Source organism: Glycine soja, chromosome 18, assembly GCF_004193775.1.
Source record: "Glycine soja cultivar W05 chromosome 18, ASM419377v2, whole genome shotgun sequence".
NCBI lineage: Eukaryota > Viridiplantae > Streptophyta > Magnoliopsida > Fabales > Fabaceae > Glycine > Glycine soja.
In genome coordinates this window covers 18,449,537-18,521,625 of record NC_041019.1, presented here as the reverse complement: position 1 = coordinate 18,521,625, position 72,089 = coordinate 18,449,537, and the positions used below count along the sequence as shown (strand labels likewise).

General features: G+C 32.5%; 3 protein-coding genes and 1 pseudogene across 3 annotated transcripts; 1 reads left to right on the top strand and 3 right to left on the bottom strand.

The window, feature by feature from the left end:
- Window positions 1-19,883: 19,883 nt before the first annotated feature.
- Window positions 19,884-23,631, bottom strand: LOC114397047 (annotated as a pseudogene).
- Window positions 23,632-24,169: 538 nt separating this feature from the next.
- LOC114397046 lies at window positions 24,170-25,744 on the bottom strand. Its single transcript, XM_028359178.1, has one exon. It carries the CDS (start codon window positions 25,742-25,744, stop codon window positions 24,170-24,172), a length of 1,575 nt encoding a protein of 524 aa, XP_028214979.1.
- Window positions 25,745-34,030: 8,286 nt separating this feature from the next.
- On the top strand, window positions 34,031-39,172 carry LOC114397045 (myb-related protein 340-like). The gene is made up of 5 exons (XM_028359177.1): window positions 34,031-34,205; window positions 34,499-34,628; window positions 34,716-34,803; window positions 37,441-37,447; window positions 38,859-39,172. The coding sequence occupies exons 1-5, from the start codon at window positions 34,064-34,066 to the stop codon at window positions 39,170-39,172; spliced, it is 681 nt and encodes a 226-aa protein (XP_028214978.1). The 5' UTR covers window positions 34,031-34,063.
- A 9,192-nt stretch (window positions 39,173-48,364) lies between these two features.
- LOC114397044 (IAA-amino acid hydrolase ILR1-like 4) lies at window positions 48,365-57,863 on the bottom strand. The gene is made up of 6 exons (XM_028359176.1): window positions 57,801-57,863; window positions 51,120-51,578; window positions 50,045-50,170; window positions 49,640-49,954; window positions 49,364-49,492; window positions 48,365-48,841 (listed from the first exon to the last, which is right to left on the bottom strand). The coding sequence occupies exons 1-6, from the start codon at window positions 57,861-57,863 to the stop codon at window positions 48,461-48,463; spliced, it is 1,473 nt and encodes a 490-aa protein (XP_028214977.1). The 3' UTR covers window positions 48,365-48,460.
- Window positions 57,864-72,089: the final 14,226 nt, after the last annotated feature.

Here is a 72,089-nt window from a genome sequence, read left to right as displayed (position 1 = left end):
AGTAAATAGTTTTGTCCCAAGCTCATGCTTGCCTTTACATATGTTAGAGAACTTTTTGCGATCACCGTGGTGGTGAAGAAGTGGTGGCAATACCTTTTAGGACATCATTTCATTGTCCTAACAGAACATCGCAGCCTTAAGGAACTCACGGCACAAGTTGTTCAGACCCCCGAACAACAATTGTATCTATTGAGACTTATGGGGATCCAGTATTGATCTGGCAAACTTTTACATTTCTTGACGAACTCAAGAGAGAATTACTAAAACATCCTGACTTTATTGCTTTTAGTGACACCATTCAAGCTGATCTTGCAACTCACTCTGAGTACACCATCACGCGGGATTTAGTTTTGCAAAAAGGGAAAATTTGGTTGCCAAAAGGGCTTAATTTTATCCAAACCTTGTTGACAGAATTCCATACAACACACACCGGGGGGGGGGGCATATGGGCATCAGGAAAACTCTTGCTAGATTAGAAGATAATTTTATTTGGTCCGACATCAGGAATGACGTTTGCAGATTCATCAGTAGCTACATCGACTACCAGCATACTAAATATGAAGCTCAAAAGCCTGTAGGACTGTTATGTTGCTTGCCTGTTTCGGCGCGACCGTGGGAAGACTTGTCACTGGATTTCATCATTGGACTACCAACTTATCAGGGCCATATTACAATTCTAGTGGTGGTTGACAAATTCTCGAAAGGTATTCACTTGGGTATGCTTCCTACTCACTAAACAGCCCAATCAGTCACACTTCTCTTCATAGAGATCGCCGGAAAATACCATGGCATGCCTAGGAGCTTGGTCTTAGACCGAGACCCATTATTCGTTAGTAAGTTCTGGCAAGAACTATTTACCTTGAGCAGAACCAAACATAGAATGAGTTAATATCATCCACAATCGGATGGACAGACTGAGGTAGAAAATCATATCATTGAGCAGTATTTTATGAGCATTTATTCACGCCAAACCTTCAACATGGGGGTATTTGTTGATGTGGGCAGAGAGGTCGTACAACACATCGTGGCACTCTGGTATGAGTATCTCTTTTTTTGAAGCCATTTTTGGGAAGAAACCTCCTAATATTCCTCTGTATATAGTAGGAACTTCCCACATTGAGGCAGTCAACGATATGCTAACTCACCGAGAAGCAATTTTTGAATGCTTGAAGAATAAATTTTTAAAGCACAAGAGAAAATGAATCATGTTGCAGATGGCCACAGGCGGGAAAGAGAATTTAAAATTGGAGATTGGGTAATGGTGAAGTCATGACTTCACCAACAACTATCGGCTACTAGGCCGCTTACTCAAAATTGACCAAATGTTTTTATGGGCCATTTCCAGTTATGGAAAGAATTGACCAAATGTGGCTAGAGACTTCCTGATAACTGCAAAATTTGAGTTAATTTGATAGTCAATTTTGGCTAAGAATGATTGTAATTTCTTTATTTTACTGTTGTTTCTAATGAAATAATAAAGAAATTAATATATTTGTAGTTCTTGATTAGCAGAAGTTAAAAGAAGAAGATTTCAAGTGCTTTGGAGAAAAATTGTTGCAAAAATTGGAAGAAAAAGCCTTGGAGAAAAAGTTGAAGATTGGGACAGCTTGCTTAACGCACAAGATAGGCCCAGCTCGTCCCCTCACTTAGCGGCCAATTCACGCTTAGCACAAAGAAGGCCCACGAAGAAGCCCAAAGGCGCGCTTAACACGAAAGCCCGCGCTAAGCACAAGGTCTTGTGAAAATTAAGCTACCTTAGGCCTATAAAAGGAGTAGGAAGCAGAATGGAAAGACAACCTACACACCGGGACAACACCACCCCAGAGACTTAGAACTTTCTAATGAATACATCCTAAGCCTGAGCATCTCTAAATAGGGGAAGCCATCTATCTATGTCCATTATCCCCTTCTCTTCCTCTATCCATCCCTCTTCTTCTATCCACATCAGCCCCTAAATTGTAAAGCCTCTCATGACAATGAGAGGCTAAACCCCCTTAGTTAGGGCCTGACAGGCTTAAAAAGCCAAAATATGTATTGTATGCTTCATATCTATCAATGCAAACATGTGTTTTCTTTCCTATTATCCTTTCTTATTTTAGTTTCATGTATCATTCATCCTTGCATTATCTTTAGGGGTTAGGCGCTCGAAAGAGGGTAATCCTTAGTAGAAATACAAGGAAGGTCTTATATGCATCAGTTTCAGGGATTAGTCGCTCGAAAGAGAGTAATTTCTAATAGAACTCAAAGGAAGGGGTATCTTAATAAAATCATTGCTAGACATAGAGTAATTGCATTATGCCCATGCATCAAAGCAAATATCTAGAATTAGAACTTCATCTATAGAGTCTTTGCAAGGGCATTTGGGAGATAGATAGGTAAGATAGGCTTGTCATCGGGAGACATCAGGGGCAAGTATTCTAAAAGATGTGGGTAGGAAAAATTCAACAAATTGATAGAGAAAAATCTAAAATAATACATCTTAGGCAAATAAGGCATGCTAGGTCCCAACATTATTACATTCTGCATTCATCTTTTTTTTATCATTATCTTTATCTTTTACTTTTCTTATCTATTTTATCTTCTATATTTCTTATCTTTTATTTTAATCTCTTATCTCTTTAATTTTTATCTTATCTCCTAATCTTTTATTTTAAATTTCTTTTCCTTTCTCTCTTCTTCTTTTTTTTTTTTATCTTTATCATCTTTTAATTTAAATCTTTATCTTATATTTTATCTTTCTTCATCTTTTATTTTAAATTCCTTATCTATTGCTTGTAGATTGGTTTTGCATCAATCTAAGTACAAACAAAGTCCCTGTGGATTCGACACTCGGACTTCTGAGTACTTACTTGTGACAAATTGGGGCACTTGCCAATGAGTTAACACTTCTCGTATCCACCCGGTCTTCCATTCTTCAATTCTTAAACCATTTCATCAACCATTCATAGTCGCAACTGAGCCTATTTCCCTACCTCCCATAGCGTTGGACAATCAACATGTGATTTCACCCATAGCCATCATCTCCGAGTGATGGGATTGTTCCACTCCAGAACCAAGAAGGATGGTCCTATTGCAATGGGCAGGTCTACTGCCTGAGGACACCTCATAGGAAGTCTGGTCGGAATTGAAGGGCATGTACCACCTTGAGGACAAGGCACTACTTGATGGGCTAGGGAATGATACAATAGGGACCAGGGGTTTGCAAGAAGTCAAAGCTGAGATGGAGAGGTCTAGACCCAAAAGGAAGAGTTACCCTCCTAAGCACTTGAAGGACTTTGTGTGAAGGGAAAATGGGAAAATATAGAGTTAGTTATTAAGAATATACCTTATCATGTTAGGCAAAATAAATTTGTTATTATTCTTGTGTAAGTTTGTTAGCAATTGTCGGTAGCTTGTCAGGTAGTAGCTTCAGCCTATATGTTGGCTATATGTAGTGACTCTCATCTTGTATGAAAGACATGAACAATATAACAGAACTCTTTCCTTCTCTAATCTTTTGGAAGCCCTTAGTCCTCAAATTCTAAGACCCCTCTCTTTATCCCAACAGATATGGTCTTGGTAAATCTTGTGCACAAAGAAACTAGTATTGTTGCTTCTTTTCACATTGTGGTGAAGCCATATCATAAAAAATAGTGAAAGAAAATTACATTAATAGATTGTGGTGGATTTTTCTGCTTTGTGTGGCTTATGCCATTTCATTTCCCCAATTCACACTAGTCACATTCTAAATATTGAATTGTAGGAATATATCATACCTAGTCACCTTGACTCATTCAATTTATATTGGATGCCTTCCCATATGCATCATATGCTTACCATTGTCACCACATATATTGTTGATTCATGGAAAGATGTAAGGCAATTTTCAACAAGTTAGATTAATTAAGCTTTATTTTTATTTCTTGAGCTAATATTTTATTGTATGTTTTTTTTTTTAAATTATAGGTCTTCAACAATCTAGGTCCGATGCCTAATGGGAATATTGCCAATACTCGTCACCATTGGGTAAATTATTTTCTTGAGGTTGCCAATATGTAAACTTATTTGTGTAGGACGTTTGTTAGAATGAAATAAGTACTTATGTTTTTATATGTTGACCAATGTATGTGGTTGTGATAAATATTTTTTGTATATATTAAGGTTTAATGAGTAGAATAATTTGTTTAGAAAGTTTAAGTATACTTTGTTTGCAATGAGTAGTAGTAGTGTAGTGTATTTTGCTTTTAAATGTCAATGAAACATAAGTTGTGGATCAACTTATTTATGTTATAGTATATATGTCTAGTTGTGATTCTATTTACAGGGACAAAAAGAAATATAAAAAATATATAAAAAATAAATAAAAACCTTTTAAATCAATGGTTATAGGCATAGTTATTCTAAAAAGTTCACTTTTTAGAATGATTCTTTCAAGGAGCGATCTAAAAAGTTCAACTTTATAGAATGGTTCTTGACTATAATCGATCTAAAAGGCTAACATTTTAGATCAGTTATCCAAACTGGCATATCTAAAATGGTATCTTTTTAGAACGGTTACAAAAATAACAATTCTATAAAGTGTTCTTTTTCGAACTGATATAATCGATCTAAAAGGGTCATCACTTTTTATAACATAACCTTTTAGAACAATCGTACAACTGATCTAAGTAGTCAATTTTATCCGTTCTAAAAGATCATTTCTATAGCAGTGATAGATGTTAAGTGAAGGTATAGTTGGTGGTGTGTTAGTGTCCTGTCCAAGGCTTAGATTGTGTAGTATCTTCAGTCTTCTATTTTGATGCTTAACATCAACACTTCTCTCGTGGATAGATTCAGCTTTCAACGGGTTTGTAACTGCTAATGCAATTAGCATTCACTTTCTGATGTGCCTTCAATGTGTGGCAACATGTGAAAAGTGAAATGTAGTCAACTTTAGTCTTCTAATGTACCCTTTGTATAGGTGGCATCATATGAAAGACATTATATTTTCTTTGAGATGCATTCTAAATCATTTTGAACTCTATTCCAAAGTTCAGTTCTTCAAAATCAAATTCTTCATGGTTTTGATGTAGACTCTAATATAGTTTCATTTTGATTATGGATGTTCTTCATATAGCCTTTAATAAGTTTTCAATGTAAAGCCTTGTTGTTACATACTTTGCCAAGAAAAAAAAAAAAGTACTCAGAGGGAAACATTCTTCATCTCACAAATGAGCTTCAAGAATATTTTGAGTCCTCAAGTATTTGACAACTGTTATGAGACTACCTTTTTTAGCATCATTACGAGCACTTCAAAATGAATGAACATGTCTACTTCTTAAAACATTTAGCACTGAAACACTTAAGCAGGATGTAAGTCATCACATAAACCCATTCTCCTTTCAATTTGTATTGCTAATGGTTTGCCATGATTAAAACAAAGGATGTGGATTCAACAATACATACCTTACATTCCATTTTGTATACCTGCCAATTTCTTTCTTCTAGCCGAAAAAGAAGTTGAACTGGGCATGACATGCTTGCCACTTATTAATATATCAAATAAAAACCATAATTAGATATCATCAATTCTACTATCATTTTATTTCCTCTTAAATATGTTTTTGGTTCCTATAAGTTAGTCCGTTTTCATTTTTGGTCTACGCAAGTTCATTTTTTATAATTTTAGTCCTTGTAAGTTGATGTTTTTTCCAATTTTGGTCCCTGTAAGTTTTTTTGTTCATTTTTAGTCTTTGTAAGTTTCCTTTATTTCAATTTTAGTCCCTTTCAGATTCTAATTTTTCATTTATAATCCTCATAAGTTTGTGCTTCTAGGGACCAAAATTGAAAAATCACAAACTTACCGAGACTAAAATGAGCAAAATATCTTACATGGATCAAATTAAAAAAGATAAACTTACAGAGACTAAAATTTGAAAAAGTGAACTTACAAAGACCAAAAATAAAAAAACTAACTTAGAGGAATCAAAAACATATTTAATCTTTTTCTTTTCCAACTAACATACTTGAACTAAAAAATAATTGTACGTATGTGTATTGGTTGGTGTGATAACTTACTCCATGAGTATTTATATAATAGACCTAAATACAAAAGTATTAATATAGTGTTGAATCTTATTAATGCAATATTTATATAAGTTTTTTGGTATACAATGGTCCCACTAAGATTTGAATCTATGATTTTACCCCAACCATCCATCACTAGGCGGATCCAAATGGTATAATTATATATATATATTAACAAAGAATCTTTTATTTTATAAAATAGTACTTATTATATTGATTTAATACACCAATTATAGAATATAATTTAATAATATGATTAATACCATATTTATTAAATATTATATATTTGTTAAACTTATTACATATAATGCATATAATATATTACTAAAATAAAACCAACATTACATTGGTTCGAGTAAAATTAGGCTCAAAATTTTGAAGTAAAGTCTCAAGCTTGAGTCTTATAAATAAAAATTCATGGTTGGAAGAGAAAATCTCACTAAACGTGTATAAAATGTTAATAAAAAGTATTATTAAATAAGAAGTAACTATTATATAATATAAAATACATTAAAAGTTTATTAACTATAAATACTCTGTCCATCTTTATATATAGGACCCTTTCAACTAATTTCAACCCTTAAATAATTAGTTAATTTAGTCAATGGTATTAAATTTATCAATAATTTGTGTTGTTTTTCCAAAATTAACCTTATTATTTTAAAATTAATTATGTCCTCTTTTCACTTAATTGTTTCTCATCTAGTTACTACTCTAGGTTCTTCTCGAATCCTAATAATAAAGAAAATAAGCTTATCTCATTGTACTCATCCCCTTCTAAAATGGCTGACGTTTAAGATTTTTTCACACAAAATAAGAACAACAATAAATAAGTTAGTGATCAAAATAATTTTACTAAAATATATTTCATCTCATTGCTTTAATTTATGAGGTGATTAATGGTGGTAGTTGAAAAATTGATAGGACAGTCATTAAATTCATGTAATTTATTAGGGGCTAATTTGAAATAAAAATTTTGATATCTCATTGAAAATTATAAGCATTAATCTATATAATTTTTTTGGATAGTCTATATTTTTTTTAAATGCTAGTTATTTTGGAATGGATGGTGCACTTCATTGCATTTATTATATTTTGAATTTTTTTTCATTAATTGAGGATATTTAATAAAAAAAAATAACTAATGACAGAACACACTAAAATGGGGTAGTCCATAAAAAAAATAAGATAGAATTTATATACTATTACTTATTATATTTATTTAATATTTTGTTTTATCAAACATTATCATATTATTAAGTATTATATTTATTGAATAACATAGGTTATTATTTTTAATTAATGTTTATAAATAAGTGAGTGAAAGGTAATAAATTCTACATTAATGTTTTTAACTTTCACACACACACAAAAAGAATTGTTTATTTTATAAAATATTAATAATTAAAATAATTAATACACCTAATATAGAATTAAATTTAATAGTATAATCAAATATTATATTTATAAAAAATTAATCATTTAATAGACATACTAATAATTAATAACATGATTAAATAATATAATTTAATTCAATAATAACATTAAATGTTATGTAAAATTTAATAATATCATTAAATACTATTTAAAAATATAATTTAATTCAATAATAGTATTAAATGTTATGAAAAATTATCATTAAATAATATATCATTAAATGTTATTTAATACACATAATACTATGTTATTTCTTGAAGTTAATAAGTATGTTACCCTTGATATATATAATTAAGACTCATTCAATAAGATAAATTAAAATAAAATATTAATTTTATTTTGACTAAAATAACAAAGATGATATTATAAAAAAAAATTAATATCTATGACCTGTTGATGATGTAAATTATTTTATATTGTCAACCAATTAGAACCTTGTTGATATGACTTTATATAAAATTATTATAATGTCAATCAATTTAACATATATGATAGTTTGTGATTAGATGATAATATATATATATATATATATATATATATATATATATATATATATATTACATTGTAATTGCACTTATAAAACAAAAACCATTACATATATTGAGTAAATAGTTTGTGTAAGTAAAACATTTTCATGTTGTCACTAAATCATAAATTTTTCATACATCATGATTTATTTTGTGAGTAGATGACAAGATACAAATGTTTTAGATTTTCGTTGCGCCCATAGAACAAAAAAAAATCTACATATACATTGAATAAATAGACTATGTAGGTAAAAAGTTTTTATGTCATTAAATCATAAATTAACATATATCATCAAAATCACACCTATCATGATTTTTTATTTATTTATTGGTAGTTTATTTTTTTTTTATTCTCACACAACGTTGAGATTAAACTCACATTTAATTTGTATATATTGAATAAGAAAATATGAAAATATTAATTACTTTCTTTCTTTTGAGGGAAATTCAAATGGTAGATACTAGAAACAAAATAAATTTATTTTTTTTCTTTGAATAATCGTTCAATTTTTTTAAAATTTCTCTCAAATAAAATATTTAATGAAAAATTAATAAATACATTTTTTATTTTAATATATTAATTTTAATAATGTTTATATTTTAAAATTTCTATTAAAGTATCAAGAAAAAGCATTACTAATAAACATATGTTTGAAGAAGACACATTTCAAATCTTAAAAATATTAGAAAAATAATAAAAACTTTCTTTCTAATACATTTTTACCATCAATTAAAATATATTTGATATCACAAAATAATGTGAATGTCATTCCTTATTTATAAAACTATACTCAATTTTCAATTTTTAAATAAATTTTAACTAATAAAAATATGTTTAGTACAAGTGTAAGAAAATGTATTCCTAATTTCCTTGTCATATAACATTATTACATACACTCACTACATAAAAATTCATCTCAAATATTATTATGAAAAAACATTGTCGATAAGAGTAATGATCCGTACAAGATACTTAGGAAGGAAGGATTAATAACTTACATGAAACAGAACCAGAAATTATGCAAGTATTGGTGGAAAGCCATCTCAATTCTAATTAATGAGTGTTACTCTTATTTAATTTTTTTAGTTCAATTCACTCTCTTCATCACTTCTTCCATTGGCTTCTATCACCACCTTCTCCTTTAAATTGATGATCTCTTCGAGGATCCATGGTGAACAAAACTACTAATTTGGAAAATGGAAGGTTGAGAAGGGCTTGTTTTTCTAACACATAGATGGATAGCTTGTAGTTAATCTCAATTGTGTTTCCATAAAAAAAAAATTAAGAAACATTGGGAGAATCTTGAGTCTTTATTTTCAACGATCAAATTGGTAATATCGGGGAGGGAGCCTTTATGCTTTCTTCTAGAATCAACAACCTATTTATAAGTACAATGGATTCCTTGAAGGTATGGTAGAGAAGGGATGTATTAATAATGTGAACATATCGTTGGCCAAAAGCATTAGGATTCCATACATGGAAAAATTACCACCTTATATATCTTGGATACATGTGGTTAGGTGCATTTGATTTTCAATTATCAAAGACTAAGTTTTAGTTTATATGTGTTGTATATGCAACGCAATTTTTGCCAAAGAAAAGTTACATGTTTTTTGTATTTTCTTTTCATATAGAAACTTCCATATAAAATATTATGTATAAATCCAGACAGAGATTGTGTTTATGCATTTTCTGAGTTTTCAAATCTTTCCTGTTGAACATAAATGAAAGAATGACTAAAAATCAACGAGTTATTGGAAAAAGCCAAATATATTGTAATAAAAATTATAAGAATGCTAAAAATGACTTCATTGAGGTTGAAGACTAAATTTTGCATGGTAAATTAAAATGGAGATGTTTTACTTGCATATAGAACTTCTACATGCTAGTACATCTCCATATTAATATAGTGTGTAGAATTTGATCTTCAAGCTCAGTAAAGTCATGTTTAATATCTTTAGGATTTTATCGTAGCATATTTGGCTTTTTCCAATAATTGATTGATCTTTAGCCATTCTTATATTTTTGTTCAAAATGAAAGATTTGAAAACTAAAAAAAAAATACATAAACACAATATCCGTATGGATTTATCAATAATATTTAACATGAGAGTATTTGAAAAGAAAATACAAGAAACATGTAAATTTCATTTTGGTGATAATTGCATTGCACGTCTAAGACATTTGGACAAAAATTTAGTATTTTAAAACCGAATGTCAAATGCACCAGACCACATATACCCAAGATGTATATGGTGGCAATTTTTTCGTGTATATAATTCTAATAATTTTTGCAAGTGATAAGTCCACTTTGTTGATGCAATTTTTCTCTACCATACCTTTAGGGAAGTCATTGTACTTACAAATTGGGTTGTCAATTCTTGAAGAAAGCCTAAAGGCTCCCTCTCTGATATTACTAGCTTGATCATCAGAAACAAAGACTTAAGGTCCTTCCAATGTCTCTAAATTTTTTCTTGTGAATACAACTGAGATTTACTAAACGCTAACCAATAATATATTAAAAGAAGTTCATTCTCAAGCCAGTATTTTTCAATTGAAGAAAACAAATTCAAATATGCATTGATGAAGCTGACCACTAGAACACCAATGGAGTAAAAGAAAAAGCTACAGACAAAAATATAGTGGAAACAAGCGATCATCATTGCGATTATGGTAAAGTAGTGATGTTTATACTCTTATTTCTTAGCATGTGAGATCATCTCATTCATGAGTTTATGGAGGACATCATGCATTTCAAGTAATATTTTCATATTTAGAAAATAATTAATTAAACTTGCACAGACTTAGTCACCAAGTTGGTATCTTTTTGCTAAAGAGTAAAGTATAGTTAAATTTATTATTGTACATAATTTTTTCATTCATTATATGGAATTTAATTTTTTAATTGTTATTCAAGCACTCATTCATTATTAAGGAGTATGTAAAGACATGGACTTCTGCAACAAATCTACTTGACCTTCTTTGTAAGTAATTGATTGTGCTATTACTTCACTCTACTAGTTCTTTTAGTTTATTTTATTCAATTAACTGAAGAATTTATTTATTTAGATTCTCTCTTATGAAAATCTTCACCATCAACATCCCTTAATTCCTTATTTTGTTATTTAAATTCTTGATCTCTCTCTTGTATTTAATCATGGACTAAAATTTCACTAAATAGTAATGTCACCTAAGAGAATACAAATTGAGTTTCTTCTATTTTATGTGATAAGTGTTTGCATTTATTTTATCTACCTTTAAACTCTTTGCTGACAATGCTATGAAAATCTAATCATATATCTTGGATGATGTGTTAGGCTATAAGGAAAATATCATCATCATCTTTATTTATTGTAGCTATTACTACAACAAAAAATGTCTATGACACCGGTTTTGGAGGACTTTTAACATTAGTTTAGAACTGATGTTGAATAAACCGTTGTTGAAAGTGGACAACTTTCGACGATGGTTTAAAAACCCATGTTGAAAGCACCTTTTTACATCAATTGTGGCTGCAATTGATGTAGAAATTAAGCACATTTTTTTTATATTTATTTTGTTTCACAATGAACCCAACCTACAAATTCAAAATAGACTCAGACACTTTCTACAAAAATTAGTATTCCAGGCAAACAAGTATATTTCTTTATATTAGGAGTCTAAGTTTTTTATGATAAACTTCTTAACTAGTTCAAAACATAGAGATAAGACAAACAAATAAGAATGCTAAGACTTAAACCAAATTCCAGGTAAGTGTTATGACTAAGTGTATAAAAAAACATGTTTTCTACATATAGTGTTATATACATAAATTTGAACAAGGAAACTGGGAAACAGGCCTACTAAGTGTATAAAGATGCTTAATTTTAAAGTTAAATATGAAAAAAGGAATATATATATATATGAGATCTAGTTAATATTGGCGGCTATGCCTTTGGCACCAAAGTCAAACAATGAAAATTGTCACCATTTATCCACACATCATGAAAATTTATCCTCAACCTCTTCAAAACTAGTTTTTCTAATACCCAAGAAGGTTCTTGTTGCATGATGATGAACTTTCACTTAAATTGAAGACATTGCATCACAATGAATGAAAAAAAAATTACCAAAAAAAGGAATTAAGGCATAGACAACGCGTTTAAAATACAATAGTTTAGTCAAGTATACAGAAGATAACATAAAGAAAGTGATAATGAGTTTACATAACTTTTCCTAATTAAATAAGAAAAACAAATGGGAAAGGATTGTTCCATCTCACATTGAACTTATATAGGAAGGTTCAATCATTCTTATGTTGACAACAAGGATAATAATAACACCAAATAATACTAAAAAAGCAAGTATGAAGCACTTACGGAGTTAAAAGCTCTATAAAGAAAGGAAAACATACCATTGGTGACAAGAGTGAACACCAAAGTTCCAAGCATGACAATACCCAAAATTCTGAAAATTGTTGTGTTATCTTTTTCTTGAAAAGAAAAAGATATTCTATTGATACCGCTTATATTTGTACAAGAAGTGTTTAACCAAGCCAAACACCTTACATTAGAAATAGTACAAAGTGATCAAATAAAAGAAAGAAACAAAAGTCTAGTCCTTATGTCATTATGCAAAGAATTATATGGTCATATGCACTATGTGCAAGGTGCCCACCTATAAATTAAAGATGCCATGATCTAGGTGTATGCATTAGTCTCAATGCTTCAATGTTATGTTATCTAACAATGAATATTTGTTTGATATTTTTAAAATAGCATATTATTCATTAAAATAATGTAGTTCAATGAAAATATCAAATTGCAAAATCTTTTAGTGAAAATTACCATGCGAAACTACGTGGTTGAATCTTGTTTCATTCTTTAATTTTTTTTCTATTATTTAATTTATTAATTAAATAATGAAAAATCAATATTGAATCCATACAATGTTGTGGGTAAATAAAGAAAATATATAATTATATTTTTTTTATATTAAATTTGTATATTAGAAAATTATGATTAAAAATCATTGTTTTATTTTACTATAGCATGTAATTAAATTACTAAAATCCTTCTACAACAAGCTAGAGAGACAAAGGACCAATACATAAACTTATTTGTAGAGGCCATACAAAGTTTTGTTGAGTGAGGATGCATTTGTTAAGGTTTATGATATATATGAAATTACATTAATCATCAGATAATTTTTCATCAATCATCTTCATATTTTAACTTCTTCCTTTTTATCTTGTTAATTAGAGTCATTTCAATCAACACGATAAGAAGATTTGATTGGAAAATAGAACGAAATGGAAATAGAACTTTAGTTAATGTAAATCATGAGAGAAATCAAGCATCAAAATTCTAAAATTATTGACTAATAAATTTTTAAATATTATTGTGACAGTTAAAAAATCACACTATGTTAATTACGCGTGCTAAAACACATCCATGTTAGTAAGTATTTTTTTTGTGTTGAGTTTTGACTGTCATTATGTTAAAATTATCAACAAAATGAATTTTAAACTAATAAAAGGACCAAATTTAAAATATAAATGACTAAATATAATTTTTGAAAAGATAAAATTGAAACTATACATTAAGATAAAGGATCAAAAGTGTAACTTCTCCTAGATTATATAAAAAGTAAATTGATAATCATTTAAAGAACTCGTTAATTAATTAAAAGGATAAATTTTTTATTTTAAGATTTAAAATTATATTTTATTAGAATATGGGTCAAATCTAATTTATGAATAGTCTAATTTTATATAGAAATAAAATTAGTAATAATAAAATATTTCACGATAATATTAGTTAATTATATAAAATATGACTCATGAATTTATTTTATTAAATTAATATTTCTCTAATAGGTATATGCTATAATTTATTATAAATATAATTTTATTCAAAGTATATGATTTATTAAAAAAATTGTTAGGTTTGTATTAATTATTTAATATGATATCATTTCAAAAAATTTAAATTAGTTAAAAAATTTAATTGTGTTTTGGAAGTATCTCATTCTAAACGTAATTGTCTACCATATGTAAATTATGAATATTTCAATATTTTCTTTTATTGATCATTCAAAAATAATAAAATGAAAAATAGAGAAAAACAATGAACATATAGAAATAATATATAATGAGGCTTGAAAAGAAATGTCTCTGTAGTAGACAATAAATAGTAAATTTTTTAAATAAAATTGAAGGGAAATATTTGGCTGAGAGATGGAGGATGAGAGTAGTTGTGTGGTTTCGGAAGATGATCCAAATTTGAGTACCAAAAAAGTCAAATTCAGATAGGGTGGAGAGGTTGATGAAGAGGAGATGGTTATTGATAAAGGAAAATATGAGGTGGCATATAAAGACAAGATATTGTATGTCTTTTAGTAGTGAAGGGAACAAGACATGGGGATTGGATGCAAGGGACAATCATGATTATAAGTGGAATATAAAGAAGGTTGATGGTGGGCATAAAGATTTGAATGAGTATAACAAATGTCCGAAGATCAGGGTGACTGATGAAGAACTCGTGAAGTGCGTAATTTCCATGCAGAGACAGGGGAGGGTCATGCTAAGGTGCAACAAAATTTGAAGGAGGTTTCAACGCATGCAACAAGGAATGACTTTAATAGAAATATGCCTTATCCAAAAGTAAGTGGGCCAAGTGGGGGTGCATGGTTATCAAAGATAACATGTATGAGAATAAAGAAAGTGAGGAGGAACGTAAAAATACAGGTGACATGATGTGGTATGAGTTGATAGATAAAGGCTTTATTGAAAAGACGAAACAAAAATTTCTGAAAAAGAAGGAACCAAATATGATTTTGGGTGAATTTAGCAACGTGAAGGGGGATCAAGAGGTGGCTATGTCAAATATAGGAGGATCAATGCCTCAAATATAGTAGAAGATGGAGGTTAATGCCCCTAATGCAAGTGATCTTGAAGGAAAGCAATCTGGTCTTTCATTAGCCAATTCTTCTCCCAAACTTAATGAATATTTAACGTGAAATTGTAGGGGAACTAATTCCCATGGTTTTGGAGGACTTATTAATGATATAAGTAAAGAATATGATTCTTCTCTTATGTTCCTTATAGATACTCATGCAAATAGTGAAGCAGCAGCGCAGCCTATATTTTTTCAAAATGAATTGGACTTTCATTGTAAGTTTATAGTTGATGCTCGAGGTCTTTCTAGGGGTATATGGTGCCTGTGGAGGTCATAATTCTGTCATGCACGTTGAGATTATCAACAGTGATGAGCAACTTGTTTATTTGAGGGTGGGGTAGACAAAGCAAGCTAAATATACGGTTTCTCACAGTGGTTTATGGTAGTCCCAGCTATCAGAAACAAAAATCTTTGTGTAATACTGTAGAAATGACAAATGAGGCTTGGGCGATAGTGGGTGATTTTAACACTATTCTCAACTCTCATGATCCTAGTGGAGTTTCTACTAATCCTTCTTGGAGGGGTGCACAAGATTTCCAAAGAATGATACAAGAGTGTGATCTAGTTGATGCTGGTTTCTAGGGTCCTGCTTTTACCTGAAAGATGGGTGAATTGTTAATTATAAAGACTCAAACATGCCCTTATTAATATTGATTAGCGTATCTATTTTCCAAGTGTGCTAGTTCTTTTGTCATTTTTCAAGTCTGACCATAGGACAGTGTTGATTAGAATGTCAAGCACACCATATGTGAATGAAAATAGGAGGCCTTTCAAATTTGTAGCTACTTGGATGACATATAAGGAGTTTGGTCCTTTCTTGAAAAACAAATTGGTAAAGAAATGTCGATTGGAATGTTAGGGTGCGCGAGCTCTAAAATGAATTGCGAAAGTGGAATAAAAATGTTTTAGGGGACATCTTCCAGCTCAAGCAAAAACTCATTTAAAGCATTGATTTTATTTCCCGAGACATCACTTGCCAGTTATTAGATCATCTAGAAGCACGGTAGAAAGAGATTTGGCTAGAGTATCAAGAGGTGCTCAAACAAGAGGATCTACTTTGGTTCCAAAGGTCTCGGACGAAGTGTCTCTCTTTTGGTGATCGAAACACTTGCTAGTTTCATGGAGTGCTGCGATCAAAAGAAGGAAGAACACTTCCAAAAAACTATTCAGGATGATAATGGAAATTGAGTTATAGAGAAGGATGAAGTAGAGAGGTTAGTATTGGGTTACTTTTGTAATCTTTTTATTGATGATTCCCATTTTTATCCTTTTTGTCTTCAAGGAGCATTACCAAAGTTAGCTGATAGCCAATTGGAGACTTTTAAAATTGGATGTGACTACGGAGGAAATTCACAAGGCTTTATTTGCTATGAGAAATTTTAAAGCTCCCAGTGCAGAAGCCTACAGTCAATTTTTTACAAGATCCGATCCAGTGGACCATTGTGGGAGATTCTCTTTGCGATCTCATAAAAGATATTTTTGATGAGCCACTAAAAGTGAAGATGATCAGTGAAACTCTTGTAGCTCTTATTTCAAAGGTGTAACCGGTTACGTCTATGAAACATTTTTGTCATATTAGTCTTTATAATGTATCCTATAAGATAATTACAAAGATTATTACGACGAGACTTAGGAGAGTGATGAAAGAGTTGGCTAATTCGTGCCAGAGCAATTTTATCCCTAACGCAACACTGGGGATAATATTATTATTGCTCAGCAGGTTGTGTACACTATATGAAGAAGAAAGACAAAAGTGGTTGGATGGCAATTAAAATTGATTTGGAAAAAGCTTATGGTAATTTATCATCGACACCTTGAACGATATGATATCAATTTTTCAAGATTGAAGTGATTGAAGTGGGTGCAATGTCGTATTTCTTCTTCTCATAAGCAAGTTTTGTGGAATGCAGAAGTGCTTGGTTCTTTTCAACCAACAAGAGGGGTGAGACTAAGTGATCGTATCTTGCCTTATATTTTTATTTTGTGCATTCGAAGATTATTTCAGTTGATTAATCTTGCTGTGGAAACCTATTCAATTTTCTAGAGGTCGCCCCAAATTATCTCATTTGACTCAATTGTGTCGGGATCATGTTCAAAATGAAAAAATCAAGGCGGTTTCATTAAGGGTTTCTCACGTCGCATTGGTCATTGTTCTATCGTTCATGTAGCGCTTTGGCCTATATATCATTTTTGGGCTTTGCATGGTTGAAGAGCTATTGATAGCATTATTCAAAGTTGATTCTCTCTCAGCAATTTTGCTTATCACGTAGGGTTGTTCGAATTCATCAGTGTTTTTACATGGTGGACAAAATTAAAAGGATGAGAAGCAACTTTCATCGTTGTAGTTTTGTGCATGTTATGAGATGGGTGAATAGGTTGGCAGAAAGTTTTGCTAACTTAATTTGGTGTGTCTCTTCCAACTAATTGTAAAGTTTTTGACACAACTCAAGTTTGGAATGGTTCCCTTACATAGTGTTTGAATGAGGAATTTTAAAATTTTATGAAATTTGAGTTGCTTAGATTTTTTTTTTTTTCATTTTTTAAATTTTTTATTTGAATAAATCAATTTAAATTTTTTTACTTTTAAATTTTGTTGTTTAGATAAGACAATTCAATTTCTTTCATATGCAAAATTTCATTTTATATTTTAAATAGATGAAAATTTAATATTAAATTTTATAGAAAATAAATATGATCTAATTTTAAAATATTTAATTAAAAAATAATTTTAAGTATTTAGTAATTTTCAAATATAAATATTAATAATTTTGATTAGGGTTTTTAAAATCAACCAAAGTCAGGGATATTTTTAGGTCAACACCAATCAGTGTTATTTTTTGGCTGACATCGATTAAGATTTATTTTGTCAAAGTATGTTGTGAATATTTTTAAGCCGATATTGATCAGAACTATTTTTTACTAGCGCTATCCAGGTTTTTTAATAGATGTCGATTGATGATATTTTTCGACTAACATCAACCGAAAAAATAGTCCTTGTTATCTAGCGTTGACTAAAAAATATTCTTGCACTACTAGAAAAATGGCTTTTTGCGACGGTTGTTAAGTGTTTTTAACGACGGTTGTAAACCGTCGTTGAAACGAAAGCGTTTTTTACGACGGTTATTATAATAACCGTCTTTGAAAGGTAGAAAAATTCAAAGACGATTATTACTGAAAAACCGTCTTTGAATGGTATGTCTGCTTGGACATTCAAAGACGGTTATTACTTAATAACCGTCTTTGAATGATGCGTCTGCTTGGACATTCAAAGACGGTTATTACTGAAAAACCGTCCTTGAATGGTATGTCTGCTTGGACATTCAAAAACTGTTATTACTTAATAATCGTCTTTGAATGATGCGTCTGCTTGGACATTCAAAGACGGTCATTACTTAATAACCGTCTTTGAATGATGCGTCTGCTTGGACATTCAAAGACGGTCATTACTTAATAATCGTCTTTGAATGATGCGTCTGCTTGGACATTCAAAGACGGTTATTATGTAATAACCGTCTTTGAATGTTGTGTATACTTTGATATTCAAAGACGGTTATTATCTAATAATCGTCTTTGAATGCTGCATCTGCTTGGACATTCAAAGACGGTCATTAGATAATAATCGTCTTTGAATGCTGCTTGTTCAAAGACGGTTATTAGATAATAATCGTCTTTGAATGCTGCGTCTGCATCGACATTCAAAGACGGTCATTACATAATAACCGTCTTTGAATGTTGTGTGAGACAACATTCAAAGACGGTCGCTAGATAATAACCGTCTTTAAATTCTTTGTCTGCTTCAACATTCAAAGACGGTTGTTATGTAATAACCGACTTTGAATGCAGTGTCTTCAATGATATAATTGAGATTTTTAGATAGTATCTGAATTCCTCACGGAATCACTCCATGACTTAGCAAACAATAAAATAAATGACACCTAACTAACACTATTAAAGCCATGGCACGAAATTGAAGTCAATTTTGGGGGAAATTGATTTAATATGTTCTTGAATGATATAATTTAATTTTGATGTCAACTAAAGAATAAAAAATCATAAGTCATCCAAACTAAATAAATAATTTAGGTCATCAATGATTAATAAACTTAGGAAAGAATCCCAAACAAATACATGAAACAATGCTTACAATTATTCATAACGACCAAACAACAATGTTTCCAAATGAAAAACAAGGTGATAAATAGCACTCAAAACAGAGCCGTTGTTGGGAGCAATTAGTTTATCTTGCACTGCAGAACAATAATTAATTAAACACCAACTCAATCATTGGAAAGCAAGAATCATGAGTGTTAAACATGCAAACCAAAAACCAACACGATCAAATGGTGAACAAATCTCCATAAGCACTTATGCGAGAAATAAATAAGAAGAAAAACCGAGTTTATGCACAAGTTAAAAATCAGCTTCTGGAGAAACTAAAATGAGAAAAGTTTTACAAATTCACTTATGCATATTCTTCTTATGATAACACATGATCATATGATTCATACCCCAAAAGAGCAAGAAAGGAAACAAAAAAAAAGTATATATTAAGTCGTAAAATTATAATTTAGGAAAACGTACAATAATGGCATTTAGAATTATGCAAGTTACTAATGAAATTCAAATCTTATAAAATGTAACCAAACATAACTGAAGAAAATACAAGATTGAAAATGTCTTCCGCCCTCAGAGACTGCTTTTAATTTTTTATCGAAAAGAAGTTTTTTTTAGGACAAAGTATCTTTTTTATACTGTCTTTAAATTATACTAGATTCGGATAAGAGAAACTTAATTGAATATTTCTAAGGAGATATGATTTGTCAAGTTATTGGTATTCAATATAATCATGTGCATTCATATTCCTAATAAATGTAGCAAAGACCAAGAAACATGCCAAAACTCTGCATCCTCACCACAACAACCAATAGGACAGCATCAAAAGTAAAATACCTCCCACAGCTGACTCTCAGTCATGTTGAAGTGAAGATTCCCCACATACAATTTTTGGTCCACAGCTCCATAGGGGCCAGTTACACCGGCTGCTCCACCATAAGCATTAGATTGAACAAGGTTCTTTTCAGCTTCAGAAGGTTTCACCATTACAAGTTGTCCAAGAAGAAGTTGGCAACATAAGTCAATAAAGTTCCAATGGAGAAAAAATAGTTCAATAGGCAAGTCATCACAGTTCCAATGGCAAAAGTATATCAAATTTAAAAGCAACTGACCTTGCCAGCTTTTGAAAAATAGTTCTGTTGCTTTTAGCGGCATCTGAGATCATCACCGAACAAATATCCAATCATCAGAACAAGACACCAAATATCCAAATATGTACAACTTATGAATTCATATAATTTAAAACAAACAAAAATAGGAACTTCCAATAAACTTGGTAGGCAAAAACAGTTCTCTAATCCCTTTCTGGGTCTGCCTTAGGTTCTGCAACCTCTTTTTTATCCCTAAATCTCCTGCAACTCAAATTAAAATAAAGTTATTAAAAAAATAATAAAAGAAGTTCATATTAATTAATTTTGATGATCAGAAGGTATAATTTATAGCATAATTCCAAATATACACCATTAACATTACAGTCCAAAATTCCACCTAATTTGAGAGGGAGTGATGTCTCATTCTATCTATATAATCCAAAGTATATTTTGTTAGCATATCATCCACCAAATCATCACTTAATAATCCTTACAATATTATGCATATACTTCAGGACCTATGGTCAGCATTTCCTTACTTTATTATTCTTTGAATTAATAAAGCCAAAATTGCACCAAGAACCTATCATAAACCAACCTAGCAGGATCCATTAAATAAATCAATGATATAAAATACTAATACCTGGAAATATATAATAACATAATACCTACATCATGAATCCGGTTAAATCTAAGAGTCAGAGTAGCCAAATGAATGCCTAAGGCCCCAAGGTAAGGTGTCTGAAGAGGTGTCACCGCCTATTGGGACCATAGGAGTATCTTTCTGGTTCAAAAGAGAAATAGAAATACCTTTACATCTTATTAATAAATCATAACATTAGAAAAAGCCTAGCCAACTAACTTTACACTCAGATACTAAAGGGTGTATAATAGTTATCATATTAAAAGAATAACTATTTTTTGGGACTCTTAGCAGCAAGGAACTTAGCATACAGTGAGTTGCACACATCATAATCTTTTATTTTTAGAATTAATGTAACATCACAAAGGGATTTCAATGCCTTGAGGCGATAGGCGCTTAAAACATAAAAGTATACACCTTAGTAAAGAAAACAGAGTTATGTTAATGCCTTGTGGCAACATAGCAATGATATGATTGATATACATTCTCAGGCCACCTCAAGGTCACTAATGGTATGCAAGTTGCAAAACAAAATCATATAAGAAATATATAACATGAAGAAGCTAAAATGCATAAAATCTACCCTCAAATAATACAAATCCAGTCACATTTTATTAAATCAAATAAAGCTATATTCCCAACTCAGTCCCCCATTTCACCAGAAAAAAAGGACAAAACTCCAATTGTGATTAGTTAAAGTTCTTCAGGTGCTTTTGGGATTGTTCTCCAATCAAAATTGGTGTTTCACACTTTCACTGCATTAATCCGCATCGTAAAGGTTTCCATTAAAGGTTGACAAAGATTACCACCATAAAACTTCAATTCTGATTACAGAATCGAAAGTGCCTACGACACTGTATATAAGTTCAGTCCTTGCATAGAATTATAGCCACACCATTAGCCTTACCGCCATAGACAACTCTTTAAAAAGAATTCTGGATATGGAAACGGATTTCAAGTAAACTAGTAGCTGACTAGTGAGTACTGAAAAGTAACAACTACATAGCACATAATAAGAAAAACACCAACGCAGCACAAATGAATAAATGCATATCTCATCGCCAATGCACACTTATTTCTGTTTTCTTTTTTGTTTTTATTTCACCATACTCATGACCATCCATTCAAACCATTTGCAAGGACAATTGATGAATTGAACCAACGCTAAACTAAAAAATTAACCCTAGTTCACAAACAAATTGCACAAAACACAAAGAAAAGATCAATTACCGGGCATCGCGCATATCAAAATCTCGCTCCTTGTCTCTGTCCCTCTCGGAGCGACTCCTGCTCCTTGTGAATCTCTCCCTCTCCGCTCGTTCCCTCTCTCGCTCCCTATCCTTCTCTCTTCTCTCGCGCTCCCTGTCCCTATCACGGTCTCTCCTATCCTTATCCTTATCCCTCCTCTTTCTATCCTTATCCCTGTCTTTCCTCTCTCCATCTCTCTCTCTCGCTCCTGTGACGACCAGAGGAACGTTTGCGGTGACGGTCTCCCTCTCGCTCTTTCTGTCATCGGCGTCGAGATCGTCGTCGACATCACGGGGCTTTCGACAACTCCTCTCGCTCTTTAGAGTTGCTAATTCTAAAAATCCATTTTTTATTTTTTCTAGCCATGAGGGGATAAGGATGAAATGAAATTTTCTTTTTGACTTTTACCTACACTATGACAAACAATTGTAGGTATAAGTATTTTTTTGACTTTTACCTAGACTAATTTATGTATGTAGGCAAAAGTCTCCGTAGGTATATGTCATTTTTTTATAGTGCTCTCCACGTAGAGAATCCAAACTCAACAAAATGAAAATAATTTTATATACTATTAAATATAATGTTAATTATTTACAGTTCAAAATAATGAAGCAGTTTAAGAAATCGAACAAGTAAACTTTGGCAACTAGCACATTTCCTATGGGATTCAAATGACATATTTTATCTATGATATTGATATTTAGACATTTAAACGTACAATATTACAAATTTAATTAATCTAATTGAGGTAAATGGGATTGTGGTAACATAATTACATTTTTAACTTAATCATTAATAAAGTTAAAAGTTAAAGCAACTCATGCCTCTCAGGTCAATATTCTTTTTTCACTTGCCAGCAAGGACTATTTGCAGAAGATTTTGAGATTAAGCTTAAAGTTAGACTAGGTAAATGCGTGATTTGGGGGCCAAACTCTACATTACCGATCCCAACTTGACATTCTCAGACATGTATGTATGGAATGGGAGAGTCAAATTTGTGACGTTGAAGCATCTAATTTAACAGGAAATTGGGCCTTGTAAAAGCCTCTCCTAAATATAAGTGCTTAAGTTGACCATCAAGTCAACTCATTGAGACATTGACATTGATATCCTTTATGATTTTGTTATATTTTACTACTATTTTTTTTATAAAAAATAATCAAAGTTAGACTTAAAGCCAATCTTTAATAAACAATATTATTTTAATATCTTTAAAATAATTAACAATTATATATATTTAATAAGAAATACATTATTTCAAAAAATTTAAAATAAATTTAATTTTGATGGCAACTAGGGACCTGCAGACAACCATCCTAATCCAGGATGGGACCGAACGACTAACCGCTAATCTTTAACGGAATGCAGGACACGTGCCAATTTCGTCCTAGTTTTGTTTTACTTTATGCCCTTTCATTTGGGCAGAAAAAGGAAAATAATAATAATTAAAATCAAAAGAAAACATTAATGCAATAATAAAGTATAGCCATACAAACCAAAGCTGCTTACGCCTCTCCGCTCCTAAAGTCGTAACTCCAAACCCACTATTCCTTTTCAATTTTTTGTTCCCTTCTTCCACGCTAACCATGTGGACGCCTTCTACTCAAACCATCATTTTCGTCCCCACTTTCTTTATTTATTTATCTTTGAATGCAACTTCAAACTATCCTTCCATTTATCTCAATTTAAAATAAAATTTTCAAAATAAATATCCACCGAAAAAAATAATCTGCTGCATTTCGGCCGTATTCCAGATATATATCTTTTTAGTTATATCACACAAACTCAATTATGAAGAGATTTTGATTTTATTTATTCTTTTCATAAAATCAAAATATTGGACAATATTTTTTTTTAAAAAAAAATAGTCCTGACCTTTATTAAGACATTTTGATTTTATTTATCCTCTCTCTCATCCTACCCAATCCAAGTACAAAAAAAATAACAAACACTGGTTACTTTTTGCTACAAAGCTTTGAAGAACTCTTTACTTTTCAAAACTATGTTTTCTTGTCCGACTAATCTTCTATTATTTTTTATTTTAATCTTGTAATTTTAAAACAAAATAAACTACTGGCACATTTATAACGACAATAATTACATAAATAGTAGAAGTTTGTTTGGCCTCACCTTAGACTGAGCCGATACTCGGTTACAAAGAATATTGAGCGCTTCTTCCACATGTTGTTGGGAGATGATGTCTTCTTCTGGGACTTGCCAAACACGCTTACAATGTCCTTTACGCGATCATGAACTTGGTTTCCGGTTAATGCTTCCGGGGGGCCTTCATTCTCTTGACTTCCATTAAAAGCTTTTTTCAATCGTCGATAAGGGTGAAAAGCTTTTAGAAATCTTCGGTGTCTGGTATATACTGTCTTCTTTCCATGCTTGAGTTGGATGAAGCTTGTGTTTTTCTCACAGATAGGACATGCATGATGCCCTTTCACACTGTATCCACTTAAATTTCCATATGCTGGAAAATCATTAATAGTACAAAACACCATTGTGCGTAACCTGAAGGTCTGCTGCACATTTGCATCCCACACATCTACCCCTTCTTCCCACAATTGTTTCAAGTCTTCGATTAATGGCGTAAGATACACATCAATATCATTCCCTGGCTGCCTTGGACCCGCGATCATCATACACAGGATAATGTATTTACGTAAAATGCACAACCATGGGGGAAGGTTGTAAATCATCAGTAAAACAGGCCAGGAACTGTGGTTGCTGCTTAAGCTACCATAAGGATTCATTCCATCAGAAGCAAGAGCAAGCCTTAGGTTCCTTGGCTCATCCCCAAACTCTGGATACAAATGATCAATTGTCTTCCACTGCGGCGAATCGGCAGGATGTCGCAGTAATCCATCAGATTTTCGGTCATCCGAATGCCATGAAAGGTTTTTTGCATCATGTGCATTAGCAAACAATCGCTTAAACCTTGGTATTATTGGAAGATACCAGCACACCTTGGCAGGACGACAATTTTTGGTTCCTGCATCATCAGTTAATTCATCATGTTGCACTTTGTATCGTGATACCCCACACGTGGGGCATTGCCGTAGTTCTACATACTCATTTCTATACAATATGCAATCATTAGGGCATGCATGGATCTTCTTGTACTCCATTCCCACTGGACACAAAATCTTTTTGGCCTCGTAGTGATTTTTCGGCAAAGTGTTTTGTTCAGGAAGCATGTTCTTCAATAAGACCAGCAATTCAGTGAAGCTTTTATCACTCCACCCAAATCTTGCCTTCAAGTTTACCAATGCTAACACTGCTGACAACCGCGTGAAAGATGTGCACCCCTGATACAATGGCGTGTTGGAATCACGTTCTATTGTATCATACAGAGATGCATGCGCTTGCTCAAAAGTCTCTTGTCCAAGATCACGGATCATTTCCTCTATACGCTCTCCGCTGTCTTCCTGAACCGCCTGAGACTGAGAAACAGTTGGAATGTCGGCCGATTCCCCATGCCATATCCATTTTGTGTAATTCGGAATGATGCCGTAGCATATCAGATGTGATCGGATTTCATCAACTGACTGTCGTCTACCATTAAGACATTTAACACATGGGCAAAAATAATTGTCCCTCAAACTTTCAGCATTAAGTTGCGTAAACTGTAGAAATTGTTCCACCCCGTTCTCATACTCATCACTGATGCGTTTTGCTTTCATCCAACTTCGATCCATGTTTCGTCTTTGCTATTCATGACAATGAATAAGTTATCTGTGATGCATGCTAAACTCACTTTTTTGCATTGAAGGTGTGGCCCTACCCCATTCAGGAAGACATTTTTTATAGTTGAATCAAACGTACAAGTAAAATCTCTTTCGAGTGATTTGATGAAATTTCGGCAGCATTTCGCATTGGTCTTCAAGTACACAAGATGAAAGCGGTGAATGTGTGAACAATCACCACGATCAAATATGCACCCGAAGAACAATGTCAAATGCAGTATACCGAAATTTCTTCAAATCATTCAAAAGATAATTTACCTCTACGTATGATTCAACTATAAAAATATGTCATCCCAAACTGTCCAAACGGACAATTCAAGAATCAATACATCGATTAATTCAAACTATCCGTATTAATCGATGTATCGAATCTCGAACGGGGAACTAAGGTTCACTCATAATGCAACTAACTAGTAACATGAAACAATACCGATATTTGAACAACGACATGTTAGAATCATACCACTTTTTAAAAATAGAGACATACCTCGAAAGATGCTCAGTGTCAACGACAACGAGTGCGGGGATGCAGTTACAGGGAAAACACTAACACAAATGTTGTAATGATGACATATAATCTGTACCATAAATGGGGGAAACTATCAGCTGGATCAATCATACTCAAATAAAAATGCATCATGTTTGAGGTTTATAAAATAGTACAACCAGTAAAGAGGTTTATTTTAAGTGAAATAAGGATAATTTAAAAATTTGGTCAAATGGAAACAAATTAAGTTTTGGCTAAAATCTTAACTTGACCAGAACACGGAAAAGCATACTCATGTATTCTTTAACATGTTGAGGGCAACAAGCTTCTTTCACATGATAATAATACCATTCCAGAGTTGGTATATGCCCACTAATTTAATTACATTGAATTAGAGCTAGAATTACACAATAATATTACTTCAATCACTACAACATCCATTAACCAAGGCGCGATTTTGTAGGTGTATAACAATGCCAATTATGTACAGAAGTCAAGTAATTAAATTCCCTGTACGTAAGGGCATTCATGAGTGACATGAGGCTCGTTTGTTGTTTATTCAGCATCATCAGCTGGGCTGTGTGCCGAAACTCAAAATGAGAAGCCCCAACTTGGAATGAAGTTCTCTGCTTCTGGGAGTATTCTGTTCACAGTTATGGTGTGTAGGAATCTAGAGTGTGATATGTTTGAACTGCTTAAATTACTTTCTTGCATATTGCTCCCATGGTTCCAAATTGTTGTCATGGTTGCAATTTTGTTGACATTGCTGGAAACGCAGTCGATGCAGCTGCAATTGCGGTCACAACAACTTAAAATACATTGAGGTTACGGCCAGTTTGTTTTATATAATCTATACTTTCTAAATGAAATGTTTTTTCTAAACTTTCACCACAGACCTCTGGTAGGAGACGTTAATACTGTAACTTAGACACCTAAGAGTTTTTTATAGTTGGAATTTTGCAGGAGCAGTGTGCTGCCAATGTCTGAATTCCCCCTTACTAAAAGAAAATTGGAAAAATTTATACAAATATGTGTGGACATGTGGACTTCCCTTGCTTTCGGCTTGTTTGGAACTACCAATCTTTTTCATTAATTTGTGATGAAGAAGGACAAGTGTGTTAATTAAAGCTACATCATTTAAATTTGAAGGGCTGTTTCTGTTTGTTGATTTCGTGTCTCCAAAGGAAAGAGAGAAGAAAAAAATAAATAAGAGAAGAACAAGAAACAGAACAGAATCATATTCTTATTCACGTGCTCTAGTTGAAGAAGGCATTCATACACCACTGACCCATAACATAATAAACCTTTTTCTTCTTCTTTTTTTTTTCTCTCTCTTTCTCTATCTCTCTCTCTCAAGCCAAAGACGGTGCAAGGCCAAGATCTTCTTCAGCTCCTTCATAGGTGCATGAGGTAAAGTCATTGATTTGAAAGTTTCATTTTTGAATTGTGTTTGCAATTTTGGGTTGTGTTAGATTGTGGAATGTTTTTTTATCTTTCAATCAAGGAGTCTAATTTCGTTATCTGGGAACTTTCACCTAATGGTTTTTGTGGTGGTAGTCTGAATTCCCCCTTTAAAGTGTGCTACCAATGTCATTATCTGTATGAAGTTCTCTATCATTAATTATGCACCTAAAGTTTCCGGGGTTGCACGACAAATTGAGGAGGAAGGTAGGAAGCTTGGTGCTAATCTCTTTCCTCTGCCATTCAGGTTGCAGAAACTTCCTCTCTTGGTATACATTTTTTGGATGGCATTAGAAGGTTTAAAGAAAGACAAAAGAGGAAAAAACTGGGTGAAAAAAATAAAGAAAAAATTGGCTGGGAAATTAGTCATCTGGTTAATTTTTAGTAATGTAATGAATAATGATAAACATTTTTCAATCATAATTGTCAGGTTCTAAAATAAAAAACCATTTTTAGTACTGTTCGAATTTGGGGGTTTTAGGCATACAATGAGGAAGAGAAAAGAGTTTGAAACACTTAATTGATATTAACTAAGATCCATTATAGTGTATTGGTGCATTGATGTATTCATAAAACCTAGAGCACCAACCCTTATGCATACTAATGAGAATCCTACTAACTTATTAGGGGTGAAATCATGATAAGATAAGGAAATATGCTAATTCATCCTAAGAGATAATGAGGAAATTGGGAAACTGATTCCATGAGATATTCTAAAATAATTATTATTTCTGTTCATAGTACTCATCAGTTTTATTCAGTTAAATTTGTGTTTAAAATGTTTGAAAGAGGTGTAATAACACAACTTCTATATAATTAATTTGCAGTTAAGTTGATATTTTGAAATATATTGGTGGACACCGTGTAGGCTTTTAATTCTTAACTCAGCATAAATTATTTGGGGTGTTTCTCTCAAAGTGATTAGGTTCTGGTAACAATACTTGGAATTTTTAAGTGTTTAGTTATTTTGAATGGTGAATGGATGACATGCGAACATAGAAAGATGTAAAAATTTGTTTTCCTAAGAAGTGGATGATTAGATGAATGTGTGTCTTATGTGGTTGTATTTGGTAAGTGGTGGGGTGGAGTTCTAAGTATCAGATCCGTTGCCCAAATCTACTTTTGTCTCCCTATGGATTTAATTGAAGAAACTCCTTGCATATGGTCAGGTGGTTGATAAGTGAGCTGTGGCTGATTATAGGTATTGGGTTTTCCTATGTGTATGTGTATACTGTTTAATGGGTTATGAAACAAAATGTTTTACACTGTCTGCAGTCCGATTTTCTTAAGTGACAATTGACAAGACTATCCTATGTAGTATTGCAAATTGAAATCGCAAAAAGACAGCAAGTAGTTTGAGGGACTATGGCTCTTTAGTCGCTGATATGATGACTTGACTGACAACATCTGATACTTGATAACTATACAAGTATACATATTAGAACAGTAGCAGTGCTTTCTTGTGATTAGGTTTGTGGAGTATAAATGTAAATGTTGGAAGAAATTGCATAGATTCCTCTTTCACTTATTTATTCAAATAATCATATCCCCAATAAAACAGCTGGAAATTGTGTATATGTTACTTCTGATTCTTGTTTTTTACTCTTTTTTTTTCATTTTTTGTTGGTTTGATGATTGTTTGGCATTGCAGAGTAATGGGATTTCCCCAATAAAAAACCTGGCAAAAGCTCCTGGACCAGCATATGGAAAGACCATTCCCCACCAGAATGTCACTTCCAATGGAAAAGATTTGCATCAATTCCAAACCTACACCTACAGCCCAATTTCGGTTTTTGAAAGTAGCAGTTCGTCCTCAGTTGAGAATTCCAACTTCGATCGACCTGTCATCCCAGTGAAGCAGGCTCGTAGTAAACGTCAGCATCCTTCAAACTTCAGTCCTCTATGAGACAATGACTTCCACATTCTGTATTATATTTTTTTAATTTTTTGTTTCTAGAAAGGTGTCTTTGAAATTCTATTAAAAGTGATGGATCAATTCTTTGATAGAAATTAATCATTGGTAAAATTAGGAGATACTTTATATTCATAACACCGGTTAAAATAAAAGTTGTCCTTGAACCTAAGAAGAATCTGAAATGGGGATCTGAGAAACCACATAAATACAATCCTATAATTAAGGTAGAGGAAAAATTCTGGCCAAGCTATGCTTCCCCCTTTAACAGCTTCAAAATTCTATAAGCAGCACACTACTGTAATTTTAGTTCACTCATGTTAGGTGACATCCCTAAATTGGGAATCTATAGCCTGGCCATGCTTAAATGCTTATAATTTTCTAGATGTTCCAGCTTAAATGTTTTGAATGTTCTCAGCATGAGAATTTACTTCTCACGATGCTCAAACAAGTGTGCTGGGTACAACTATAAAGATCTGAGTCAATGAGGTTGTTAGGAAGCTTGTCTCTGGGCCCTCTCTTTTTGGATTTGTTTGGGGGAAAAATAATAATAGTCTTTTTCTCTCATGAGTCGCAGTCTTTCCTTCTTATTATTCCCATCTATCTATTAATTACTTGTCTCTTCCACAGTTCCACATGTTGTCCTTTTGGCCTGGTGTTTTTCCTTCTTAACTTATGGTCTTTGTTTTTCCGCTTTCCTACATCTTCTTTTCAGAATAGTTGAAAATAATGCAAGTTGTATATAGACTAATAATACAATTATATTAGACTTTATAATTGTTATAATTAAGAAACAATTTTTATTTCTTAACTAATTTTTGAGATTGAATTAGACCCAAGTCACATTCAAAGAAATATATATATATATATATATATATATATATATATATATATATATATATATATTTAAATGTGAAAAATCAGATTAACTAAAATGTATCTAATTGTTTATTTATTTTTAACCTAATTATGAAAATACTTGTCTGGTTTATTTAGAAGCATATAATAAAATTCCCTTTTTAGTTACTACAAAAGTAACTAATTAAAATGAGATTTTTTAAGTAAAGTTCACATATGTATAAAATCATTGTATAACTTATATTTATTGTTGAAAAATATATCTAATTAAAAATATTTATACTAATTATTTTAGTTAAGACATGTAAATATTTTATTATTAGTTATATAATGACATATGAATAAAATATTTGATATTTTAAATTATTTTTTATTATATATTTTATCTTTTATGTATGAAGGATGAACCAATGTTTCTATTGTTTTCATGCCTTGTTGCTTCAAGATATATTGAATTAAGGCCATCTTTTCCTTTTTTGTTTTGGACATTTTAATGCTTTTAACAAGATCTTAATCACAGCTTAATAAGGAAAAAATATATTTCAACCAAGAGTGAATACTGTGAATGAATTTAGTAGGTCGGCAGAGATTGATACCAAAATGAGGAGGGGGAACAAAACCCAGAGGAGTTTATAATTTACAAACTATAAATCATGGTTTCAATACATCATGGATTTAGTATGCCAAGGCTTTGTATTGTTAACAAAGAGGGGGAAGAAAACTCAGCAAAGGTTATAATTTACAAACTATAAATCAGAGTTTTAATACATCTTGAATTTAGTAGGCCAAAGCTAGTATTCTTGTTCTACCATATTTTCTCAAGTTACTGAAAATGTCACATCCAATAGTTTCTCAACTCATGCAAAGAACACAGGCATACATGACGTGACACACATGTCACAACACAATCAGCATTTTTGCATGGTTAAAATTCCTGTTCAGATGGACCAAAATATGTTGTATTCAGATTAAAAATAAAAACAGTGGTGTGTTTGTCAGGTAAGTAGAGAGAGAATTCATCAAGAACATCTTACAGTTTGAGTTTTGCCAGGCTCTACTACAGGTTTGCTATGAGGATCAGTGGCAGTCTTTCCTGGTGAATCTGGGTTGCCACCTGTCTTTTTCTCATCCCTGGCCTTATTAAAAATCACTGTGAAACCCTCAGCTGAGGTTGGATGATTGACATCCTATTCACCAAATTTTGGAAGTGGCCGGCCCTTTTCCTGTGGGATAATTACATTAGCCAATGCAAAATAAAGACTCAAAATATTTTTAAAATAATTCCTTAACATTTTTATGAACTTGATAATTATATAACTGGAAAGAAAGTGTGTAAAGCTAATAACATAATAGATTTTCTATATACTACAAAAGTTTGATAAATGCATGTCTCAAATAATAAAGTTGGTTCCTATTAAGCATAAAAGAATGAAGACCAAACATCACACATAAAAGCAGACAAGTTTGATTAAAAGGAATAGCTGTTGTTGGTAAAGAACCCATACCTTAAGATCATAGACATGCTACTATTTGTATTATTGTAGTGTCAATTCACGTAAATTATTCTTCCAAATTCTTATTGAATCTCTAGAAAGAGGCATGTTTCTAATTGCCAGACACCTTTGCTTATCCATTATACATCACTCACACAAAGGTCAAGTCATCATTTAGAGTTTGGACAACACTTGACATAACTAATCACATATGATTTGTAGCACATGTACAAACCAAGTCATGACTCACACAAAGGTTCTCTCTACTTTCTTGTTTTTTCTTTTCCCTACTCAGAGACTAGCAGTCATTCATTCCTACACTGTTTAGTGATTTAAAATCCATGGTATAGACTCTGTCCATCTTCTGAGAAAGTTGGATTTGTCCCGCTAGTTAGAAAAACTTTTATATTCTATACCATTCCAAATATTATGGGAAGATGAAACAGGATAAAGGTCTATGACATTGTACAATTTGACCTTTTATGGTTTGGTTTTTTAGCATTCTTGTTTCCTTTACAGGGCTTAAGATCAACTTCCCTACTAGCCCTTTCTAATAAAATCCTGTTATTCTCTTTAAAAGAAAAAAAATCTCTGGCCAAATTATTTAAGCAACAAGAACTTCGTCTATTTAGATACAATCATATCATATATCATATATCATACAATTAACAATTTGAATCACATCTACTCTCACCCATTAATAATCTAAAAGCAAGTTAACTATTATTGGCTCAATTAAGCTTCATGCTAAGTGGGTTTTTCTGTGAATTGACTTACCAGTCACGTTAGAACTGAGCTGATGATGAATTCACAATCTTCTAAAAGCCTGATTGATCTGAAAAATAATATCATAACTTTTAAATTTTATGAAAGTGCAAAGTTAATTGGGCGAGTGTCAAAGTTTGATCTCATTAAGAAATGGATTTCTAGAAGACACGCCACATCACATTTGTATCGTATTAAACAATTAGGTCCGAAAGAATAATGGTTCAATTTAAATACTCTCAAGTGTCCCCGAACAATAGCAAAACGTTGATCCTAATCTATGTTGAAAAGACACCCAAAAAAGAACAAATTACACATCTACAAAAGAAGAAAATGTTAAACACAAGAAATCACATATGATCCAATTTTTCGCCCTTTAGTTTTTTAAAATTTCGTTTAAGTGCGCACACATGCTTAGCTGTTAAACAAAGTGTTTTAGCAGTACAAGTATATATATTGTGGTCTTTACTTTATTAAGATGATTATCCATCCTTACCACACACGGATATTACTAGTACATATATACATTTTTATATGTTATTATTAAATTTAAAAGAATGGGAACATTATTATTAGGTTTGGTGGTGTTCAGATTTTTTTTTCCCTTAAGTAAACGTCACAAGTAAGGTTTATAACTAGTGATCGAACAAGTGAAATAAGTATGTCACGACAGCTTTCAATATCTGGGTTAAGTTATGAGTTTCTAGCACTTCTTCAGCAATGGACTTATGTTCATTTGGAGGCCCGTAATATCCTTTTGACTTTTGAGCTTAAAATACAAAAAAAAATAAAATTATGAATGTCAAATAAAGAAAAAGCCTTGTTTTCAATAGATAAAGAACAGTTTAAAGAGAAATATAAACAACTTTAAATATGATCAAATATCAAACTAAATATCAGTCTTAATTATATAGCCAGTTCAAAGGACTAAACTGTATAGGAATATTTTAAAATTCTACAAAGAAACTAAATACTCTAATAAGGTTAAAAAAACACTTTTATTCTAAACATTCATTGAATTATATGATTTTGTCCTGATATTTATATTAATTTTAATTAAAACACTCATTTTTGTCGGGATTAACATTTGCAAATTATAATCTGATCACCCTAGCATGCTATGAAAAAAAATGGTATCAATATGCAGCAAACATTGACTGATAGGATCAAGTTGAGTCATAGCTGCAGGTATAAATATGCAGCAAACATTGAACACAAATCAGTACCATAGAATTTGGAAGACAAAGTTTACCCAAGAGCCAACTTAGGCACCTTTTTGTATGTATTAGGAAGTTATGGCAGGAAACATGGGGTGGGGTGTGATAGAAGAGGAGGGATGGAGGAAGGGACCTTGGACTTCTGAGGAGGACAGATTGCTCATTCTGTATGTCAAGTTCCATGGTGAGGGCAGATGGAACTCTGCTGCTAGGCTTGCAGGTCCCTACCAAACTTTATACACTATATATGTCTTGCTCCTTAATTCCTAACATAGTTTACACCTAAGTCTAATATCAATTGACTTTGACAATACAAGTGACACAACAATTAAATTGCTTCCAACTTCAACTCAGTAAATTGACTACCCTTTACCATAAGTTTTTCTTTTGGCCTTTTGGGATCATGTTATTTATTATTCTTAACTCTTGACTCTTGAGTATCATTCTTCATAATTGTTTTTATCATCTTTTTTTTTTGTCCAAATGATTGATCATTTATTATTCTCTTAACAGGACTAAAAAGAAATGGGAAGAGCTGCAGATTGAGATGGGTGAATTACCTGAGGCCAGACCTCGAGAAGGGTCAAATAACACCACAAGAAGAAAGCATAATTCTAGAGCTGCATGCTAGGTGGGGAAACAGGTAAAAAAAAAATGAATTCCAAATCTCTTTGAACTTGCATGTTTTTATAATAAATCTGCGAAGCTAAATCAAAATTAATCACTTCAGGTGGTCAACAATTGCAAGAAGCTTGCCAGGAAGAACTGACAATGAGATAAAGAATTATTGGAGGACTCACTTCAAGAAAAAGATAAGGGCTCACTTCAGCTAAAGATATGAAGAAGACTCCAGAATACAAGTGGACTATGATGTAGTTATTTCTGGTAATAAGTAGACAACTATCATTGCCTTGTGTACCCCTATAAACTGTCTACATTATATAGAATCATGATATAGAGTTTGGGACATCTAATCTCCCCTGCCAATTAATCCAATCCTATGATTAGGAAACATGACAAAATTAATTAAAATCTATTCATCTAACCTACTCTAAATTGAGATGCAAAATTGTACTATAAAGGGCTAAATTTCAGGTATCTTCACAATTCATCCATAAAAATTGAGTATTTCAGTCCACTTGAACAAAATTTCAGAACATTCATCGATCCATAAAAGATCTGATTAAAGGTCTATGCCAGCACAGAACAAACAGAAGAGGTTGTGGAACTCTGAAATTCTGGAAATGAATTGCTTAGAAAGAATCAATTATGAAAGGAAATAAGGAATGTAAATATTGTAGAGGGTGCTATAGTGGAATGCGTTAAATTTATTCTTATTTTTTTTCCTGTTTTTTCCCATTTCATAATAGCAAGTTAATTTATTAACAGCAACAGTGAAGCCTAATCCAAAAAATCTACATGAAGGCAAACCATACAGAATTTACAGACACAACAAAGAACATATATTAAAGGCATATGATTCAAATGAAAAGGAAAATATGATCCTATATCATGAATCGCTGAAGAGAAACATCTCAAAATAAGGGGAAAATACAAGACAAGATTGGCCACATTTGTACTCATTCCCTTGATAAGAAGTATATATGAATCAGTTTCATAACTTATAATGCTTTCCCATAGATAATATATGTATGTATTGTCAGCATCCCGGCCCAAAAATATGATATGGATTAGTTCTATCAGTGTACGAAAACACAAATTCGCAGACAACAATGAGATAATATGCCAAGGAGAGAAATTTGTTTTACTTAAAACAATCGAGAATGTATCATTAAATTAATTAATAAATTTTAACATTAGCTCTCCAAAGATATTAAGACAAATATATCATCATCTACCTAAAATATAATAACCATTCAATAGCTTTCTGAAATATCATCCAACAACAGCATCTAGTCATTCACAAAATATGCCAATATTGATGCTGACATGGTATTCACTTGGATTTTATATGGAGTACACATATGAACTAAAGAAACTAAAAACAATGCCTACTGTTAACTCTGTAGAAACACTAAGTGATTGAAACTAGGGAGAGCCATAACAAGGAAGGAGCATGAAATCTTTCCAATTACTGTAGCATACAAAATAACAACTACAAAAAGCCTTTTCCCAGTGGCATAGGTGTTCGGATCAGCTTCATGGACTAGACAACGTTATTGAGTTCTGTCAAACGCATCTCTAACAAGGGACTATATATGATTTGAAAATAAGTGTGCAGTGAGGTAATAGCTCCTAGATATAGCTCACAAATCTAGGTAGAAAGAAAAGGGCTTAAAATTAACCCTTGGTGTTGGTATACTCCTATGGATATAAGGAAATCCTCTGTGACCTTAGCATGTGCAATCAGGATTCATTAAATTCCTCTATGGTAGAAGTTGTACATTAGCTGAGGTTGCTAATGAGCAAAAATCATTTTGTAAAACCATATTCTCTACACTAATCACCATTAACTAGGCTGCTTGAAATCTATATGAAATGCTCCATCTGACCTTGCCTAGAGTCATGCAATGCATTAAAATATCTGAAATCCATGCCTTTATTCTCATATTTTCTATTTATTTGTTTGTAGTTCTATTAATTGTACCATCCTGCTTTATTTTTCCTATACTTGATCTTCTCACTTGCAAACAACTAAACTAACTTAACTTGAACTAAAGGCAAGCTATCCATACAAAAAGAAAATATCAACTCTTAGTGTAACTTTTCTAATGTTCTGAAACATTAGCGCCAAGATGATTTCAGGTAAGTAGATTCTGCTGTCCATCGAAAAAAGGAGGCTGGAATCAATGGGTTGTTTGCAAGATTCCTCCTAAAATAAACCAAGGCAGAGTTTATCCTTCTTCAATGTTCTGTTATGGGTCATGAAACATTGTCTTTAATTTATCCATGGTATATTAATTTTTTATGATAGCATTAAGCATGGTAGGAGACAAAACAGTTGAACCATAAAGGAAATGGTACAATAATGTTATCATTTCAGGTTATTCTTAATGAAAGCATGCCAAATCTTCGAGTGACTGGTACAATGCACAATGCATCTGAATGATATGGTGGTTTAAACACAAAATAACAAAATTTATCCAGATTACAAAAGCATTAAATTGTTCATGTAAAACAGAACTGGTTGCAGAACATACACATATATTCCAATCTTACAACATTTATTTAATATACAAACTTCATTTGCTCTGCTAAAATTAGCAAATATGTTTTGGGAATTACCTTAGTATGAGCTGGTCCCATTCCTTAAACCCAGCATTGATCAAATTATCAACAGTGACACTCCTGCGCCTTTCACTCCGTCCTGTCAGTAGAATAACCTTGAATCCCAGATTCAAAACATCTTCATAGAGCTTTAAACTGGGTTCAATGGCTGGAGTTACACCCTTCTCCACCCAATTGTTAAACTTCTCGCGGTCAAAGACCTCAAGCCTACAAGCAAATGCAAACAAAGGTTCATGTTAGGAAGAAAGAAAAATAAGTCAAGTTAGCATGATAGATACAGAAGAATACTATCTAGAGTCATTCATTCCTAGAGGAATATTCACAGGAAGGAATAAGAAAACATCAAAACCTGATTAACCCCTCCAAATGTTCACACTACAGAACTTTTGTCCTAAAAGCTATTTTGGTGTAAAAGTAAACTCCAATTCAAGCTCCAACATTATCCAAACAAAACTAGGGGCAATTAAGCATGAATTTGGGGTTACTTAACTCTTTTTTTTTTTTTTAAACCAAAGAGTACAAAACAGAGTTCTTAAATCCCACAAAAGCATAAAATTCCCAACTCCAAATAGGATTACAGTATCTTCAATCTCTCTTGATTGTTAAACAATAATTTATAACACTTCTTATGTCCTTTCCGAATTACCCTATTTTTCAGCTTTCAGATGAAAGCAAACTAAATTTCAGCCAAAAAACTATCTTTACAACACCATTACAACACCATTAAAAGAAATTACATGGAACCCGTGACCTTTCTTCAACAGTACACGAACCAATTAACCTAAAACAAGGTTAAAATAAGCTTAACCTAACAAAGTTAGTAACTGACTAACCAATCTCTGTCTTCACGAAGCTTCGAGCGGAGAAGTTGGAGCGATGAAGTCGAAGAGCTGAAGGAGCTTCAATGGAAGAAGGGGTAGAAGCTTCAATGGAAGAACAGGTGAAGGAGCTTCAATGGAAGAAGGAGCAAGCAGAAACCGAAAATCAGTAGGGTTCATGCAAGAAGAAAGCGAAAATCAATAGGGTTCAAACACAAAGGTCTAGGATTCAAAGCAGAAAACGAAGGAGCAAGCACAAAGGTCTAGGGTTCAAAGCAGCGCAATCTCGAAAGCTAGCAGAAACGTGCACACCCGTGAGGTCTAGGAGCAATTTCCCTTATTTGTTTTTACAACTACGACGGTTTTTTTCTAAAAACCGGCTTAAATTTTATAAAACATAACATTCTAAGGCGGTTTTCAATAACCGCCTTAGAAAGTGCGTCGTAAAATGAAATTTGTTACACAATAATTACAAAAATGCCACCGCACCACTTTCTAAAGCGGTTCCTCAAATAACCGTCGTAAATCGCGTGTCTTAAAAAGCCATTTTTCTAGTAGTGTTGGTTTATTGTATTTGAATTTTATTGTTTGGATTGAATAATACAATTTCTACTTAATGTAAAATTTTATTTTTAAACGTGTTTTACAAATTAAATTTTGACTTTAACTTTACTAAAAATAAACATTAACCAATATTTAATCATCTAATAATTTAAAAAGTTAATTTTATATTAGATAATATTAAACAATTAGAAAAACAATATCATCCTTTCAATTTTGTTCCTGCAAGAACACATCTCAAAAAGCAAATGATGCACACAAGATTTCATGGTCAAACGTTGAAAGAGAAAACAAAAAGAAGCATAACAAAGATGAGGTAGATGAGAAGGAACAAGAAAAGTTTGGTTTTGTGCTCATGAACTTCAATGAACATCTCCGCCGCTGCCGCGTTCAACCACAACCAGGTTCATCCATTTTTTTCAATTTCAACCAGGATCTTCTCTTCTCCGATGACGACTGTGCCACTAGTGTTCATTTGCCGATAAAGATTTTTGTCGAACATAAAGATGGTTCTCTGTCACCATTGGAGAAAGAGGCACTTCCGTGGAAGGGATTGTAATGTAATTGAAATTCACTAAAACACTGCACGAGTGAGAAAGCATGCTTTGAACCACCATGAGAGAAAGCAGAGTGAAGCTCACTAAGGTTGTGGGTGGAGTGTCAAGTTAGAGTTGCAAGATTATGGAGGCATAAATCGCAAGAGACTTGAGCAATTTCTTAGAAAACGAAATTGAAATTCATTTGATTTTGAGAGAATTTGAAATTCTAATATTTTAACTGATTAAAACATCTTATAAAAATACCATGCACAATTTAAATTTCTTTTCAAATATCCTATTCAAACAAGATATCTTTCTATGAAGCAATTTAAATTCCGTAAAAAAATGAATTACCTTATTAAATATCCCCTTTCAAACACACGGACACGGTAGTGATAATTACCCAATAGTGACATTTAATGGATTTCTTGGGTTTAAGGGGTGTTGCCCCAATCCTTTCAGCCAAAAAATGCTCATTACAATTCTTGTTGACGGAGAAGGTATTCAATGGTTAAGAGATAAGGGAAGATGAGAAAAGGTCACACATTTGACCTTTACTTTTAACAAAATTACATTTATCGATAAAAAAACCTCTAATGCAAAGTACATTAAGAATTTACTTTTCTTTCCTAAAAAAAATAAAGAATTCGCTTCTATCTTTTTTTGCTCCTAATAGGTAGATATGAAAAGAGACTATAAGAAATAAGTAAACAAGAATCCATTAAAAATAAATATTGAAACCGCTAAATCTTCTAATGGACAGAACGGAACCGCCTTTAAACCAGTCAGAATGGCATATTGAGACCTTTCGATCATTTATCCTATAAGTTGTAGTTTATAAGGTAGAGATCTAATCAGCTTGCAGTGTCGTAATTAATGTAACAGCATTTATCTTATAAGAATAAATTAAATTTACCTTGTTAATTGGTTGTTTGGTATAGTCTGTATTGTGGTTGTTCTGGTTCAATATGAATGACAGTGACGAGCCAAGCATGCCAGGCATGGTAACGGGACCACCATAAGCATTATCACCGTCCTATTACTTTTTTCTATGTACTTGTTTCATGATTTCACCTGTTGTATACCTAAATGACATTAATTAGCTCCAATGTCCTATGTTGGTTGGCTGTGTTTGAACAAAAATTTTGTGCGCTTGCATTTCTCGTACCATCAAAACTTTATCCTATAGCTATTATTGCCGGAGGAATCTGGTTTGTGGTGACGTATTTATCAGTTTCCCAAGTTGATAATGATGGAAACAAGGGCTACTATTAGCATGTATGGAACGACTTATTGGGACCATATATTCGACCCCAAAATCATGTCAAACCACCCAAAGTATACAATAAATGCTTCCAAAGGATGGGGATCGACATCAATGCAATGCAAAAGTAAACAAGCATTATACAAGCTAGGAAGCATGTATTGGATTAATGATAAGAGTTTAATTTTTTATACACTCTTACTATAAAAATAAGTTACTCTATCAACTAATGAAAACTTTTATAACCTTTGATTTCTGTCAAAGGCTTTTCCTAAATGGTAGATCTTATAATAGATGTAATATCATCTTAGAATATAATTTTGGACCTAATTTAAGCTTATAAAATCGATTTATAAGGTGAGTTATCCCCTATTTACATACATTGTTTTGGCAATAGCCCTAGGGGGATTTCAAATTAGAAGTATAAAACATTGGAAATATAGCATTTAAACTTCTTTTTTTGGGAGGGGAGGGGGTCGAGTGGCAGAGTATTTGTGATAGCACCCTTGTCAACCAAATTCATATGCAGCTAAAAAAGTAAAATAACCTCTCTGACAGCTTCTTATATTAGAATTTTAGGGGATCTTTATAAAATACCAATAACCATTAGGAACACATTAGGTTAGATTATCAAGAAGAGTTTCGGAAATATCTGGATCCATAATGATTAATCAAACAAATACAGCGAAATCTGGAGAATAGTCACGAACAATTGGTTTAATCACCTTCCTCAACCAAATATTCTTATTCCTTATGGGACATTCATTTTCTCTTCAGATGGGGACAGGAGAAACTGTTTCTTGATTTGGTGTATTGGGGACCATAACTGTGCCTCAAGTTTTAAACCTATTAGGATTCTCATTATTCCATAATGAGGCAAATTGGTTTCCGCTCATTAAGTCCATATCAATTTTTTGTTGATAATCTAATAGGCTCACCAAATTAGATCACTTATATTGAGCCGGTAAAAAAATGAAAATAACTAATATAAATGTTATAATATAATATGTAGCCCACATTAATTAATTAATTAGGAATTATAAAATTCCTAACAATCTCCTACTTGGACTTCATATTAACTTTAGTCATTTATACTACAAAAGTCTTTAGGTGCACAACCATATGCTATTACTTTTAGACTTCCCTTAAACAATGTGGTCCATCTTATATAACAACAAGGAACCACTGTGGTTTTCATCACAATCTAACGTGACTAAGCCACAATGATCACCGTTGTCACTTATACTTGATGACATAGATCAAATATGAATAAGTGGCATGAAAATAACATGCAATGTGATCTTATTCATGTTCATTTTCAACTAATCCAAACTTTATTCTTTATAGATATCAATCCAAACACAACATAAATATTACAAACAAAACAAACTCAGAATGAAATGATAAACTTTAACTTTATTTCTATAGAAAATCCAAAGAATACAAATATAAGAAAAGCATAGGATATAAAACACAAATGAGACTCCCACTAAACTAAGGTACTATTAGGAATTACACCCATATGAACAGTGTGCTCATGAAAAACTTTAGGTACCAAACCTCTAGTAAGTGGGTTAGCTAGTATGGAATCAGTCCCTATGTGTTTTATGGATTGCTTATTTTGAACTTTTTCCTTAACAACCAGAAATTTGATGTCAATGAATTTTGACTTTGTTGTACTCCTACTGTTGTTGGAGTATTGAACTGCTGTTTTATTATCATGATAATTCCTCAATGGTCTTTCAATGCCATCAACCACGCACAAACCAGTGACAAAATTTCTCAGCCATATCCCACGGTTGGATGCCTTAAAACAAGAAATGAACTCACTGACCATGGTCGAAGAACCTACGAGAGTCTGTTTAGCAGACTTCCAAGAGATAGCTCCTCCAACCAACATAAATATGTATTCAGATGTGGAACATTTGCTGTCTTGACATCCAACAAAATCAAAGTTTGAGTACCCAATGATCTCCAAATTCTCAGACTTCTGATAAATGAGCATGTATCCTTATGTTCTCTTCAAGTAACACATCACACATTTTACTGCTTTCTAATGTTGCATTCTAGGATTACTCAAATATTTGTCTAGAACTCCTACCACAAATGCTATATTGGGACGAGTGCAAACTTGATCATACATTAGACTTCCTACTACTATCGCATAAGGAATCTTTCACATCATTGTTCTTTCAAGGTCATTATTGGGGCATTGTTTGCGACTAAATTTTTCTCCTTTGGCTATCGGGGTATCTCCTGTTTTACTATCTTTCATACCAAATTTATCTAGGACATCATCGATATAATTCTCTTATGACAAGGTTAGGATACCTTGAGAGCGATCTCTTGGTATTTTAATACCTAACACAAATGAGGCTTCCCCAAGATCTTTCATTACAAAAATTTTCATCAGAAATTTTTTAGTCTCTTGTAAAAAGCCTATATTTCTGCTAGCAAGCAATATATCATCGACATATAATACCAAGAATAAGTATTTACTACCACTGAACTTGTGGTATACACAACCATCAACTGCATTTGCCTCAAAACCATTTGAGGTAATAACTTGATGGAACTTGTAATACCATTGACGGGAAGCATGTTTCAAACCATAGATGGATTTGTTTAGTTTGCAAACCATAGACTTTGAGTCACATGATACAAAGTTTTCTGGTTGCACCATATAAATCATTTCTTCAATGTCACCATTTAGAAATGCAGTCTTAACATCCATCTAATGTAGCTCTAAATCATAATGAGCTACTAGTGCCATTATTGTTCTAAAAGAATCCTTTGAAGATACTAGAGAAAATGTTTCTTTATAGTCAATGTCTTCCTTTTGAGTAAAACTTTTAGCAACTAGACAGGCCTTATATCTCTCGACATTTCCCTTTGAATCCCTTTTGGTTTCAAATATCCATTTGCATCCAATAGGTTTTATACCTTTAGGCAATTCGACAAGATTCCAAACATCATTATCTTGCATAGATTTGATCTCATCCTTCATGGCATTAATCCAATTTTGAGAGTTAGAACTACGCATAGCTTGGCAAAAGTTGATTGGATCATCCTCTGTTAAACCAATGTCATCCTCATGTTCTTGGAGAAAGGTAATATAATCATCTGGGATGGAACCTCTCTTCTCTCTAACAGATCTCCTTAATGACACTTCTTGAGGTTGTTGTATAGGTATTTGAGGGAGAACCTCATTGTTGTTTTGTTCTTGAACAATGGCATCAACGATAATTGGAACATTGTTTTCTATTACTAGAGTTGTTTTTTTAACAGTAATAGCTATGAGGACTTGAGCACTATCAATAATAGGTTCTTCCTCAAAGAAAACATTTCTTATGTTCTTTTCCTTTCCAAACTCAACTTCCTCAAGAAATCTCATATTTCCTGTTTCAAAAAAAGATCTTAAAGTGAGATTGTAAAACTTATAACCCTAAGAGCATTCAACATAGCCAACAAAATAACAGCTAATTATTCTTGAATCCAACTTTCTTTCGTGCGGCCTATAAGGTCGTGCCTTAGTCGGAAAACCCCAACCAAATATGCAAGTGTTTAATGCTTGGCTTTTTTCCAGTCCAAAGTTCATAAGGGGTTTTGTTAACTGCTTTACTTGGCACCCTATTAAGGATGTAAGTTGTGGTCTTTAAGGCTTTTCCCCAAAGCTACTCTGGCAAAGAAGAATGACTAACCTTACTTCTCACCATATCCTTAAGAGTTTGGTTTTGTCATTTTGCTACACCATTCGTGCTAGGTTTGTCTAGCATAGTGTATTACAGAACAATTCCATAATCTTTGAGAAAAAGCACAAAAGGTCCTGGACGTTGTTCTCCTGATCCATCATATCTGCCATAGTACTTACTACCACGGTCAGATTTGATAGCCTTAATTTTCTTTCCAAGTTGAACTTCAACTTCAGCCTTGAAACTCTTAAAAACATCTAGGGATTGAGACTTCTCATGTATCAAATATAGGTAACCATATCTAGAGTAGTCATCTACGAACGAGATAAAATATTGTTGTCCATTCCAAGAAGGTGTTGGAAAATGACCACAAATGTTCGTATGTACTAGTTCCAAGACATTTTTAGCTCTTTCGATACCTAATTTCCTCATGTTTGTTCATTTTCCCTTTATGCATTCAACATAAAATTCAAAGTTTGATAGATCTAAAGGTTCAACAATTTCATCTGACACAAGTCTCTGAATTCTCTGTTTAGAGATATGACCTAAGCGTTTGCGCTATAAGGTGGCTGAATTCTAATTTAATTTTCGTTCTATACCATGTGAGTTTGTTTGTTGTACTTCATTATAGGAACAAATAACATCTAGCGTATATAGATTATCAATTAAAGAACTGGAACCAATCAAATTTGAATTTTGGTAGAGACTAACTTTATTATTTCCAAATGAACAACAAGAATCAAATTTGTCCAAACTAGAAATTGAAATCAAATTCCGTCTAAAAGATGGTACAACAAAAGTCTCAAATAAATCCAAATAAAATCCAATTTTCAATTGTATTCCAAAAGTTCATATAGCCTCCACCACAACCTTTTTTTCGTCGCCCATAAATATGAATCTTTCATCATCATTTGGCAATTGGCTCCACAGGCAACCCTACATGGTCACACTTATGTGAGTAGTAGCATCAAAATTCACCCACCAAGTATATTTAGGTACAAAAGATAAATTAACTTTAGAACAAACAAGAGCAAAAGATTTACCTGTCTTTACACGCCATGTAGCGCACTTTGGACACTCTTTCTTCATGTCTCCAATTCTTGCAATAGTAGTAGCAAATAAATTATTCATCTTTTTTTAGAAGACCCTTCCACATCACCCTTAGTTTTCTTTTATTTTCTTATTCTAAGAGGTGGAGCTTAGATGAGGACTTTTAGATTTGTCTTTTTGCATCCTCTCTTCCTCTTGCACGCAATGAGATATAAGCTCATTAAGGGACCGTGTTTTTCGATTTTATAGCTCACTTTGAATTGCCCAAAGTGTGCAGAAAGTGATTGAAACTAAACACACGAGTAGGTCTTCACCAAGCTCTAACTTAAGTGCTTTTGGTGATACCAAGTAGACATGTAAACATTTTGCAGAACATAACCTTCACAAGATACCTAACACAACATTCCTAGTCTTTGGACAGAGAAATTAATTTGTAATAGGTACTCTCAACGCAATGATCAAATATTGACAATAAATTTTATCAAATAATAGTTTTTCTTTGGACCGACTATTATTCACATGAAAACACATTATAATTTCATACATTTATCATCACATGTACAATATTATTTAGCCAAATTGGGTCTTCCTTTGGACCAAACACAATTTGCATAAATAATTTCATACAAAAATCTATGTCATTTTAAACAAATCAATTTTCACAATAGGGATTACTTTGACAATATATCGTGTCAATCAATTTAATTAAAAAATTATTAGACATGCAAATAAATGGGAATGATATGTTACGAGTAAATTTACACCCAATGACGATAGCAAAAAAAGTATAAAACATTAATTACGACAAGTAAATACCATATCTTTTTATTATATTTAGCACTATCATTGATTTATACTTAAAACACAACAAGTAAATATTACATCCGTAAATAGCACTATCACAAATTTATTCTAGCATCACTAATAATCTATATCAATTAACCAATAATGCCAAAAAAAAATTGAAATCCAATGCAATAATCCATAACAAGAAGTTTATGGCATCTTTATGTATACTTTCTTGTTTTAGTAATTCCCAGACTTTACAATAATAAAAAACAATTCATGTAATTGCGATGCAGCCGTATGCCGAAAAGGAAAAAGATAAAAGTGTAAAGGTACAATATGTGTTTGTATCCACCGTAATGAGTTTTCTTTCAAAAATCTTAAAGAAAAACAACTTTCGTAGGGCTTCCTCCAATATACAACAATATATAATCACATTTAACATAAGCAGAAGAAGCTGTGTATAAACCTAAATACGATGCTGAAAAAAACACTCAAATTCAAACCAAATATCCAATATGGAAATATCTAAATTTACGAACAATTAATATGTGTTGTTCAAACAAAAAAAATAAGGTTCATATAACCAAAGTGCTGCAACCTACCCTTCGGCGGGGGGCGCAAAAAGGCCAAAATAGATAGGCCAAAGACGTTTGTCTCCAAGAGAGAAAATGAGCGGAGTTGCCACCAACGTTTATTTGAGGAAAACTCTAGAAAAACCAAAAAGACGAAGGTCTGTGGATTTTGAAAATGAGGGTTCGAGAGCTGTTTACGCACGGGGAAGGTATTAGTACCCCACGCGCCTGGCACAAGGGACGACAACCTTTAATCGAGTGTGCAAAACATGACTTCAAAATTGTGTATTTTCCCTTTTATATTTTTTTGTGTATTTCCCTTTTTATGTTTATTATTTTTTTTGGAGTCAACACGGGTGTTGCCTTTGCACCTATGTATCCTCAGGTGCGATGAGGAAATCAGACCTACGTAGTTCTTTAAGTCTAAAATTTTGTGTGTTGCATTGATTTTATCTATTTTGAAAGATTGATTTTAATTGCGAACAAAAGTCATTTAAGGCATTGGACCTCGAAACGATGTTTTAAACTTTTGAAAAGCGGAGAGAATCGTTAAGGTGTTGGACCTTGAAATGATCTTCTCAAGTTTGAAAAGCAGAGAGAATCGTTAAGGCGTTGGACCTTGAAACGATCTCTTAATTTTTGATGAAATGAAGAAGTTTATGAATTGGTTTTATTTTGGTTTTTTTGTTTATTAACCTTTAATCCCTTAAAGATAAATTGCGGTACTAACGATCGGTTAAAACTTACTTTACTAAAGAAAAACGATTACCGATGATAGGAGAAGGAGATGAAGATGCATAAAACAATAAGAGGGCCCCTAAGGGTCCATAGAGTGAATTCAAAACTTAAAAATAAAAAACTAACCGGACGAAGAACGAAGAACAACCGAAGAATGATGTAGAAATCGATTACAGTCGCGATTCAGCGACATTTTAGCTTCTTTTTCTCTTCTTTTCTCTTCTTTCTCCTCAATTCTAGACCTCTGGATCTTAGAACCTCTTTCTCAGTCTCCCTTCACGCCTATTTATAGCAAAACAAGACATTTAGGGTGAAGGTAGCTCGCCCAGGCAAGTTGTTACTTCATTCTGAAGCAACCTTGCTCACCTGGGCGAAGCTGGTTACTTCACAATGAAGTTATTTTGGTGGCCCAGGCGAGTCAGGGGTCTGAAAAAGTGTAAAAATGATCCTTTTGCCCTCTCTTTTGAGTATTTTCCGCATTCTTTTTCGAAACGTCAAAAAACCTTACGGATTGTGCGACAACTGGGGTTAAGCAGCTCAATTCGGCTAGCAAGAATCAAAATGTTAGCAAATGAAGGTCCCCGGACGAAATTAGAGTATGACACAAAGCAATTAAGGTATAATAAGAATCAAACAACTTTAAATCCCAATAATCTAACAGTAATAGTGGCTCTGATACCAGTCGTTGGAATTTTAGGGGATCCATATAAAATATCAATAACCACCAAGAACACATTATATTAAATTATCAAGAAGAGTTTTATGAATACATTGATCCATAATGATTGATTAAACAAACGTAGCAGAATCTGGAGAACAATCACAAACAATTGATTTAAAGATCTTCTTCAACCAAATCTCCTTATTCTTTATGGAACTTTCTTTTTCTCTTCAAATGGAGACGGGAGAAACTATTTTTTGATTTGGTGTATTCGAGACCATAACCGTACCTCAAGTTTTAAACCTATTAGGATCTTCATTATCCCCTATTGGACCAAATTGGTTTTCGCTCATTAAGCCCATATCAATTTTCTGATAATAATCTAATAGGCTCACCAAATTATATCACTTATATCGAGTCAATAAAAAAATATAAATATTATAATATAATATATAACCCGCATTAATTAATTAATTATGAATTATAAAATTCCTAACATCTTAAGCCAAAGAATTTGTTGAATTACAAGTGGTAGATATGTATTACAAAAGGAATGAATTTGTTGAATATGAATTGAATGAAAGAGCAAATGCTGCATGTATTGCAGCCCCGATGGGAAGCACATCTTCATCAATGAAAAAGTAAGGACTATGAGCAGGATGTATGGATCCACTCTTCTCATTTCTTGTACCCACTAGAACGAATGACCCGGGTACCTTTTCCAAGTAAAATGCAAAATCTTCACTCCCTGTGAAGAGGGGTGCTAATTCTATGTTATCTTCTCCAACAATCTTGCTAGACACTAGCCGTGCTAGTTGGTATATTCTCACATCATTTGTGGTTGGAGGGATTGTGGGATGTTCATTGCCAAAGAACTCAACCTCTCCAGAGCACCTATGTACTTCAGCCTGCCCTTTAATAACCTGCTCAAAAGAAGTTACAAACAAATGCAAATCCACTTTGAGCAATCTCTTTCTATAGTGTGAGCTCATATCTACAGGGCAAGCTTAGGAAGAAAGTTACGTTTTTCCTTTTATCAGCAAAGCTCAGGAAGAAAGTAAAGTGCATAGGTGGCCCCTTTAAGATTTAGTGTGCATTTGGGGGAGCATTTGCAAAATTAATTATGAACAAAATTGAATTTCAAGTGATGTGATTTATGTTTGGATGTTGTTTTATTCTAGAAGCAAGTTAGTAAGAAAACTCAATAAAAAATTTTGGATCCTACATAAAATCCACCAAAACTTGTTTCACTTCAAAATTAATTTCTCAACATGAAATCAATCATGTGAAATTGTGAATTTTCATCTAAATTCATGTTAACCAGTAACTTAACATGCTTTTGGTAACTCAATGTGAATCTAAACACACCCACTTAATGGGTACATATTCAATTCAACAGCTCAATAAAACAATATGGAGTGGTCGTAACCAGACAAGACATTTACCTCTTCTATTCTTTTCCTCAGTCCATAGAAGCTCTTTTTGCTGAATGCTCTATAAGTACCTCCAAATGTAGCTGAATCAGGGATTATGTCATGAGCAGACCCTGCATGGATCATGGCCACAGAAAGCACCTGCCAAATTAAGATCTTTGTGTAAAGATTTGTAGAACTAACAAACCACAAAGAGAATCAGGCATACTCATACATACTAATTAATGCGCCAAAAGTTTCATCTTGCAATGTTTTTTTATACTATTGAATTTGAGAATTTGACTCCACCTGAGAATCTAAAGGATCAGCCTCCCTTGAAACAATGTTTTGCAAGCTGATCACTGACGTTGAAGCAGCCAAAACTGGATCAAAACAATGATGGGGAACTCCTGCTAACCCCCCTTTTCCATTGATCTTTGCTTTGAAGCTTCCACACCCGGCTAAAAATTCTCCTGGCCGTGATGCAACGACACCTGTGGGATACGCTGCTCCTAAGTGCAATCCAAGAATAGCCCCAACATCTTGAAGCACCTGTTCTTGGATCATGTCTTTTGCACCTGTGCCTCTTTCCTCAGCTGGTTGGAATATTAGAACAACAGTAGTCTGCAAAATGGGAAGGAAAAAGTTTTTAAAGGAAGAAAGACATATGATATATCCTAAATTCTTAATGTTAATTTTCCAATTCCACTTTACCTGTAACATGTCTTGCATTTCTTGCAGTATCTTTGCAGCCCCAAGTAGCATGGCAACATGTGCATCGTGTGCGCAAGCATGCATTTTTCCATCTACTTTGCTCTTATGATCCCAATCAACCATTTCCTGTTGGCAGGCATATATGTCAATCTAACCATCAATTACTTGCCAAAATTGTCCTAGGAGATTAGAGCATTGGTAAAGAATGTTATGCCCCCATTCTAAGCTTAGTAAAAATGTAGAAAGTATTGCAATGGGATATACTAACATCAAATGATCAAATTCTTTTATCTCATTTAATCTCAAATGGGTCGCTTGCAATATAAATAAACAAGAGATTAGAAATCTGAGCAAAGCTAGAGTAGTGTAGGAGGAGTAAGAGGGTGCTACTTAATAATAATAATAATAATAATAAAATTTCTTTAGAAGTTGTGAAAGGAAATTAACTGATTTCACCCTTCAGAACATTGATGGAATAAGGTGAGGATTTCAGTACAGATCTTAAATTAAAATTATGGCTACAACTTTCCAATACAAAAACAGTACTCCAGGTTTTACTTAGCAGACTTCAATAATAATAATCTTGCCACATTTTTCTTTTTCCACTTCTCAAAACGATTCTCAATTACATGACCAACAACCTCTTCAAAAATTAATTCATGAGCCATTCTGTTTCCTGTTTTATTTTGGAACAGTAAAATAACCCGCTGCATGTACTTCTCCGATTCAAACGCACACCAATACCCAAGTCAAGAGGATCATAAACACAATTGAACATCAAAGTAACTTCTTTTCCCTTTCTTTTACAATTTATCTCCACCCAGAAGAAATAACTAGTTTTTTAGGATCCTTTCCAATTCTAACAAAAAAATAATTACAAAACCAATCGGTAAAACTAAAACCAGCCAGAACTTCATACCCACTAACAGGACCATGCAGACATACTAATGATGTCCAACACATGTGTCCATGTAGCATCAACGGAGACAAGCTTGAAACAAAGAACAAAATAGACCTTCACATAAAAAAGTAACATAACATAAGACTGTGTTTGGTTTTTAAAATTGTGACAAACCTGAATTGGCAAAGCATCCATGTCTGCTCTAAGAGCAACAAAAGGAGGAGACCCAGAACCAATTTTTGCCACCACACCAGTCCCAGCCACAGGCCACTTGTAACCAACACCCAACAGGTCAAGCTCACGCCTTATGATAGCACTTGTTCTGAACTCTTCATATGCAAGTTCTGGGTGCTCATGGATTTCCCTCCTTATTCTCTTCATCCATTTCACCGTTCTGGGACTATTAGCTAGCTCCAGAATCTGCTGCTTCAGAGAAGAACTTTGATTCGAGAATTCATTATTGCTTGAAGGAGTTTGAAATGAGAAAGAGAAGCAGGTGGTGGGTAGGAACAGGAAGAGTAGGAGAATAAGTCTTAGATGATGGTCCATGTTGGCCAAGTGGTAGATATGAATGAAGGTGAAAAATGAAAAAATGTTTTTGTTATTATATATGAAAAAATGCTTGATCCTTGACTAGACTAGTAGATTTTATTATGTGCCACGTTAGAGAAAAATCCGACCATGCTTCTCAGTATTGGTTGGCACATCAATACTACTGCTTTATTCTTCTGGTAAAAGGTTATCGGATTTGTGTTAGTGATTTCGTGTCCTTACCGAACTGTATGTGTGATGCCAAACTTTTTTTTTCTTTTCCTAAGTTGGGAAAGGATAAATTTAGTTTGTTTTCAACTAGTACTAGTTTAGTGATTTCATTCAAAATTGAGGTTAGAAATTAAGAAATGGATTGGTTGGAATTCACGTGGACTAAATTAAAATTTATCTTAATTAAAATAATTATAGTGGTATCAATTATGTTCAATTATTATAAGTGTACTCTTGAGTACGTCTATTGGTTATTGGAGTAATGGAGTACAAGGGTACATTAATTGGGTTTAAATGTTTAATTCATACGGATTTATCCGTGATTTAATTCGATTTAAACTGATATTGGATTTAATTTTTTAATTGTTTGAATCAAATTCGATTGAATCTAATTAAGACTGGATTACAAATGGATTCGATAATGAATTATAATTTTTTTAATCGGATCTAATATATATCATATAATTAAATTTATTATTATATATAAATTAATTATTTAATGCAAAACACATTAATTTTTAGCTTATATATAGTTTATTAAAAATCATTCATGATTTTTTATTTTTTAAGTTATTTTTATTTGTCTTCATTTTGTTTATGTATTTCTATGTTAATTCAATACTTTATTTTATCTAAAATAAAAATATAATATTAGCATTGAAGTCATTAATTTTATTAGTTAAATATTATCATAATTTTATTGTTTTTTAGTGTATTTAGTCATTATATACTTACACAACTTCAAGTAAAAAAAAAATTATTGTTCTAAATTTTTTTTATAAAATAAAAAGTATTTTAAAAATATTTAGACACGATTAACCCAATCCAACTCATCTCATTATGATAGAATTGATTTGAGTTGGGTTTATAAAAAAATTGCATAAACCCAATCCAACCCAATCCATAAACCTAATCCAACCCATTCCATAAAATTATACATGGGTTGGGTGATAAGTTTAGTCAAACCCGACCCGACCCGTAAATACCCCTAGAGAGATGAATAAAAAAACTCATTTTTTAAGCAAGGACTTGAATTCCAATCTTATAGATGAAAAAATGCGATTCAAAGGAGAAATTTCACTAAAAGTTACTGGCCAGATTTATTAATGAAGATTAATTATCAATAAAATCAATGGATCTTAAAAATATTAAATAAGATATTTGAATTCAACGATTAGATTAATAAAATTTAATTTATACAAAAATTTGTTAACAGAAGAAAAATTCTACTAAAAGTTATATATATATATATATATATATATATATACACACACATGATATGTGTGAGGCAGAGCAGGTTGGGTACTACAATATCCATACCCGACCCATACCCATGTATAAATTTAGGAGTATATACTCATCACGTACTCAACCCCAATATCAAAGAAAATCATTCATCCAATGTAATTTTGAATATTTTTACAAATACTCAATAGGTTTAGATACATTTTGTCATCCCTAGTTAGATGGGCCAAATGTGAGAAATATTGTTCATTCTTTTTATTTTTGTTTATTTTTTTAATATAATTGCAACACCAAATTCTTTCTTGAAGTTAGCTCAATCTTCTCTCTTTTGTTCCCCAATTATGTTATTTTAAATCTCCAAGTGGAAGATTTCTACTCATAAAAATGTAATAAAAGAAAGAAAGAAAAAATGCTAACCAGTTAGCAGAAAGGGTTTAATGTTCCTATTAGATCAAATTGATCGGACTAATTAACACTCCTAAATATTACACAAATACCACCATCTTACATATTACATTGTTTTTTCATAAATTTATGTGAATTTATGATGTTATAGAAGAGTTCAAGGGAAAAAAATTACTCGTATGGAGAGACAAAATAAACCTTGCTTTCAAAGGAAATAAAAATATAACAAAACCAAAAGAAAAAATAAAATAAATAAAACTTCAATCGAGTCGTTACCTAATGGGTCTTCCTATGCCTTTTCACTGCACCAGAATGAGTTTAGGGTTTTAATCTGTGTACGTATTATAATAATGTTACTTATTGTATTTAATTTTATAATAGAATTTTGTATATGGATTTAATTTTGTTCTTTCTATTACACAAATGTTTTCACTCCATTTTGCAACTATGTATTTTAAATAATTGAAGAAGTTGGCCATGGCAATTAAAAGTCTATTATTTTAATTAATAATATATTAACATATTAGTGAATAATAATAACTAATAATATAAAATTATGAATTAATGTAACGGGGATGGATCTTATTATGTTAGAATTTTACATAATATTAGTGTAAAAAAATTGTGTTTACCATTTTTTTACAAAATTTTATAAAACTTTTATTCAATATTTTCAGTTTTTGACAAAAATTTAATTTTTTTTATTAAAAATAAAACATTTTTGTATAATAATCATAGCATATTATCCAAAATTCTTGTACGAAAATACCTAATCTCAAAATTTTGTGCAAATTGTTTTGTCTTTTGCCAAAAAGTTCGAATTGGACTACTAAAGTATGATAGTATAAAGGCAGATGATAAAGGTAAAGAACGGTCCTGGTGAAGCTGTCATATACGTATATTCCCGCTCTTGCCACTGAGCATTAGAAAAATCTTAAATAACATATTTTTTAATGAAATTTTTTTAAAGAAAAATTGAGTCACATTTTTTACTTAATAGATTTTTTATATAGTTTTTAATAAATTTTAATAAATAAATAAAATTAAAAAAAATTTTATTAAAAGATGTGTCATTTTCGTCAGCATTATGGAAAATATATAAATACGAAAGGAAGAGAAATTAATGGTCGAAAAAGTTCGTGAGTCAAAATTTGAGAATGTTGCTCAGTTGAAGCAATATAGATGACTCGACAAAAAACAAAAGGCAAAGAACTACTACTACATTGAGTTAAGGGTCTCTAATCTTCACAAAAGAAAGGGTCTCTAATAACTCAAACAAACAATTTTCTATATAAAAGCTAGCAACCATGCAAAAAAAAAAAAAAAACATTTTAACCACGCCAAAAGAAAGGGCAACTGAAATTTTAAGGTGCTATTGGGAGTTACGTTTTAAAAAGGAGAGAAAAGAGAGTAATTTTTTTTTATTTATAACTTTTTTATTTCTCTAAAAAATAAATATTCTTTACTTAATAGTTTTTATCAAAATAAAAAATAGCTTAAAATAAACTTAATGTCTGAACTTTCCAAAAACAAATAAAACTCGTGGATCATGTGTGATGCCATTTATCTTGTATGCTCTAACTTAAACCACATGCTTCACTTTTGTACCAAAAGATATGCTTCGACTTATGCGGCTCCCTTCAATTCTTTGTGGCTTACTCTTGTTGTAAGATACCTAAATAGCTAAAATATTTGTATGGTTCGACATGCGCTTACATGATTCTTGATAGCAAGTTGCATTTTTAAAATTACATATGTCAAGGTTAAACAAAATTATGGTAATCTTTTTAATCGAAATATACAAAAATAATTTTATTGTTGATAACATTCTTTGTCAATTAGCATGTGGATGATACTAATTTATAAAATGTTTGGATTCTCATAAAATTAAAAATAAGTCATATACTTATAATCTGTATTGGAGAGAAGGGGAGAGATTAAATTACTCCAAGAATAATTTTACAAGAGCTATTCTTCATTATAACTGTTGATTTTTTTTTAAATTTAATGATTAAGATTAACTACTCATTACAATCATTAGATTTTAAGAAAATGAATTGTGATGATGAAAAGTAATTCTTTCTTGGAGTAAGTGTGTGTCTATATATATATATATATATATATGAAGAGAGATAAAATTATACTTTGACAAGTTTTACACTATTTTTATAATTTGATATATAATGTGATTTTTATTGATCCAATCGTTGAATTATGTTTACATATTACTAAGATTGTCTATGTCAAATTTTTTTGAAATTGAACAATAACAAAAAGATAATCAAATAATATATGTTTTAATATATTTTGAAATGTATATATTAGATTAGTTTTAATATATATGAACGAGGTAACAAATGATTTAGAATTAATATGAAATTTTACAAACGTGATATATGTGAAATGAACTTTTAATTCAACTGTAAACTTTAAGAAAACATTATAATTGAAAGTTATAAAATGATGTAATAGTTGTGAAAGTTATATTGATGTAATCTTGATCGCTCCTTTTCTCTCTTGTGTGTGTGAGAATAAATTAAGGTAAATCCTATTGTTTTCTTTGTAATATAAGAGTAATTATTTTCATTAAAAAATCGTCATTACTCTATATTTGTGATAGGTATATATGTCATTGTACCCAAATAACTCACGTGTCGTTTTTATTGGAAGAGTCGTATTCACATAAGAAGACAGAAACTAGTGTTATGATTTACGGATGAGTGTTTTTATTTTCTAAGCGCCGAAACAGACTTTCACAGATCCCACGATTAAACAAATCATACGTGAGTGTTTTTATTTTTTTCTCTTTCTTTTTATGAGGTCCAGAAATGTGTTGTTGTTTAACATCAAAGAAATGTGTTAGTGTTAACTCGATGAATTTTGTTATGTATACTCTTCGGGTATCTGTAGTGTATCTTCGCTTTTTAGTTTTCTTGTGGATATATATAGCGATGAGAAACTTCCCGGGACCCAACCATGCTGTCTATGCATGTGCTTGGCACGGAAAATAAACACTTTTTTCTTAATTTCTCATGTAAAATTAGATATATTCTGCTGCCTAAGTAGACTATTCTTGATGGTGCTGCCCCATCACAACAGAAAGAGATGAAAATGAAAGTATACATATAATATGATATAATAAGCTCATCCGTATATTCTTAAAATAAAAAAAGTTAAAAAAAAAAAAAAGTTCATCTGATAACGGGAGATTTTTGTCTAGCTGTCTCCCTATTTTTTATATTAAGAAAAACAGTTTCCAACAGAACTCTGGGTTGCAGCAAAAAAACTTTGGGACTTGTTAAACAGCAGCTGCTTAATTAAGCACCATGCACTTAACATGCCACTGGGAGCCAGTAAATAGCTCTGTATTATTGATAAATAATGTTTATATATATATATGAAAGTGAATATAAAATGTATTTATGAGATAATAAATAGTTAACGTGTAATGATAGGAGCCATTAAAATATGAAAAATTTAGGTTTAGTAGTATTTTTTACACGTATGCTCTTGATTCTTTAAATTTGGGTCATTCTCCCCTTCTCCCTCCTAAATTGAAAATTATGTTTTTTACTCCTCACAATTCAAAAGATATTATTTTTTTATCCCTCTTTGTAAACGTTATTAGAGACATTGCATATGTGGCAAAAAATATTAGCAGTTTTGAATTCGTAATTGATGACAAATTTTGACAGTCAAGAATTAGTTTTGTAATCTAATTTTTAATTATGATTTTGCAATAGTTTTAAATTTCCAGAATCAAGTAAAGAAAAAAAAATGAGCACTTATATATCCTCCATCCTCCTATAATCTCTAAACCTCAAAATCTATTATGAAACTATTACTAGTCAAAATATTTTTAATTAGTCAAACGAATCAAGATGAAAACTAAGTCGAAAGAGGTTATTGTGATTTTGGATAAAGTGATCACATATGACCATTATAGGAGATGATTCGACCAAATTTTTGAAAATTCAAAGGGAACTAAGAAGATAAGCGCATCAGAGTTTGAAAGTGAAGCTAAAATCACGACCTTGTGGGTAAAATCATTTGAGAACATGAATATCCTAGGATCTAGGAAGTGGTTCTTAAAAAATCAGAATGAGGGAAGTGTGCCTCGCTGCTACTTAGCCAAAACATGAGTAAACTAGCTGAAATCAGTTGAGAGTGAAGGAATCATATACAAATGTGGTTTAGATTCAGTATTTTAGATTTTGCAATATAAATAGTTGTTTTAGAAATGCTTGTAAGGACCTTTGACAAAAACAAATCAATGCAATTATATTCCAATCTTTCTTTGCCAATTTTATTGTTTTCCTTTAAATTCAACCTTTACTTTAAATTTGGCCATAGTTCTGTTAAGCGTCACCCCAAATCAAGTGTTTTCTTTAGTAACTTCAGAGCTCACAAAAGGTCAAGAGGCAGATTTTTCCTCTTCACAACCAAATCACTTGATTCATCATTCAAATTTTGGAATCGCATTGAAGCAGTTATAGCATAATCCATTTTAGCTAACCATTAAGATTTCTCACAACAACAAAATTGGCATGTCCAATGGACAATGTGCGAGTGAATTGATCAAACAAAACGAGTCACAAACAAAGTTTTACCAATCTATGCATTTGTGTTCTGGTAAGACTACTACTCGTGATATTGATCAACAAGCCACTACCCTTGGGGGTCAAGTAGGCGCAAATGGTTATGCTAACCAAGTTTTTCCTGCAAAGATAGGTTTAGCCAAAAGGCCTCAAAATGTTATTGGCCACATTGGTTTGCTGAATGCAACTCCATTTATACCCCTTTCTAGGGGGGAGGGGAAATTAGGCCCTAAACGTGGAAGTTAACAATGGAGAACCCTCATATGTCAACAATGGTGTTGGTTAGGATCATATTAGTTTTTAGCCACTAAGGACCACCATAACACCTCTAATTGATCCAAAACTCTAGCCGAAGCCTGAGGAAGAATTTCGACATTCAATTGAAACTAATGGAGAGGCCCATGCATAAGAAGTCATATCCAAAGTGGGTAGGTCGTATGATGCATTGGCTGAAAGGGTACAAAATGCCATATTTCTCCATTTTTATGGTGAAGACAGTAAATCAACTGTCGAGCATATCGGCCAATTTACTACTCAAAGTGGTTAAGCTAGTTAGAATGAGTTTCATAGGCTACCACCTTTTTCTCTCTCTCTAACAAAGGTAGCTTTCACTTGTCACTCAAATTTACCACCAAATTTAGAGGCAAACTAGGCAAACATGGAGACATGCTTCCATGATTGATTTTGTAAGCCTCGGCCTAAAGTAACTACAACTAATTTGATGAACATGAGACAAATGATTGATAAATTAGCAATAGTTTATAGAAAGGTTTAGAAAGGCTAGAAGTCATTGCTCAATATAATTGCCAAAAGTAGAATGTGCAGTTATACCAACTGGGAGTATGCATGCTTAGCTGAGGAAGAAATTGGTAGCTCAAGAATATGGTGACCTTAGCCAATTAGCTTCTAAAGTGAATCGCATAGAATAGTTCATACATGCAAAATAATTGAGGAAAGCTAACAAAGTGTGAGGATCCCATTTGATTTCATTAGTTAATGTTGATCAAGAAAATGGGGAGGCCTTTGACGAGGAAGTTGAGAGTATGGTTACTAAGATATTAATAGGAAAACCTTATTTGTGTTCAGCTTTGAAGCAAGGGAAGAATACAGGTATTGTTGGGGATGGAAAATTTGAGTATGATAAAGGACTAGCAAATTTGGCTGAAAGAGGAACACAAGATCATATCTCCTGAAGAGTTAAAGAGAAAGAAATATTGCAAGTGACATAATTCATACAATCATTTTACAACTAAGTGTATTGTATTTCGGCGAGTAATACATAGAGCTTTAAAAGAAGGTCGCTTTAAGCTAGCCGATAAGGGTGTAACCGAAAATGGTAGTAGATACAGATCATTTTTCGAAACTAGATATCAATATTGTGTCTTATTAGCAACCTACCACCAAAAGAAAGAAGATAAAATAGGTTTGGCAGCCGAAAGCAGAAAGGGAATAGGAGAGTAAAGAGTATATTAAAAGAACCTTAGTATTTGAAAGGTTGTAGTCGCCATTGTCCACAAGGGGTATTTGGGTACCTCACCAAATTCGTCAAAGTGTGATTGATCAGTTGGAACCTCAAATAGAGGGCACCTCTAGTGGATTAACATATCTAATTATTGGTCCTTAGCTAGTTGATATACGACAAGCTATGAAGAGATAGGAAAAGACTCTAAAGTTTAAGAAATCGAAACAACAAATCCATGGTGAAATAGAAGTGGCTTAAGTGCCAGAGATTGATGATAACCCAATCCCACAAAGTAGAAGGAAGGTGGTTGAATTCAATGCTAAGAATAGGTTGAAAACTTTGCGAATGATTGTTGACAATGAGGAAAGGAGTCCATCTAGGATGATTAAGTCATCTACAAAAGCAGAGATAGGTTAATGGTGCTTAAAACATAAGAAATACGAAATAAAGTAAACTCGCAACCTAGAGTATTAACTTGTACTTAGAAGAGTAGGTTGTAAAAGGCCAAAGCCGTAAACAAAATGAAGCAGACGTAGCCATGATTGCAAATTTGAAAGCTAGGGTGCAAGGAGAGACCTTAGTGGGTCAAGTAGCTCATACATTGGACTAGACTTTCGGTAAGTATCCACCAGCCACAATAGGAAAATCAGTTACTTTGGCTGATTTGGCCAATCATACTCCAGCCGAAATGATGGATGCAAGCCAAGGTGAGAAGGGATACAAGAAAATTAGCCAGGCTTCAAAAGATAAGGAGAAGAAAGTGTGGCTTTAGAAGAGCCAACAGAATAAGACTTGAAGAAATTAGAAGATTCATTGCTAGAGTCATGGTTGAATGATAATGACTTGTTAGGTACCGAGATTGATGCTATAAGCTTGATACATAGTGAGTTATGGGCTAGTTCAAGTCAAAATGAAAGCTTAGATGGAGATGGCTGTTCAGAGGAAATCGAATGGGCCACCATTGGAGAAGCAGAGGCTAATAAGAAAATCACCATTACTTTTGACTATCCAACACTCAAAATGATCAAGCACTTGAAACCAATCAAAGAAGGAGCTAAACCACATTGGCAACCTCCAAGGAAGTCTAATCCACAACTTTTGCAATAGATTAAGGGAGAGATTGAGAAAATGTTGGGAGCTGGCTTTATCAGAACAACTGAATATACAAAGTGGCTATCAAATATTGTCCCAGTTATAAAGAAAAAATGGGCAAGTATGATTATGTATTGACTTTAGGGATTTCCATATTGAAATCCCTAAAGATGAGTATGTTATGCCCATAGCTGACATATTAGATGTTGCAGCCAAACATGGTGTCACTATTTTATGCTTGTAGAAACTAGAATGTTATTTGTTGCCAAATGAAATATTAGTTTTGTGCAAATTTGATATTGTTAGAAATTTATTAAATTGGCTAGTATTATAAAGGTGTTTGGTGAAATGGGCAATAAAGTTAAATGCTTACACCTTGACATATGTACCATTACGGGCTATGAAAGGACAAGTATTAGCTAACTTTGTCACCCAACATCCATGTATACCCATAAATGATGTATTCAAATTGGCCAACAACTATGTTAACCTACAACCTTAGATTTTGAATTTTGATGGCTCACATGCACAAGAAAGGGTATTAATTGGGGTGACTATCATTAGCCCAACATGAAGAGTATGGAAATATTCTAGGTTGATTGATCTTGAATATTCTAACAATCAAGTATAGTATAAAGCACTAATATGGGGTGGACAAATATTATTACAGAAGTAAAATGTGCATGGATTTATGGAGACTCCTAATTGGTTATTTGACATATGAAGGGACAATATAAATGCAATATTATCACCTTAACAGAGTTCTATAATTCAACTAGGAAACTAATTAATCATTTTGTTGATGTAACAATAGAAAATGTATTCAAAGGAGAAAATAATGAGGGTAATCAGCTAGCCTAATATGCTTTTGGATACAAGAGGTTGAAAGATGAGGCTCTTGGAGTCAACCATAAATGAATACTGCATAATGAAAATTGGATCAGTAGACCCATGGCAACAGGAAATGATGGATTATTTGCAAATCCATCCAGTAAAGTCGAGTTCAAATTCAAGTAGAAGGCTATGAAGTATAATATGATAGAAGATGAGTCATATAGAAGGAGTTTCAATAGGATCCTGCTTAAATGCATGAATCAAGTGAAATCAATGCGGTTTATGAGAGAGATACATGAAGGACTCTGTGGTGCTCACAGAACATACCCATTTGATAATTAGGCATGGATACTATTGATCAATGATTATGGTCGATTGTTATCGTTATGCCAAGGTTTGGTCCTTTACAAAAGACTCCAATAGAAAACATGCATGCAGTGGTTAAGCCTTCGCCATTCAGAGGATGGGCTATGGATGTTGTCAGCAAAATATATCAGCCTCATCTAAAAGACAATTTTATTCTGGTACCTATTGACTATTTTATGAAATGGGTCGAAGCTGAACCATTGGTTAGTGTAACTCAAAAATTGTGATTAGGTTCACAAACACAATATGATTTACAGTTTTGGCCTCAATTAATCACCATTGACCAAGGAACTATGTTTACTAGAGACAAAGTAAGCTCATTCATATGACAATTCAACATCAAGCTGATAAGTTCAACACCATATTATGCCCAAGCAAATGGACAAACTAAAACCACTAACAAGATCTTGATTGACATTGTCAAGAAGAACCTAGAAGAAAATCCAAAAAGATGGCATGAAACATTGCAAAAAGAACTATGTCTTGCTGAAATACTCCAACCAAAGCAACTGATTTTACCCCATTTCGGTTGACTTATGGATATGATGTAGTCCTGCCTTTATAAACTAATGTGCAATCACTAAGGATAGAAAAAAAACAATGCTAAGTCTGGATGAATATCAACAAGCCATGCTGGATGAATTAGATGAGCAAAACAAAGATCGGCTTGTGGCAATTGAACAAATCCAACTTAACAAGAGAAAAGTAGAAAGGGCATACAATAAGCACACTAAGTTGAGGAAGTTTAGCGAAGAAGACATCATTTGGATATTCAATCTTACTTCTGGGGGCAAAAGATTTAGAACTTGGCAAGTGGTCCTCAAACTGGGAAGGATCATTCATAATTAGTTAGATTTTACATAATGGAGCGTATTGGCTAGTTAATTCGAATGGAAAAAATTTAGAACAAAGTATAAATGATAAATACTTAAAACAACTTTACCCTTACATATGGGAAGAAGGAGAAAGGAAAAAAAAACAAATTGTCAATAGTAACCACAAGCCAGTTACTTAGCTAATCGCAAAGGGTGTTTGAAATCAGACTTATTCAAAGCAAAAAATACATAAGTTCAAAAGGAAAGTCAAGGGTTGGCAATCGAATCAGTTATCATGTTATTCGACTCAGTTGAAGAAGTGTTAAGATTGCCTCCATCTCCTTCATCTTGATCTACAAGTCCAACATCAATGGTTGGGGCAACAATAATAGCATTTTGAGCAATAGCGGCAACATGAGCATTAGACACTTCGAGAACAATTTTGACTATGTGATCCATAATTCCAACTGGAGGAATGGACACAGATGGAGGAGCCGATGTGGATGGAATTGGAAGTGTTGCAAATAAAGTTTGTTTGGCTTGCTCAAATTTTTGTCGCAAGTCATCACAGATTTTTCTGCCTTCAACAATGCCTATCTCACTTGTGCTCAAATCTTTCTCCAATCTTTCTTGTTGATGCAGCAAGTGCGTAATGCTGGGATCTAGGGAGTTAGCCAAAGCATATAGCGGAATGCACTGGTCCAAATTACCCTTGAGTTTGGTATTGAGAAGAGTGATCTTGGGGTTTAATTCAGCTAGCTCTTTCTTGATCCGCCCTAACTCAGCTGTTAGATCAGCAATCCTTTTGTTAAGACGCTCTTGCTTAACTAAATCAACTTTTCATTCCGCTTCGGCAACTTGGGAGTTGGCAATATAAGTGGATTTTTGAGCTTGCAACTATCTTAACTGCTCTAGATCAGCTGCAGTAAAGTGATGTTGATGTTGGAGCATATTATGATTAAAGATCAAATTGCCAATAGCCATGTTGATATGTTTAAGCAATTGATTACTAGCCTGTAAAACGATAGGTGCTTTGGCCAATTTGGCAAAGGATAGTCAAATGAATGGATCAGAAGGAATGTCTTCTAACAGAAATTATTCTATATGAGAGAAATGGTCATCAATAGGAGATCCATATGATATTACTGGAGCAAAAGAAGTAGGAAACTAGAAGTATTTGACAAAAGCCTCTTCAGTAATGTTTGGCAAGACAGGGTGTGTGTAAGCTGATGATTGAGCAATAATTGGAGCAGGAGGCATGGCAAATGACTTAAAGGGCACATTGGATGGATCTTCAATAGAAGTAGATTCCTGAAATTAAAAGGTAAAAGAAGTAAAGGGTAAAAGTGGGTCAAGGGAGGCCATAGTAAAATAAAATAAAAGGTGTAGAAGTGGATCCAACCTTCAATCTTTTTTCGCTTTGGCTGAGAGTAGCAACCAATTTTTACAAACAATTCAGAATAAGAAACAAAGATTGTTGATGAAGAAGTAGGACAATATGAGGAATGGATATTAAAACTTGAGCTGTGTTGGACAAGTGGTCTCAATAACTTAAGAAAGGGGTGAATTAAGTTTCAAAATTTCCCACTAACAAACTTTTAACCCCCTTCTAAATTATAGGCTCAGAATGTAGAAGAAGAAGCATCAATGAATTTAACAATGTTCTTTAAACATGCAAGACAAAATTGATTGCAATAACATAAATAAGATAAGGGAAGAGAGAAATGCAAACTCGATTTATACTAGTTTGGCCACTTCGTGTGCCTACGTCCAGTCCTCAAGCAATCCACTTGAGATTTTCCACTATCTCTGTAAATCCTTTACAGACTTTGAACACACCTTGGGATCCCTCACCCTTGTGTTCAAAGATTCTCCAAGAGACAACCCGTCTCTTGATTACAATTCTCACAATCCAAGAGACAACCAGTCTCTTGATTACAACTAACTTTATGAGATGAACATAAAGATTTCTCTCCTTTAGAGTGGATGATACAAATTGAAGTTCCTAAAGAAACTTCTCACCTTTAGAGATGATAATACAATTTGAAGTTCATCGATGAATTCTCAATAGATTTGCAAGTGTTTGCCCAAGATTTGTCAAGAGAGCATTTGGCAATTAAGTTCTCTTAGAATGTCTTTCTCTTGCTTGTCGAAGTCAGACACACATATATATAGGCCCTTCGTGCCTTTTCAAAATGGTTTGAAGAGATCTGTCTTTTCAAAAAGCTTTTTATGAAATTCTCCACGGGTAATCGATTACAGGTTTCTGGTAATCGATTACACAGTTCTATTTTGAAGGGTTATGACTTTTCAAATTGAATTTCAAGAGTTCCGTTGCTAGTAATCGATTACACATCAATGGTAATCGATTACCGTTTTTAAATTCAAATTTCAAGACCCTTCTAAAAGATGATTTTTCAAAATTGTCTTTTGGTAATCGATTACACTGCCTGGTAATCGATTACCAGAGCCTTGGATGTCTTGGAAATACTTTGTTTTGAGGAAAAAGCTTGATCTTGAATTAATGTGTCTTCTGGTAATCGATTACACTACCTGGTAATCGATTACCAGAGCCTTGATCTCTTGGAAACACTTTGTTTTGAGGTAAAAGCTTGATCTTAAATTAATCTTAAAGCAATGCTTAACCTTTGAATGTTTGTTGAAGTAATCTTTAAAGCAACCTTGTTTGATTATTCTTTGGCATCATCAAAATCATGTATTCATACATTCACATTCTCCCCTTTTTTATGATGACAATTATTATCAAGTGAATTTTTTTTCGACATCATCAAAACCTGCATGATTCACATTCTCTCCCTTTTTGATGATGACAATTATTATCAAGCAAATTCTTTTTGACATCATAAAAAATTGCATGATTCACATTCTTCCCTTTTTTGATGATGGCAACCATCTGTAGGTTAGGAGTAAAAAAAAATATTTATCTGTATAGTTTACTCCCCCTTGATTTTGCAATGATTGCTTATATAAAACAGTTGAAGATTGCATATATTTCATGTAAAAAAAATATCTCATAAACCCTTACTATCTTATCTTTTGTTTATCTCTCCGCTTTGTCAACATCAAAAACAAATCATGAGCAGAGAGGAGAAAAACATTCCGCAATTTATAATGAATTAAAAGAGTAGAGAATGTCATATTGTTCAAGTATCATTTCATGGCTTAAAAGAAAATGTTACCACTTGTTGGAATATATGAGAATGAAATGATACTAAAAGGCCTTTTTCACATAATTGATAAATACTTAATAAATTATACTTAAGACCATCAATAAGTAAAACATTTTCTGTGGAGGTAGAGGGATTCGTACCTATTTTTTCAACTCCAACAATTTTACCTTTGTTTGTTGTCTCCATAGATCACATATTCACTATCTTTGGGAGAAATATGAATAAACTTTGATGCATCTCTTGCCATGTGTTTGGAGCAACCGTTATCAATGTGCCAACTTTGCTTCAAGGAGTCCATCATTCATATAATCATATTTTGATTTTGGTACCCAAATTTTCTTGGGTCCTTGTATGTTAGTTTTTAGTAAGGATCCTTTTGGAACCCATACCATTTTTCAAATGCTACTACCATTCTTTCTAATATAACATGTTGATGCACTATGATCTTTCCTACCACAGTAAAAGCATGTTAACAAGGTAGAACTTATCTTTTGAGTGAAGGCAAAGAACTTTTCATACATCTTTTGCCAAATATAATATCTAAATTATTTTTAACAAGAGTAAATTTGGCAATAGCAATTTTTAAATCTTCAATTTCTTCTTTGAATTTATCACAACATTCACATGAATGAGATGCTTTAATGTTTTCTTGTTGTAAGCATTTTGTAGATGATTGGTCTTTATCTATTGATTTTAATGTTTTAACTTCAGATTTAAGATTTTCTAACTCTACATTTAACTTCAAAATTTCCTTTTCTAAACTTGAAATGGTTTTCTTAGAATATAAAACTAATTTGGCAAGTTTGATAGATTCTTTATGAAAGTCAATGAATGCATCTTGAAGTTCATTAAAAGAAATAGATAAGTCATTGTTAGAAGACATTACCTCTTCTCCGCTTTCATAGTCTTTCGTCATGAGACCTAGATTTATGATTTCATTTTCTGAATCACTTGAAGAATCCATGTCATTATCTTCACAAGTGATGTATACTTTCTTTTCTTTCTTTTCTTTGAAATTCCTCTTGTCGGATTTTTCCATTCTTCTTTTAAAGACAGGACATTCGAATCTCATGTGCCCAGGTTGATCGCATTCATAGCATTTTGGGGCTAAGGAGGAATCTTCTCCTTTCTTCTTTGGATTGATGTTTGATTTCCTTTGATTTCTTTTCTCTCTCAAAAACTTATTGAATCTCTTCACAAAAAATCTGAACTCATCATCTTCTTCTATTTCATTCAAGTCCTCTTTGTCACTTTCTTCTTGAATAGAAGATGATGAGGCTCTGAGTGCAATTCCTTTATTCTTTTTGTCATTCTCTTCATGTTGATGGAGTCTCATAAGTTCCATTTCATGTTCCTATATCTTTCCAAAAAGAGTTGCAAGATACATGTTAGTAAGATCTCTTGATTCTGCAATTGCTGTTACTTTTGGTTGTCATTGCCTGCTTAAACATCTCAGCACTTTGTTAACGAGATCTTCATTAGGAAATATTTTTCCCAATGATGCAAGATGATTATCTATATGAGTAAATCTCTTTTGCACATCTTGTATGGTTTCATATTGATTCATTCTAAACAGTTCATATTCATGTGAAAGTGTTTATTCTTGATCTCTTGACATCAGTTATGCCTTCACAGGTTACTTGTAATGTATCCCACATTTCTTTTGCATTTTTACAATTTGAGACTCTAAAATATTCATCCATGCCTAATGCAGAAGTGATTATATTTTTGGCCTTTAAATTGTATTGAACCCTTCTTCTTTCATCATCATCTCATTCTTCTCTAGGTTTTTCTATAATTGCATTTCTCACTACCATTGTAGGAATGAAGGGACCAATTTCAATGGCTTCCCATATATTTAAGTCAATGGCTTCTATAAAGATCTGTATTCGGGTTTTCCAATAGTGATAACCCTCGCCATTGAAAATAAGAGGCCTATTAATATAATTTCCCTCAGGAAATGGAAAGTTACATGAGGCCATAATTATTCTTGAAGTTTTTAAACTTTAGACAAGAATCCTGCTTTGATACCACTTGTTGGACAAGTGGCCTCAATAGCATAAGAGGTTGGGTGAATTAAGTTTCAAAATTTCCCACTATCAAACTTTTAATCCCCTTCTAAATGATAGGCTCAAAATATAGAAAAAGAAGCAGTCATCAATTTAATAATGTTCTTTAAACATGCAAGAAAAAATTGATTGCAATAACATAAATGAGATAAGGGAAGAGAGAAATGCAAACTCGATTTATATTGGTTCAGCCACTTCATGTGCCTATGTCAAGTCCTCAAGCAACCCACTTGAGATTTTTCACTATCTCTGTAAATCCTTTACATACTTTGAACACACCTTGGGATCCCTCACCCTTGTGTTCAAAGATTCTCCAAGAGACAACCTATCTCTTGATTACATTTCTCACAATCCAAGAGACAACCAGTCTCTTGATTACAACTGACTTTTTGAGATGAACAAAAATATTTCTCTCCTTTAGAGTGGATAATACAAATTGAAGTTCCTAGAGGAATTTTTCTCTTTTAGAGATGATAATACAATTTGAAGTTCGTCGATGAATTCTCAATAGATTTGCAAGTGTTTGTCCAAGATTTGTCAAGAGAGCATTTGGAAATTAAGTTCTCTTAGAATATCTCTCTCTTGCTTGTCGAAGTCAGACACACATATATATAGGCCCTTTGTGCCTTTTCAAAATGGTTTGAAGAGATCTGTCTTTTCAAAAAGCTTTTTCTGAAATTCTCCACTGGTAATCGATTATAGGTTTCTGGTAATCGATTACAGAGTTATATTTTGAAGGGTCATGACTTTTCAAATTGAATTTCAAGAGTTCTATTGTTGGTAATCGATTACACATCAATGGTAATCGATTATAGCTTTTAAATTCAAATTTCAAAACCCTTCTAAAAGCTTATTTTTCAAAATTGTCTTCTGGTAATCGATTACACTGCCTGGTAATCGATTACCAGAGCCTTGGATGTCTTGGAAATACTTTGTTTTGAGGAAAAAGCTTGATCTTGAATTAATTTGTCTTCTGATAATTGATTACACTGCCTAGTAATCGATTACCAAAGTCTTGATCTCTTGGAAACACTTTGTTTTGAGGTAAAAGCTTGATCTTGAATTAATCTTAAAGCAATGCTTGTTTGTTGAAGCAACCTTGTATTAATCTTGAAGCAATGCTTAATCTTTGAATGTTTGTTGAAGTAATCTTGAAAGCAACCTTGTTTGATTATTCTTTGGCATCATCAAAATCATGTATTCATACATTCACAAGCCGAAGGAGGATTACGAACAACCGATTTCTAAGCAGCAACAGACCTAGTAGTCCTCTTGAATGTCAAAGGGAACTCTAGGGAAGTTGTGAATGTATGGATACATGATTTTGATGATGCCAAAGAAGAATCAAATAAGGTTGCTTCAAAGGATAAGCATTGCTTCAAGATTAATACAAGGTTGCTTCAACAAACAAAGTCTTGCTGCAAGATTAACTCAAGATCAAGTCTTGCCTTAAAACAAAGTGTTTCCAAGACATCCAAGGCTTTGGTAATCGATTACCAGGCAGTGTAATCGATTACCAGAAGACAATTTTGAAAAATAGCTATTAAAAAGGGTTTTGAATTTGAATTTTGAACATGTAATCGATTACCAGATGTTTGTAATCGATTACCAGCAATAGAACTCTTGAAATTCAAATTCAAAAGTCATGACCATTCAAAATATAATTGTGTAATCGATTACCAGAAAACTTTAATCGATTACCAGTGAAAAAATTCAGAAAAAGCTTTTCGAAAAGACACATCTCTTCAAACCATTTAGAAAAGGCACGAAGGGCCTATATATATGTGTGTCTGATTTCAGAAAGCAAGAGAGAGAAATTCCAAGAGAACTTCATTGTCAAATGCTCTCTCAAAAACTCTTGGACAAACAATTACAAATCTATTGAGAGTTCATCCAGGAACTTCAAATTGTATTATTCACTCTAAAAGAGAGAAATTTTTCTATTCTTCTTAGAAAGTCAATTGTAATCAAGAGATTGGTTGTCTCTTGAATTATGAGTTTCCTGAACACAAGGGGAAGGGATTCCGTGGGTGTTCAGAAGTTTTAAAAAGGATTTTTACAAAGATAGTGGAAAATCTCAAGTGGGTTGCTTAAGGACTAGACGTAGGCACGGGAAGTGGCTGAACCAGTATAAATCAAGTTTGCATTTCTCTCTTCCGTTATCTCATTTATGTTATTGCAATCAATTTTGTCTTGCATGTTTAAAGAACATTATTAAATTGATTGCTGCTTCTTCTTTTGCATTCTATGCCTATCATTTAGAAGGGGGTTAAAAGTTTGTTAGTAGGAATTGTATGACTTAATTCACCCCCTTGTCTTAAGTTATTGAGACCACTTATCCAACAAAAGTGTCTTCCTCTATATTTTCCAAGTCAATTATTTTAATTTTATGTTTAGCTATAAAAGGAAAGTGTTAGCTGAATAAAGATAGGTAACAGAGAAATCAAAATACAAAGATACAAAGCAGTACCTGTCTGTGGAGTTGGTGAAGGATTGATGGTGATTCCAATTGATGGGCTCTTCTTCTTCTTAGCCAAAATAAAGGCTGAATGAGAAAAAGGTTGGGGTTGGCTTGGAGTGTTAATAATGAGATCTAGTTGAACATGATCATTGGCTTGCAAAACATAAAATGGAAGACCTTTCGTGAAAAAGGCATCCTTTATGGCAGGCCACCAATTAAGAAAACTAGTGGTTTCTTTGGGGTTAGGCAAACATAGATGAAATTTAAAGAGGTTGAGCATCCATTGGGTTAGTTTAGTGATATGTTTTACCTCTTCAACAGAAAGAGAAAAACAAGAAGTAGGTGAAGTCATGGTTAAGAAGGCCATAGGGGGTGTTAAGTAAGATCAAATTGATGAGCCACAAACTGCAGGTTATAGGGTTCCACATAAATCTTATTATACCTGAATGTAGGCTTGATTCCACAAAACAAGTCCCTAGCTGACAGGATGCTACCCCAGTTTGTTGTTTGTACAGATTTGGCCTCTAAATCGGTAAGAGGATCCATCTTCAACCAGTCAGGAATGACATGGTCAATAGAAAATACATAGTAATCCAAAGTTACAAAAACCATAAAGGACCAGTGGCAATGGATATGTTTTGCTTAGCTTTCATTCTTTCTAAAAGTAGAAAGATGGATTTATAAAGAGGAGCCATGAATAATGATAAGTGTCATATTTCAATTATTTTTGGGATTAAAATGTTAGCACCTATCTTTCGATTGTAATAGTTTTCTTATAAACTTCCCTTAAATCTAGTTGTTTTATATATATTGTACATTTACTAATGGTTTTGTTTAAATATGGAAGATTCATCCATGACTCTATAGGTTTTGATGGTTATTTGTTGGATCCAAAAACCAAGTTAAAAGAAAGGGAAAAATGATCATTTTTCTAAGATTTTAGATAACCATTTGCCCAGGCTAGCAACCAGCTTGCCTGGGCTAATTAAGTTTCTTCAGGCCTAAGCAACCAACTCGCTTGGGTGAGTGAGTACCTTCAGCACTAAGCAATCAACTCGCCTGGGCGAGTTGGTCTAACAACTTCTTCTCTTTTTCAATAAAAAAGACATCCAAAGGAAGACAAAAATGGACAGAACGAGAAGAAGAAACGAGAAGGAACATGCAGCAAGGAAGAAGGAGTGAGAAAGTGGATCCTGAGCGTTGTAGAGTTGTGACTGTGGATCACATCTTTCATCATTTCTTCTGTTGATCTTGTGCTTTATGTAATGATCGGCTAGTTTCTTCGAAGGATTGGATGTAATCTTCGTATCCTTATGTATCTCTTTTGATATTTTGTATATGTATGAATCTTTTATACTCATTACTAGTGATTTCATTTTGTTCGTAGTGCTTAATTCTATTTTATCACTAGTTTCATGAAATTGGATTTTAAGTTTGACTGAGAAGTACTCTCAGAATTTGAACTTAATGAATTTACTCTTTACATTACATTGCTAGGAATAGAGCATAACATTTTGATTGCAAATAACACGAGATTATGATTGTAATGCTAGGATATTTATTTCATATGCGAGGGATTGATATTCAGTCAATATTATTAGGATTCTCGAGTGCGAGGGATCTATTCGGGATAATTTAATGTGTCCATTAGTAATGTTAGAAAATGATTCATATATGTTAATCTTATTAGGATACTGAGGGTATGAATGATGAAATCCAATCCTACGTTTTTCTTGAATTAATTAAATTCGTTATTATTGTTTTCGTAATTTTACGTATTTCCAACGCACTAAATACCGTTATTTTCGTTATTCTGTTACTTTAGGTATTTTTTCGTTAGTTAG

Excerpts from the sequence above, each read along its gene's own strand:
- LOC114397046 (XM_028359178.1), bottom strand. The coding sequence starts at position 25,744 with ATGGATCGAAGTTGGATGAAAGCAAAACGCATCAGTGATGAGTATGAG.
- LOC114397045 (XM_028359177.1), top strand. The coding sequence starts at position 34,064 with ATGGCAGGAAACATGGGGTGGGGTGTGATAGAAGAGGAGGGATGGAGG. Across the intron at positions 34,206-34,498 it reads CTCTGCTGCTAGGCTTGCAG|GACTAAAAAGAAATGGGAAG; the intron begins GTCCCTACCAAA and ends TTCTCTTAACAG. Across the intron at positions 34,629-34,715 it reads CATGCTAGGTGGGGAAACAG|GTGGTCAACAATTGCAAGAA; the intron begins GTAAAAAAAAAA and ends TAATCACTTCAG.
- LOC114397044 (XM_028359176.1), bottom strand. The coding sequence starts at position 57,863 with ATGGATTATGCTATAACTGCTTCAATGCGATTCCAAAATTTGAATGAT. Across the intron at positions 50,171-51,119 it reads TGGATGCTTTGCCAATTCAG|GAAATGGTTGATTGGGATCA; the intron begins GTTTGTCACAAT and ends GCCTGCCAACAG. Across the intron at positions 49,493-49,639 it reads CTGATCCTTTAGATTCTCAG|GTGCTTTCTGTGGCCATGAT; the intron begins GTGGAGTCAAAT and ends TTAATTTGGCAG.